This window comes from Arachis stenosperma, chromosome 1 (assembly GCF_014773155.1).
Source record: "Arachis stenosperma cultivar V10309 chromosome 1, arast.V10309.gnm1.PFL2, whole genome shotgun sequence".
In the NCBI taxonomy this organism is placed as follows: domain Eukaryota; kingdom Viridiplantae; phylum Streptophyta; class Magnoliopsida; order Fabales; family Fabaceae; genus Arachis; species Arachis stenosperma.
Window position 1 is genome coordinate 85,822,002 of NC_080377.1, and position 72,089 is coordinate 85,894,090.

Consider the following 72,089-nt stretch of genomic DNA (forward strand, 5'->3'; position numbering starts at 1 on the left):
TTTGATTTCAGTTCCAATTAAGTTATAATTTATTTTTCTCATCATCATCAAACATGAATAAAATAGTAGATTTTTAGAATAAAGAGGCAATATTTTTCGAGTTCTTACTAAGGAAAATCCTAATTATTTATATGTGGTGGCAATACTTTTTGTCTTCTGAATGAATGCTTGAACAGTGCATATTTTTGATCTTGTTGTTTATGAATGTTAAAATTGTTGGCTCTTGAAAGAATGATGAAAAAGAGAAATGTTATTGATGATCTGAAAAATAAAAAAAATTGATTCTTGAAGCAAGAAAAAGCAGTGAAAAAGCAAAAGCTTGTGCAAAAAAAGAAAAAAAATATAAAAAAAGAAAAAGCAAGCAGAAAAGCCAATAGCCCTTAAAACCAAAAGGCAAGGGTAAAAAGGATCCAAGGCTTTGAGCATCAATGGATAGGAGGGCTCAAGGAAATAAAATCCAGGCCTAAGCGGCTAAACCAAGCTGTCCCTAACCATGTGCTTATGGCATGTAGGTCCAAGTGAAGAACTTGAGACTGAGTGGTTAAAGTTGTGATCCAAAGCAAAAAGAGTGTGCTTAAGAGCTCTGGACACCTCCAATTGGGGACTTTAGCAAAGCTAAGTCACAATCTAAAAAGGTTCACCCAGTTATGTGTCTGTGGTATTTATGTATCCGGTGGTAATACTGGAAAATAAAGTGCTTAGGGCCACGGCCAAGACTCATAAAAGTAGCTGTGTTCAAGAATCAACATGATAAACTAGGAGAATCAATAACACTATCTGAACTCTGAGTTCCTATGGATTCCAACCATTCTGAATTTCAAAGGATAAAGCGAGATGCCAAAACTGTTTGGAGGCAAAAAGCTACTAGCCCCACTCATCTAATTAGAATATGGGCTTCACTTAAAACTCTGAGATATTATTGTTTCTTAATTTCTTTTTATCCTATTTGATTTTCAGTTGCTTGGGGACAAGCAACAGTTTAAGTTTGGTGTTGTGATGAGGATATTTTATACGCTTTTTTGGGGTAATTTCATGTAGATTCTAGTATGTTTTAATTAGTTTTTAGTAGAATATTATTAGTTTTTAGGCAAAAATCATATTTCTGGACTTTACTATGAGTTTGTGTGTTTTTATGTGATTTCAGGTATTTTCTGGCTGAGATTGAGGGAGCTGAGCAAAAATCTGAGTTAGGCTGAAAAAGGACTGCCTATGCTGTTGGATCCTGACCTCCCTGCACTCGGAATGGATTTTTTTGGAGCTACAGGAGTCCAATTGATGCGCTCTCAATTGGGATGGAAAGTAGACATCCAAGGCTTTCAAGAAATTTATAATAGTCCATACTTTGCGCGAAGATAGATGACGTAAACTGGCATTCAACGCCAGTTCCATGTTGCAGTCTGGCGTCCAGCGCCAGAAACAGGTTATAAGTTGGAGTTCAACGCCCAAACACATTACAACCTAGCATTCAACTCCAAAAACAGCCCAAGCACATGAGAGGCTTAAGTCTCAGCCCCAGCACACACCAAGTGGGCCCTATAAGTGGATTTCTGCACCAATTATCTTAGTTTACTCATTCTCTGTAAACCTAGGTTACTAGTTTAGTATTTAAACAACTTTTAGAGACTTATTTTGGATCTCATGAAATTTTTAGATCTGAATTACATACTCTTTGACGGCATGAGTCTCTAAACTCCATTGTTGGGGGTGAGGAGCTCTGCAACGTCTCGATGAATTAATGCAATCACTTATATTTTTCCATTCACATATGCGTGTTCCTATCTAAGATGTTTATTCGCGCTTAATTAGGGAGAAGGTGATGATCCGTGACACTCATCACCTTCCTCATTCCATGAACGTGTGTCTGACAACCACCTCCATTCTACATCATATTGAATGAGCATCTCTTAGATTCCTTAATCAAAATCTTCATGGTATAAGCTAGATTGATGGCGGCATTCATGAGAATCTGAAAAGCCTAAACCTTGTCTGTGGTATTCCGAGTAGGATTCCGGGATTGAATGACTGTGACGCGCTTCAAACTCCTGAAGGCTAGGCGTTGGTGATAGCGCAAAAGAATCAATGGATTCTACTCCAACCTAATTGAGAACCGACAGATGATTAGCCGTGCTGTGACAGAGCATTTGGACCATTTTCACTGAGAGGATGTGAAGTGGCCATTGACAACGGTGACACCCTACATAGAGCTTGCCATGGAAGGAACTTTGCAATTATGTTATTGAGTAGAATATTACATTGCAGGAATTCAGAGGACAAAGCATCTCCAAAACCCCAACATATTCTCCATTACTGCACTACAAGTAATTATTTCACGCTCTTTTATTTCTCTAATAATTCAAACTGATAATTTTAATTGAAATCCTGACTAAGAATAATAAAATAAACATAGCTTGCTCAAACCAATAATCTCCGTGGGATCGACCCTTACTCACGTAAGGTATTGCTTGGACGACCCAGTGCACTTGTTGGTTAGTGGTACGAGATCATAAGAAATCTTGATTTTGATATTGAGATTAGAATTTTGTGCACCAATCCTCTTTACCCTTGCCTTTTGGTTTTAAGGGCTATTGGCTTTTTCTGCTTGCTTTCTCTTTTTCTTTTAATTTTTTTTCGCCACTTTCTTTTTTTTTCGCAAGCTTTATTCTTCACTGCTTTTTCTTGCTTCAAGAATCAATTTTATGATTTTTTAGATTATCAATAACATTTCTCTTGTTCATCATTCTTTCAAGAGCCAAAAATTTTAACATTCATAAACTACAAGATAAAAAATATGCACTGTTCAAGCATTCATTCAGAAAACAAAAAGTATTGTCACCACATCAATATACTTAAACTAATTTCAAGGATGAATTCGAAACTCATGTACTTCTTGTTCTTTTGTATTAAAAACATGTTTCATTTAAGAAAGGTGAAGGATTCATAGAATTATTCATAGCCTTAAGACATAGATGCTAGACACTAATGATCATGTAATAAAGACACAAACATAGAAAAACATATAGCATAAAAACCGAAAAACAGAGAAATAAGAACAAGAAATGAGTCCACCTTAGTGATCGTGGCACCTTCTCCTTGAAGAACCAATAATGTCCTTGAGCTCTTCTATGTCTCTTCCTTGCCCTTTGTTGCTCCTCCCTTATTACTCTTTGATCTTCTCTGATCTCATAGAGAATGATGGAGTGCTCTTGGTGTTCCACCCTTAGTTGGTCCATGTTATAACTCAAGTCTTCTAGAGAAGTGTTGAGTTGTTCCCAATAGTTGTTTGGAGGAAAATGCATCCCTTGAGGCATCTCAGGGATTTCTTGATGATGAGCTTCCTCATGTGTCTCTTGAGATACATGAATGGGCTCTCTTGTTTGCTCCATCCTCTTCTTAGTGATGGGCTTATCATCTTTAATGAGAATGTCTCCTTCTAAGATAACTCCAGCTGAGTAGCATAGATGGTAAATAAGATGAGGAAAAGCTAGCCTTGCCATGGTGGAGAACTTTTTGGCTATTTTGTAGAATTCAAGAGAGATGACTTGATGAACTTCTACTTCCTCTCCAATCATGATGCTATGGATCATGATGGCCCGATCCATAGTAACTTCGGATCGGTTGCTAGTAGGGATGATGGAGCGTTGGATGAACTCCAACCATCCTCTAGCCACAAGCTTTAGGTCCAATCTTCTTAATTGAATCGGCTTGCCTTTTGAGTCTCTTTTCCATTGAGCTCCTTCCACACATATGTCCATAAGGACTTGGTCCAACCTTTGATCAAAGTTGACCCTTCTAGTGTAGGGGCGTGCATCTTCTTGCATCATAGGCAAGTTGATGCCAACCTCACATTTTCTGGATTGAAATCTAAGTATTTCCCCCGAACTATTGTAAGATAATTCTTTGGATTCAGGTTCATACTTTGATCATGGTTCCTAGTGATCCATGTATTGGCATAGAACTCTTGAACCATTAGGATTCTGACTTGTTAAATGGGGTTTGTCAGAACTTTCCAACCTCTTCTTTGGATCTCATGTCGGATCTCCGGATACTCATTTTTCTTGAGCTTGAAAGGGACCTCAGGGATCACCTTCTTCTTGGCCACAACTTCATAGAAGTGGTCTTGATGGACCTTTGAGATAAATCTCTCCATCTCCCATGACTCGGAGGTGGAAGCTTTTGTCATCCTTTTCCCTTTTCTAGAGGTTTCTCCAGCCTTAGGTGCCATAAGTGGTTATGGAAAAACAAAAAAGTTATGCTTTTACCACACCAAACTTAGAATATTGCTTGCCCTCGAGCAAGAGAAGAAAGAAGAGAAGAAGAAGAAGAAGAAGTGAAGGAGAGGGAGAGATGTGTGTATTCGGCCAATGGAGGAGAAGAGAGGGTTGTGTTGTGTGAAAATGAAGAAGGATAGAGGGGTTTATATAGTGGAGGAAGAGGGGTTAAGGTTTGGCCATATTGGGTGGGTTTGGATGGGAAAGGGATTTTGAATTTGAAGTTAGGTGGGGTTTATGGGGAAGAGTGGATAGATGTGAGTGGTGAAGAGGTGATGGGGAAGAGAGATTGAGGTGATTGGTAAAGGGTTTTTGGGGAAGAGTGTTATTGGATTGTGTGAAGAAGAGAAAAGGTAAATTAAGGTAGATAGGGATCCTGTGGGGTCTACAGATCCTGAGATGATCCTATGGGGTCCACAGATCCTGAGGTGTCAAGGATTTATCATCTCTGCATCAATTAGGAGTGTAAAACGCCCTCTGCATGCAATCCTGGCGTTCAGTGCCAGATTGATGCTTGTTTCTGGCATTGAACGCCAGCTCTATGCTTGTTTTGGGCGTTCAACGCCAATCTGCAACATGTTTCTGGCGTTGAACGCCAGTTCCATGCTTGTTTCTGGCGTTTAACGCCAGTTCTCCTCAGGGTGTAATCCTGGCATTTAAACGCCAGATTGTTGCTTGTTTCTGGTGTTCAACGCCAAATTCATGCTCTATTCTGGCGTTGAACACCAGCCAGATGCTCCTTACTGGCGTTCAAACGCCAGTAAGCTCTTCCTCCAGGGTGTGCTGTTTTTTTCTACTGTTTTTGATTCTGTTTTTAATTTTAGTATTTGTTTTGTGACTCCACATGATCATTAACCTAATAAAACATAAAATAAAAATAAAATAAAAATAAAATTAGATAAATAAAAATTGGGTTACCTCCCAATAAGCGCTTCTTTAATGTCACTAGCTTGACAATGTGTTCTCATGGAGCTTCACAGGTGATCAGGTCAATGTTGTGGACTCCCAACACCAAACTTAGAGTTTGAATGTGGGGGTTCAATACCAAACTTAGAGTTTGGTTGTGGCTTCCCAAACCCAAACTTAGAGTTTGATTGTGGGGGCTTTATTTAACTCTGTATTGAGAGAAGCTTTTCATGCTTTATCTCCATGGTTGCAGAGGAATATCCTTGAGCTTTAAACACAAGGTAGTCCCCATTTAATTGAAGGACTAGCTCTCCTCTGTCAACATCAATCATAGCTCCTGCTGTGGATAGGAAGGGTCTTTCAAGGATGATGCATTCATCCTCCTCCTTCATAGTGTCTAAGATTATGAAATCAGCAGGGATGTAAAGGCCTTTAACCTTTACTAACACGTCCTCTACCAATCCATAAGCTTGTCTTACAGACTTGTATGCCATCTGTAATGAGAAAGTGGCAGCTTGTACCTCAAAGATTCCCAACTTCTCCATTACAAAGAGTGGCATAAGATTTATACCTAACCCCAGGTCACACAGAGCCTTCTAAAGGTCATGGTGCCCATGGTATAGGGTATTAAAATTTACCAGGATCTTGTTTCTTTTGAGGTAAAGTTTGCTGAACCCACGTATCTAGTTCACTAATGAGTAAGGGGGGTGCATCTTCCCAAGTCTCATTACCAAACAACTTGGCATTCAGCTTCATGATAGCTCCTAGATATTGAGCAACTTGCTCTCCAGTTACATCTTCATCCTCTTCAGAGGAAGAATAGTTTTCAGAGCTTATGAATGGCAGAAGGAGGTTTAATGGAATCTCTATGGTCTCTATATGAGCCTCAGATTCCTTTAGATCCTCAATAGGGAACTCCTTCTTATCTGGGAGATGTCCCATAAGGTCTTTCTCATTGGGATTCACATCCTTCCCTTCCTCTCTAGGTTTGGCCATTTTGATTATGTCAATAGCCTTGCACTCTCTTTTTGGATTCTCTTCAGTATTGCTTGGGAGAGTACTAAGAGGGGTTTCAATGACTTTCTTACTCAGCTGGCCCACTGTGCCTCCAAATTTCTGATGGAGGACCTTGTTTCACTCATGAAACTTAAAGTAGCTTTAGACAAATCAGAGATTATATTTGCTAAGCTAGAGGTACTCTGCTCAGAATTCTCTGTCTGTTGTTGAGAAGATGATGGAAAAGGCTTGCTATTGCTAAGCCTTGTTGGGGCTTTTGTTGATCGTTCCATGAGAAGTTTGGATGATTTTTCCATGAAGAATTATAGGTGTTCCCATAGGGTTCACCCACGTAATTCACCTCTGCTATTGCAGGGTTCTCAGGATCATAAGCTTCCTCTTCAGAAGATGCCTCTTTAGTACTGTTGGATGCATTTTGCCATCCATTCAGACTTTGAGAAATTATGTTGACTTGCTGAGTCAACATTTTGTTCTGAGCCAATATGGCATTCAGAGCATCAATCTCAAGAACTCCCTTCCTCTGAGGCATCCCATTATTCACAGAATTCCTCTCAGAAGTGTACATGAATTGGTTATTTGCAACCATGTCAATAAGTTCTTGAGCTTCTGCAGGTGTTTTCTTTAGGTGAATGGATCCACCTGCAAAATGGTCCAGTGACATCTTGGAGAACTCAGATAAACCATAATAGAATATATCCAGAATGGTCATCTCTGAAAGCATGTCAGAAGGACACCTTTTGGTCATCTGCTTGTATCTTTCCCACGCTTCATAGAGGGATTCACCATCTTTCTATTTGAAGGTCTGAACATCCACTCTAAGCTTGCTCAACTTTTGAGGAGGAAAGAACTTAGCCAAGAAGGTCGTGACTAGCTTATCCCAAGAGTCTAGGCTATCTTTAGGTTGTGAGTCCAACCATGTTCTAGCTCTGTCTCTTACAGCAAAAGGGAAAAGCATGAGCCTATAGATTTCAGGATCTACTCCATTAGTCTTAACAGTCTCACAGATCTGTAAGAACTCAGTTAAAAACTGATAGGGATCTTCTGATGGAAGTCCATAGAACCTGCAGTTCTGTTGCATTAGAGCAACTAGTTGAGGCTTCAGCTCAAAATTGTTTGCTCCAATGGCAAGGATTGAGATGCTTCTTCCATCAAACTTGGAAGTAGGTCTAGTATAATCACCAAGCATCGTCCTTGCATTATTATTTTCGTCTACCATCTCTTTTTCCTTTTCGAAAATTTCTGTAAGGTTATCTCTGGATTGTTGTAATTTAGCTTCTCTTAGTTTCCTCTTCAGAGTCTTTCAGGTTCAGGATCTGCTTCAACAAGAATTATCTTGTCCTTGCTCCTACTCATATGAAAAAGAAGAGAACAGAAAAAGAAGAAAATCCTCTATGTCACAGTATAGAGATTCATTTATGTTAGTAGAAGAAGAAAAGAATACAAGAAGAGAAAGGTGAGAATCCAAACACAAGGGGGAGGAGTAGGTTCGAATTCTTGAGATGAAGAGAACTGTTAGTAAATAAATAATTAAATAGAAGAAGAAAACAGAGAGAAGTTTTTGAAAATTAATTTTGAAAAAGGGTTAGTGATTTTTGAAAATTAAGAGGAGAAATAAAATTAGAATTAAAATTTGAAACAATTAGTTAATTAAGAAAATTTTTGAAAAAGAAGGAAGTGATTTTCGAAAATTAGAGAGGGAAAAATAGTTAGGTAGTTTTGAAAAAGATAAGAAATAAACAAAAAGTCAATTAGTTAGTTGAAAAAGATTTGAAAATCAATTTTGAAAAGATAAGAAGTTAGAAAAGATATTTTGAAATAAATTTTGAAAAAGATATGATTTGAAAAAGATAATTTGAAAAGATATGATTGAAAAAGATATTTTGGAAAAGATTTAATTTTTTTTAAATTAAAATTGATTACTTGACTAACAAGAAACTAAAAGATATGACTCTAGAATTTAAAGATTGAACCTTTCTTAACAAGAAAGTAACAAACTTCAAATTTTTGAATCAATCACATTAATTGTTAGTAAAGTTTTTGAAATTTTGAAATAAAGATAAGAAAAAGATTTTGAAAATAAATTTTTAAAAATTTTCGAAAAACATAAAAGAAAAATGAAAAATATTTGATTTTTGAAAAATATTTTGAAAAGATAGGATTTTTAAAATTGAACATTTGACTTGACTTATAAGAAATAGCTAAGTTTTAAAAATTTTTTGACTAAGTCAACTCAAATTTTCAAAATTTATGAGAAAAATAAGGAAAGATATTTTTTATTTTTGAATTTTTAATGAGGAGAGAGAAAAACACAAATATGACCCAAAAAACATGAAAAATTTGGATCAAAATACTTAATGCATGCAAGAACACTATGAATGTCAAGATGAACACCAAGAACACTTTGAAGATCAAGATGAACATCAAGACTTATTTTTGAAAAAAAAATTTTAAGAAAAGAAAGCATGCAAGACACCAAACTTAGAAATTTTCAATGCTTAAACACTATGAAAGCAAAAATGCACATAAAAAACAAGAAAAGACACAAAACAAGAAAACATGAAGATCAAACAAGAAGACTCACCAAGAACAACTTGAAGATCATGAAGAACACATGAATGAATTTCCGAAAAATGCAAAAGTTTTTAAAACATGCAATTGACACTAAACTTAAAAATTGACACTAGACTCAAACAAGAAACACAAAATATTTTTGGTTTTTATGATTTTATAAATTTTTTTGGATTTTTTTATTTTTATTTTTTTTAAAAAATACATTTTGGAAAAGCGAAAACAAAGAACAAAATTTTTGAAAGATTTTTGAAAAATTTTTTTGAAAAGAGAATTACCTAATCTGAGCAACAAGATGAACCGTCAGTTGTCCAAACTCAAACAATCCCCGGCAACGGTGCCAAAAACTTGGTGCACGAAATTGTGATCATCAACAATGGCACCAAAAACTTGGTAGTGCTCTCAAACGTGAATCACACTTTGTCACAACTTCGTACAACTAACCAGCAAGTGCACTGGGTCGTCCAAGTAATACCTTACGTGAGTAAGGGTTGATCCTACGGAGATTGTTGGTATGAAGCAAACTATGGTCATATTGTAAATCTCAGTCAGGCGGATTCAAATGGTTATAATAGTTTTCAAAAATAAAGATAAATAAAGCATAAAATAAAGATAGAGATACTTATGTAATTCATTGGTGGGAATTTTAGATAAGTGTATGCAGATGCTGTGTTCCTTCTGAATCTCTGCTTTCCTACTGCTTTCATCCAATTATTCATACTCCTTTCCATGGCAAGCTGTATGTAGGGCATCACCGTTGTTAATGGCTACTTCCCATCCTCTCAGTGAACATAGTCCAAATGATCTGTCACAGCATAGCTAATCATCTGTCGGTTCTCGATCATGTCGGAATAGAATCCATTGATTCTTTTGCATCTGTCACTACGCCCAACAATCGCGAGTTTGAAGCTCGTCACAGTCATTCAATCCTTAAATCCTACTCAGAATACTACAGACAAGGTTTAGACTTTCCGGATTCTCAAGAATGGCCACCAATAATTCTAGCTTATACCACGAAGATTCTAGTTAAGGAATCCAAGAGATATTTGCTCGTTCTAAGGTAGAACGGAAGTGGTTGTCAGTCACGCGTTCATAGGTGAGACTGATGATGAGTGTCACGGATCATCACATTCATCATGTTGAAGTGCAACGAATATCTTAGAATAAGAATAAGCTGAATTAAATAGAAAATAATTGTAATTGCATTAAAACTCGAGGTACAGTAGAGCTCCACACCCTTAATCTATGGTGTGTAGAAACTCCACCATTGAAAATACATAAGTAATGGTGGTCCAGGCATGGCCGAATGGCCAGCCCCCCAAAATATGATATGAAATTCGAAATTAGGGAAAAGGCCTAGACCTAAGGACTAGACATCCAAAGATGAAAATACAATGCTCCAAGAAACTAAAATTGCCAACAAGAACATAGAATCACAGTTGAATCAGACAAAACAGCAGTTATCCAAACAGATAACAGAAGAATGCCAAGTAGTTCAACTGAGGAGTGGGAAGACATTGAATAACACTGTTCAAAGTAGCAAAAAGCCAAGAAAGGAACAGTTGACAGAGGATAACCAAACCACTGCCCAAAATCCCTCTGAGGATAGTAAGAGCCCAGAGAGGAATACTCCTGGCATTCAAACACCAGAAAGGGGGGAAAAGCTGGCGTTAAACGCCCATTCCTTGCCCAGTTCTGGCGTTCAAACGCCAGAAAAGGGGGAAAAGTTGGCGTTAAACGCCCATTCCTCACCCAATCCTGGCGTTCAAATGCCAATGAGGAATCAGACACCTGAGAGTGCTGATTGTAACCCCTCTAAAAAGGCTTCTCCAACCACCTCTGTAAGGAATAAACCTGCAGCAACTAAGGTTGAAGAATATAAAGCCAAGATGCCTTATCCTCAGAAACTCCACCAAGCGGAACAGGATAAGCAATTTGCCCGCTTTGCAGACTATCTAAGGACTCTTGAAATAAAGATTCCGTTTGCAGAGGAACTTGAGCAAATACCTTCTTATGCTAAGTTCATGAAAGAGATCTTAAGTCATAAGAAGGATTGGAGAGAAACTGAAAAAGTGTTTCTCACTGAAGAATGCAGTGCAGTCATTCTGAAGAGCTTACCAGAAAAGCTCCAAGATCCAGGAAGCTTTATGATACCATGTACATTAGAAGGTGCTTGCACCAAGACAACCCTGTGTGACCTTGGAGCAAGTATCAGTCTAATACCTGCATCCACTATCAGAAAGCTTGGGTTGACTGAAGAAGTCAAACCAACCCGGATATGTCTCCAACTTGCTGATGGCTCCATTAAATATCCATCAGGCGTAATTGAGGACATGATTGTCAAGGTTGGACCATTCGCCTTTCCAACTGATTTTGTAGTGCTAGAAATGGAGGAGCACAAGAGTGCAACTCTCATCCTAGGAAGACCTTTCCTAGCAACTGGGCGAACTCTTATTGATGTACAAAAAGGGGAAGTAACCCTGAGAGTCAATGAGGATGAGTTCAAGTTGAATGCTGTAAAAGCTATGTAGCATCCAGACACACCAAATGACTGCCTGAACACCGACATTATTGACTCTTTAGTAGAAGAGATCAATATGGCTGAAAGTCTAGAATCAGAGCTAGAGGACATCTTCAAGGATGTTCAGCCTGATCAGGAAGAACCAGAGGAAACAAAAGAATTTTTGAAAATTCCTCAAGAAGAGGATAAGCCTCCCAAACCTGATCTCAAACCACTACCACCATCCCTGAAGTATGCCTTTCTGGGAGAGGGTGACACTTTTCCAGTGATCATAAGCTCTGCTTTAAATTCACAGGAAGAAGAAGCATTGCTTCAAGTGCTAAGAATACACAAGACAGCTCTTGGGTGGTCCATAAGTGATCTTAAGGGCATTAGCCCAGCAAGATGCATGCACAAGATCCTATTGGAGGATAATGCCAAACCAGTAGTTCAACCACAAAGGCGGCTAAATCCAGCCATGAAGGAGGTGGTGCAGAAAGAGGTCACTAAATGACTAGAGGCTGGGATTATTTATCCCATTTCTGATAGCCCCTGGGTGAGCCCTGTCCAAGTTGTCCCCAAGAAGGGAGGCATGACAGTGGTTCATAATGAAAAGAATGAACTGGTTCCCACAAGAACAGTTACAGGGTGGCGTATGTGTATTGATTACAGAAGGCTCAACACAGCCACCAGAAAGGATCATTTTCCTTTACCATTCATAGACCAAATGCTAGAAAGACTAGCTGGCCATGATTATTACTACTTTTTGGATGGCTATTCAGGTTACAACCAAATTACAGTAGATCCTCAGGACCAAGAGAAAACCGCATTCACTTGCCCTTCTGGCGTGTTTGCCTACAGAAGAACGCCTTTTGGTCTGTGTAATGCACCTGCAACTTTTTAGAGATGCATGCTATCCATCTTCTCTGATATGGTGGAGAAGTTCCTGGAAGTCTTTATGGATGACTTCTCAGTATATGGAGACTCATTCAGCTCCTGTCTTAACCATCTAGCACTTGTCCTGAAAAGGTGCCAAGAGACTAACCTGGTCTTAAACTAGGAGAAATGTCACTTTTTGGTGACTGAAGGAATTGTCTTTGGGCACAAAATTTCAAGCAAGGGAATAGAGGTGGATAAAGCAAAGGTAGAGGTAATTGAAAAATTACCACCACCTGCCAATGTTAAGGCTATCAGAAGCTTTCTGGGGCATGCAGGATTCTACAGAAGGTTTATAAAAGATTTTTCAAAAATTACGAAACCTCTGAGCAACCTGCTAGTTGCTGACACACCATTTGTGTTTGACACACAGTGTTTGCAGGCATTTGAGACCCTGAAAGCCAAGCTGGTCACAGCACCAGTCATCTCTGCACCAGACTGGACATTGCCATTCGAACTAATGTGTGATGCCAGTGACCATGCCATTGGTGCAGTGTTGGGACATAGGCATAACAAGCTTCTGCACGTCATTTATTATGCTAGCCGTGTTTTAAATGACGCACAGAAGAATTACACAACCACAGAAAAAGAGTTACTTGTAGTGGTCTATGCCATTGACAAGTTTAGATCCTATTTAGTAGGGTCAAAGGTGATTGTGTACACTGACCATGCGCTCTTAAGTACTTACTCACAAAGCAGGATTTAAAACCCAGGCTCATAAGATGGGTGTTGCTTCTGCAAGAGTTTGATATAGAAATAAGAGACAGAAAAGGGACAGAGAACCAAGTAGCTGATCATCTGTCCCGAATAGAACAAGTAGCTGGGGCGTCCCTCCCTTCTACTGAGATCTCTGAGACCTTCCCAGATGAGCAACTCTTTGCCATTCAGGAAGCTCCATGGTTTGCAGATATTGCAAATTATAAAGCTGTAAGGTTCATACCCCAGGAGTACAGCAGGGTGCAAAGAAAGAAATTAATTTCAGATGCCAAATACTACCTATGGGATGAGCCATATCTCTTTAAGAGATGTGCAGACGGAATGATCCGCAGATGTGTACCTAGAGAGGAAGCACAAAGGATCCTGTGGCATTGCCATGGATCACAATATGGGGGATATTTCGAAAGTGAGCGAACAGCCACTACGGTCCTCCAATGTGGCTTCTACTGGCCCACTCTCTATAGAGATGCCCAAGAGTTTGTGCGTAACTATGACAGTTGCCAAAGAGCTGGTAACTTGCCTCATGGATACGCCATGCCTCAACAAGGGATCCTAGAGATTGAATTGTTTGATGTATGGGGTATTGACTTCATGGGTCCGTTCCCACCGTCATACTCAAACACTTACATTCTGGTGGCAGTGGACTATGTATCTAAATGGGTAGAAGCAATTGCTACACCCAATAATGATACTAAGACCGTGCTGAAATTCCTCCAGAAACACATCTTCAGCAGGTTTGGTGTTCACAGAGTACTAATCAGTGATGGGGGCACTCATTTCTGCAATAAACAGCTATACTCTGCTATGGTCCGATATGGAATTAGCCACAAAGTAGCAACTCCGTATCATCCACAGACAAATGGGAAAGCTGAAGTCTCTAACAGAGAGCTAAAAAGAATCCTGGAACGGACTGTAATTGCCCGTAGAAAGGATTGGGCGAAGAGCTTGGATGATGCTCTGTGGGCATACAGAACAGCATTCAAGACTCCTATAGGAACCTCTCCATACCAACTTGTGTATGGCAAGGCCTATCATCTGCCCGTGGAACTGGAACATAAAGCCTACTGGGCAACCAGATTCCTAAACCTGGATGTTAAATTAGCTGGTGAAAAAAGATTACTCCAGCTAAATGAGCTAGATGAATTCAGACTCAATGCCTTTGAAAATGCAAAAATCTATAAGGAAAAGGCAAAGAAATGGCATGACAAGAAGTTGTCATCCAGAGTCTTTGAGCCAGGACAAAAAGTTCTACTTTTTAACTCTAGGCTCAGACTATTCCCAGAAAACTTAAATCCCGGTGGAGGGGTCCGTATGTGATTACAGGAGTGTCACCATACGGATATGTTGAGCTTCAGGATATTGATTTTGACAAAACGTTCATTGTTAATGGACAGAGGATCAAACATTATCTTGAAAGCAAATTTGAGCAAGAATGCTCAAAACTGAGGCTTGAATGATTCTCAGTGAAGGTCCAGCTAAAGACAATAAAGAAGCGCTTGCTGGGAGGCAACCCAGTCATTAGCAGGTTATCCGTTTTGTTTAATAAAAGTTTGATACATATTCTCAAGGGGCAATAATCAAAATTGAAGGAACTCACAGAGTTACAGAAGGATTCAGTGCAAAAAGCAGAGAAAAGGAACTTGTTAGTGAAAAAACGCCAGTAAGGGGTACTCTGGGCGTTAAACGCCAGAATGGGCACCATTCTGGGTGTTTAATGCCAGTAAAGGTGCCATTTTGGGCGTTAAATGCCAGAATGGGCACCATTCTGGGCATTTAACGCCAGGTGTGCATCATCTTGGGTGTTTAGCAAAATGCCCAGTGATGAAGGTGTTTCTGGCGTTTAACGCTAGCCAGGGTACTTGGCTGGGCGTTAAACGCCCAAATTGGCCAACATTTGGGCGTTAAACGCCAGAATGGATACCATTCTGGGCGTTTAATGCCAGAAAGGTGGGGGACAGAGATTTTGCTTTCCACTTCAAATTTTTTCAAACTTTCCTGTTTTGATCCATGATTTTCTACATAAACACATTTCAAACTTTCATTATTCACCTTCAAATTTTCAAAATTAAAATCATTCTTCAAATCTCTTTCAAATCCTTTCCAAATCTTCTTCAAAAAAAAAAAACTCAAATATCTCTCAAATTCTTTCAATATCTTCTCAAATCTCCTTCAAAATTTTCGAAATCTCTCTCCCTTCCTTATAAATATATGTTCGGCCACACCCCCTTCCCCACCATTCGAATTTGATCTCTTTCTCTCTCTCTTCTTTCCTTTCTTTTGCTTGAGGACAAGCAAACCTCTAAGTTTGGTGTGTTTTTCTGTGATCACTAAGCTAAGGCTCATCAAGATCATGGCCCCCAAAGGAAAACAAACCAATTCAAGAGGCAAGAAAGAGAATGCTCCAAAAGACCTTTGGAGTCAAGAGAGGTTCTTAACCAAAGAACATGCAGACCATTACCACAAAATAATGGGTCTAAGGTCAGTGATCCCGGAAGTTAAATTTGATCTAAAAGAAGATGAATATCCGGAGATCCAAGAGCAAATTCGAAACAGAGGATGGGAAGTTTTAACCAACTTTGAGACAAAGGTTGAAAGAAATATGGTTCAGGAATTCTACTCAAATCTGTGGCTAACAGATAAGCAGAGAATGACTGGAACCGCTTTTCATACCTACAGAACAATGGTCAGAGGGAGAATTATTTACTTCCATCTGGACAAAATAAGAGAGGTCTTCAAATTACCTCAACTACAAGATGATCCTGCATCCTTTAATAGGAGAATGGTGAGAGTAGATAAGGGGTTGGATCAAGTTTTAGAGGACATATGCCTCCTTGGAACCAAATGGATGACCAATTCAAAAGGTGTCCCAAACCAACTCAAGAGGGGAGATCTCAAACCAGTTGCAAGAGGCTGGCTAGACTTCATAGGGTGTTCTATCTTGCCCACTAGTAACCATTCTGAGGTTACTATCAAGAGAGCAGTGATGATTCATTGCATCATGCTGGGAAAAGAAGTGGAGATTCATCATCTTATTGCTTGTGAGATTTACACAATTGCAAACAAGAACTCCACTGAAGCCAAACTGGCTTACCCAAGCTTAATCTCTTTGCTCTGTAAAGATGCTGGGGTGAGGATGGGAGTAGATGAATTCATCCCAATTGAGCACCCAATCACCAAGAGGTCAATGGAAGGACAAATGCAAGATAACTCTATCAAAAGGAGGGCGCAGGAGTTCCTCCCTGAACTTCCTGAAATTGACTACTGGACTCGCCTAGAAGCATCTGTTGCTAAGCTGCAAGAAGCAATGGAACAAATTAAGGAAGAACAGCAGAATCAAAACTGCATGCTCTGCAAATTGCTGAAGGAACAAGAGAAGTAGGGGCGTGAGCTACAGGAGCTGAAACACCAAAAGCTCTCCCTTGAAGGGTCAAATACCCCACAAGTTGAGGGAGCATCCACTTCTCAAGATCAAGGTTGTTGAGTCCTAACTCTGTGATAATCTCTATCATTAGGAGTCTATTTTAGAGTCATTTAAAATTCTGTTTTCTATTACTATTAGTCTTATCTTATATCTATTTTTGAATTTTGTTCTTAATTCATGATTAATAAAATTTAAGGTTGATGTCTTAAAGCTATGAATGTCCTATGAATCCATCACCTCTCTTAAATGAAAAATGCTTTAATCACAAAAGAACAAGAAGTATAAGATTTCGAATTCATCTTTGAAACTAGTTGAATTAGTTTGATTTGGTGACAATACTTTTTGTTTTCTGAATGAATGCTTGAACAGTGCATATGTCTTTTGAATTTTTGTTTTAAGAATGTTAAAATTGTTGGCTCTTGAAAGAATGATGGAAAAGGAGAAGTGTTATTGAGAATCTGAAAAATTATCAAATTGATTCTTGAAGCAAGAAAAAGCAGTGAATACAAAAAAAAAAAGAAAAAGGAAAAATATATAAAGTTGTGATCCAAGGCAAAAAGAGTGTGCTTAAGAACCCTGGACACCTCTGATTGGGGACTCTAGGAAAGCTGAGTCACAATTTAAAAAGGTTCACTCAGTCATGTGTTTGTGGCATGTATGTATTCGGTGGTAATACTGGAAGACAGAGTGCTTTGGGCCACAGCCAAGACTCATAAAGTAGCTATGTTCAAGAATCATCATACATAACTAGGAGAATCAATAACACTATCTGAGTTCTGAGTTCCTATAGATGCCAATCATTCTAAACTTCAAAGGATAAAGTGAGATGCCAAAACTGTTCAGAAGCAAAAAGCTACTAGTCCTGCTCATCTAATTGGAGCTAAGTTTCTTTGATATTTTGGAGTCTATAGTATATTCTCTTCTTTTTATTCTATTTTGATTTTCAGTTGCTTGGGGACAAGCAACAATTTAAGTTTGGTGTTGTGATGAGCGGATAATTTATACGCTTTTTGGCATTATTTTTAGTATGTTTTTAGTATATTTTAGTTAGTTTTTATTATATTTTTATTAGTTTTTAGTTAAAATTCACTTTTCTGGGCTTTACTATGAGTTTGTGTGTTTTTCTGTGATTTTAGGTATTTTCTGGCTGAAATTGAGGGATCTGAGCAAAAATCTGATTTAGAGGCTGAAAAGGACTGCAGATGCTGTTGGATTCTGACCTCCCTGCACTCGAAGTGGTTTTTCTGGAGCTACAGAAGCCCAATTGGTGCGTTCTCAATTGCGTTGGAAAGTAGACATCATGGGTTTTCCAGCAATGTATAATAGTCTATACTTTGCCCGAGATTTGATGGCCCAAACCGGCGTTGCAAATCAGCTTCAGAATTCCAGCGTTTAACGCCGAAACTGGCACAAAATTTGGAGTTAAACGCCCAAACTGGCATAAAAGCTGGCGTTTAACTCCAGAAAAAGTCTCTACACATGAAAGCTTCAATGCTCAGCCCAAGCACACACCAAGTGGACCCCGAAGTAGATTTTTACGTCATTTACTCATTTCTGTATACCCTAGGTTACTAGTTCTCTATTAATAGGACCTTTTGATATTGTATCGGTACCTCATGACACTTTACACATTTCTTATTGTATCTTCTACGGCATGAGTTTCTAAACCCCATGGTTGGGGGTGAGGAGCTTTGCTATGTCTTGATGGATTAATGCAATTACTACTGTTTTTCGTTCAATCATGCTTGCTTCTATTCTAAGATATCACTTGTTCCTAAACTTGATGAATGTGATGATCCATGACACTCATCATCATTCTCACCTATGAACGTGTGCCTGACAACCACCTCCGTTCTACCTTAGATTGAGTAGATATCTCTTGCATTCCTTAATCAGAATCTTCGTGGTATAAGCTAGAATTGAAGGCAGCATTCAAGAGAATCCGGAAGGTCTAAACCTTGTCTATGGTATTCTGAGTAGGATTCAAGGATTGAATGACTGTGACGAGCTTCAAACTCCTGAAGGCTGGGCGTTAGTGACAAACGCAAAAGAATCACTGGATTCTATTCCGACCTGATTGAGAACCGACAGATGATTAGCCGTGCTGTGACAGAGCGCATTGAACATTTTCACTGAGAGGATGGGAGGTAGCCATTGACAAAGGTGAAACCCTACATACAGCTTGCCATGGAAGGAGCCTTGCGTGCTTGAAGAAGAAGACAGTAGGAAAGCAGAGATTCAGAAGATAGAGCATCTCCAAAACCTCAACATGTTCTCCATTACTGCAAAACAAGTATTTATTTCATGTTCTTTTACTTTTCACAATTAAACCTGAGAATTATTGATATCCTGACTAAGAGTTACAAGATAACCATAGCTTGCTTCAAGCCGACAATCTCCAGGAGATCGACCCTTACTCACGTAAGGTATTACTTGGACGACCCAGTGCACTTGCTGGTTAGTTGTGTGGAATTGCAAAAGTGTGATTGCAATTTCGTGCACCAGTACCCAACGCGTACGCGTCTCCCTTCATTTTTTGCTGCACCATGCGCACGCGTCCCCGACGCATACGTGTGACCTCCTGTGCGTGCGCACAACCCCTTGTGCGTATACACACCCCTGTTTTCCTACCACTATACTTCTCTACGCCTCTTCTCTCTACTTCTTCTCTTCCTTCCACCCTTCTCTTCTCTTGCTTTTGCCCTATTTTCTACTTGTTCTTGTTTGTTTTGTTTGCATTTCAATTTTATTTTCGTAATTTTATTAGTTTTGCTTTATTTGCTTGTTAAGTAAATAAATTGCAAGTGTGCTTAATGTTGATTGGGTTGCCTCTTGTCTGAATTTTACACCAATGCACTTATACTTTGCCTGGATTTTACTAAGTACCTAGTGGGTTTGAATACTCTTGTTTTGATTGTACCACTAGGACAAATTATATAAGTGGATTAAATTAAGTGATTTGAGTTGAGATTACTTGTACATCATGATTTTCATATTAAATTCGTCGCATGTCCGGTACTTGTTCCTTGTTAATGCCTTGCATTTGTTTGAGTGACTTAACTTGATTCTTATCAATCTTATCACTTTTTGTAACAAGTACCCTACCATGTGACCCTTTTTATGTTTCATGATTAATAAAGAATTTCTGTTCATTTAATGGAATTGGTTGTTGTTATTGTGCTATTTCATATCAATCTTGCGCTTTCACTTGCACAATTTCAATCACCAATATCAAATGCTCAATTCATTTTTGCGGTTACCTAGGGTTGCTTGTGATGGTATTTTTGTGGAAAAAGAAATTTCCAACACACAAATCCAACCGGCAAGTGTACCGGGTCGCATCAAGTAGTAATAACTCACTTAGAGTGAGGTCGATCCCACAGGGATTGATGGATCAAGCAATTTTAGTGGGTGATTAGTTTAGTCAAGCTAACATTGAAGTGAATTTGGATGAAGTGTAGCCAACAGAAAGTAAATAGCAAGGAAAATTAAAGTGCAGAAAGTAAAATTGCAAGTAACTTAAAGAACAAGAAAGTAAAATAGCTAAAACTTAAATTGCAAGAATTGTAAATTGCATCAAATGTAAAGGGGGCTGGGGTGCTGGAAATTAAATGAAAGTAGTAGATCCAAGCTTAGAACAATTGCAGGGAGATTAAAGTGCTTGAAAGTAAATTAGAAGCAACAGAAACAGAAAGGTAAAATGCAGATGAAATAAAAGCAGCAGATGTAAACAGCAAGGCAAAATTTCTTGAAGGAGCAAACAGAAATTAAGTTCAGCTTAAGTGCAGAATAAAATTGAAAATCTCAGGAAATCATAGAGACTAGAAAACAAGTCTAGATCTCAATTCCTTCCTTGATCAAAGTAGAAGACAACTTGCAGAAGAAAGATGAAAGCAGTAAAAGAAACTTCAGATCCAATTTCTCAATTTCCTCAATTATGCAGAAGAACACAAATGAATTTCAGATGGAGAATTGAAACAGAATTCCTTCAATTCTTGATCCAAAATTTAAGCAGAAAGGAAAATTAAAAGAGAGAGCTATCTACTACTCCCTAATGGAGCCAACCTCCTCTTTTGAAATGAGAGTGATGCCTTTATATAGGCTTTTTACAAAATGAAAATAAAATGAAATTGAAATTAAAAACAAATTCACAAAATGAAATTCCTAATCTAGCTTCTCTGTGTGCCTTTGACTCATGTTGAGTGGGCTTTGCTTGCTTTGGATTTGAGGAGAATTGGGTTTGGTTGGCCTTGATTCAATTTGGTGAGAATTGAATTAAATTGAAATTTGGTTGATTTTAGCCCATATGTTGCTCCCAGGAGGCTGCCCTGCCCCTGCCCTTGTAGAGGGCAGAGCAGGGAAGCCTTGTGTAAGGATCTAACTAGCATGCCAAATTTTGGGGGGTATCAAGATGCTGCCCTGCCCTTGTGGAGAGCAGGGCAGTGGTGTCATGGTGCGTGCCATGCTTCCCTGGGCCGTGTCAAAGTGATGCGCGCAAGCTCCTTGTGTGTAGCGCTTGCTTGCTTTACTTCCTTGAAGGTCTTGTGTTCGAACCTTGGTGAAAGCACTTGAGGAGCAATTTTTCCTTGATTTTCCATGAAGAGAGCACGATATTGCCCTGCTCTCCAAGAGGCAGAGCATAAAAATGAGCGCTACTTTGCTTTGGAGTGAGGCTCCAGCTTCGAGCCTTGGTGGAAGCACTTTGGTTTAGTTTTGCTTATTTTTGTCCCTTAAAGATGCCTTTCATTCCTGCCTCAATTTTACGCCAAATATAGATTTCTATATATCGTTGGAAAGCTCTGAATGTCCGCTTTCCAACGCAACTGGAAGCACATCAATTGGACGTCTGTAGCTCAAGTTATAGCCCTTTGAAGGAGGCATGGTCATGCTGTGAGCGCCCAGATTTTACCTTAGCGAAAATTCTTGCTTCCAACCTCACTTTGCATCACGATTCTGCCCTGCCCTTGGCAAGAGCAGGGCAGTGTGTGCTGATTGCCTATTCTCCTTTAATTTGGTCATGGGCCACGCTTTTAAAAGCGTGGCCTAAGGCTCCAAAGTGTGCTTCAACTTCAAAGTGTGTCCCAAAGCTCTTTTTTTCTCCTTTTTTTGTGCTTCTTTGCTTCTTTTTCTTCTTATTTCCTACAAGATTTATAAAATTAAAAGATCAAGGAAATATACCAATTAAGTATAAAAGCATTCAATATTTAAGCACAATTCATCAATTTCTTGTATGAAAAAGCATAGAAAAATAGGTATATGATGACTTGTCAGCTTGTGCCTTAAGTTTTGCTTATTCTTTACTTGAAACCTAGGCTACTTAATTGAGGAGCACATGCTATTTTTTTTAAATAGGTGGTTGTTGTTTTTACCCCGCCCATGTGTATATTCTAAGTGTGCACACACTTAGAATACACACATTGCCTTTTATCCTACCAGATGACTTACTTCTCCTCAATTCTTGCTTACTCGTTTTTACAGAGCAACCCGGAACCCCGAAGCCCACCAGCTGAAGGTGGAGCCTCATAGTCCTTCATCCCTCGGATCATGTACATGCACGGAGGATGGTGCGCGAAATTGTGATCACTACAACTTCAACAACTAACCAGCAAGTGCACTAGGTCGTCCAAGTAATACCTTACGTGAGTAAGGGTCGATCCCACGGAGATTGTTGGTATGAAGCAAGCTATGGTCACCTTGTAAATCTCAGTCAGGCAGACTCAATTGGGTATAGTGATAAACGAATAAAGCATAAAGATAAAGATAGGGATACTTATGTAATTCATTGGTAGGAACTTCAGATAAGCGTATGAAGATGCCTTCCCTTCCGTCTCTCTGCTTTCCTACTGTCTTCATCCAATCCTTCTTACTCCTTTCCATGGCAAGCTCGTGTAGGGTTTCACCATTGTCAGTGGCTACCTCCCATCCTCTCATTGAAAACGATTGCATATGCTCTTGTCACAGCATAGCGGAATTCATCTGTCGGTTCTCAATCAGACCGGAATAGAATCCAATGATTCTTTTGGCGTCTGTCACTAACGCCCCGCCCTCAGGAGTTTGAAGCACGTCACAGTCATTCAGTCATTGAATCCTACTCAGAATACCACAGACAAGGTTTAGACCTTCCGGATTCTCTTGAATGCCGCCATCAGGTCCTGCCTATACCACGAAGATTCCGATTAAAGAATCCAAGAGATATTCACTAGAGCCTTGGTTGCTTGTAGAACAAAAGTGGTTGTCAGTCACCTTGTTCATGAGTGAGAATGATGATGAGTGTCACGGATCATCACATTCATCAAGTTGAAGAACAAGTGATATCTTGGACAAAGAACAAGCGGAATTGAATAGAAGAACAATAGTAATTGCATTAATACTCGAGGTACAGCAGAGCTCCACACCTTAATCTATGGTGTGTAGAAACTCCACCGTTGAAAATACATAAGAACAAGAGTGATCATTGGCTTCGGCCCCAGAGAGGGAACCAGAAGAACCAAGATGAAAAATACAATAGTAAAAGATCCTACTTATAGAAAACTAGTAGCCTAGGGTGTACAGAGGTGAGTAAATGACATAAAAATCCACTTCCGGGCCCACTTGGTGTGTGCTTGGGCTGAGCAATGAAGCATTTTCGTGTAGAGACTCTTCTTGGAGTTAAACGCCAGCTTTTATGCCAGTTTGGGCGTTTAACTCCCATTTAGGTGCCAGTTCCGGCGTTTAACGCTGGAATTTCTTGAGGTGACTTTGAACGCCGGTTTGGGCCATCAAATCTTGGGCAAAGTATGGACTATCATATATTGCTGGAAAGCCCAGGATGTCTACTTTCCAACGCCATTGAGAGCGCGCCAATTGGGCTTCTGTAGCTCCAGAAAATCCACTTCGAGTGCAGGGAGGTCAGAATCCAACAGCATCTGCAGTCCTTTTGAGTCTCTGGATCAGATTTTTGCTCAGATCCCTCAATTTCAGCCAGAAAATACCTGAAATCACAGAAAAACACACAAACTCATAGTAAAGTCCAGAAAAGTGAATTTTAACTAAAAACTAATAAAAATATAATAAAAACTCAACTAAAACTACCAAAAACATACTAAAAACAATGCCAAAAAGCGTACAAATTATCCGCTCATCACAACACCAAACTTAAATTGTTGCTTGTCCTCAAGCAACTGAAAATCAAATAAGATAAAAAGAAGAGAATATACTATAGACTCCAAATTATCAATGAAACTTAGCTCCAAATTAGATGAGCGGGACTAGTAGCTTTTTGCCTCCGAACAGTTTTGGCATCTCACTTTATCCTTTGAAATTCAGAATGATTGGCTTCTTTAGGAACTCAGAATCCAGATAGTGTTATTGATTCTCCTAGTTAAGTATGATGATTCTTGAACACAGCTACTTATTGAGTCTTGGCCGTGGCCCAAAGCACTCTGTCTTCCAGTATTACCACCGGATACATACATGCCACAGACACATAATTGGGTGAACCTTTTCAGATTGTGACTCAGCTTTGCTAAAGTCCCCAATTAGAGGTGTCCAGGGTTCTTAAGCACACTCTTATTGCCTTGGATCACAACTTTATTTCTTTCTTTTTCTTTCTTTTTCTCTTTCTCCCTTTTTTCGTTCTTCTCCTTCTTTTTCTCTTTTTTTTTTTTTTTTGTATTCACTGCTTTTTCTTGCTTCAAGAATCATTTTTCTGATTTTTCAGATCCTCAGTAACATGTCTCCTTTTTCATCATTCTTTCAAGAGCCAACAATTTTAACATTCATGAACCACAAATTCAAAAGACATATGCACTGTTTAAGCATACATTCAGAAAACAACAAGTATTGTCACCACATCAAACTAATTAAGCTAGTTTTAAAGATGAATTTGAAATCCTGTACTTCTTGTTCTTTTGTGATAAAAATAGTTTTCATTTAAGAAAGGTGATGGATTCATATTCATAGCTTTAAGGCATAGACACTAAGACACTAATGATCATAAGACACAAACATGGATAAACATAAAGCATAATTTTCGAAAAACAGAAGAATAAAGAACATGGAGATTAAAGAACGGGTCCACCTTATTGATGGCGGCTCTTTCTTCTTCTTGAAGATCCTATGGAGTGCTTGAGCTCCTCAATGTCTCTTCCTTGTCTTTGTTGCTCCTCTCTCATGATTCTTTGATCTTCTCTAATTTCATGGAGGAGAATGGAGTGTTCTTGGTGCTCCACCCTTAGTTGTCTCATGTTGGAACTCAATTCTCCTTGGGAGGTGTTTAGTTGCTCCCAATAGTCTTGTGGAGGAAAGTGCATCCCTTGAGGTTTCTCAGGGATCTCTTGATGAGAGGGGTCTCTTGTTTGCTCCATCTTCTTCTTAGTGATGGGCTTGAGGTCATGCCTTCTCAGTTGAACCGGCTTTGGATGCCATAAATGGTTATGGAAAAACAAAAAAAACAATGCTTTTACCACACCAAACTTAAAAGGTTTGCTCGTCCTCGAGCAAAAGAAGAAAGAAGAGAGTAGAAGAAGAAGAAATGAGGAAGAAGGGAATGGCTTTGTGTTTCGGCCATTAGGGGAAGAAGTAGTGGTTTTGAATTTGGATGGTGAGGTAAGTGGAGTTTTATGGAGGTGAGTGGTGAAGAGAAAGATGGGATTTGATAGGTGAGGGGTTTGTGGGGATCCTGTGAGGTCCACAGATCCTTAGGTGTCAAGGAAAAGTCATCCCTGCACCAAATGGCATCAAAAATCACGTTTTGAGCCAATTCTGGCGTTAAACGCCGGGCTGGTGCCCATTTCTGGCATTTAACGCCAGGTTCTTGCCCTTTTCTGGCGTTTAACGCCAGTCTGGTGCCCCTTTCTGGCGTTAAACGCCCAGAATGGTGCCAGACTGGGCGTTAAACGCCCAACTGCTAGCCTCACTGGCGTTTAAACGCCAGTGAATTCTTCCTCTAGGGTGTGCTGTTTTTCTTCCTGTTTTTCATTCTGTTTTTGCTTTTTCAATGGATTTTGTGACTTCTTATGATCATCAACCTACAAAAAACATAAAATAACAAAAGAAAATATATAAAATATAATCATTGGGTTGCCTCCCAACAAGCGCTTCTTTAATGTCAGTAGCTTAACAGATGGCTCTCATGGAGCCTCACAAATGATCAGAGCAATGTTGGAACCTCCCAACACCAAACTTAGAGTTTGAATGTGGGGGTTCAACACCAAACTTAGAGTTTGGTTGTGGCCTCCCAACACCAAACTTAGAGTTTGACTGTGGGGGCTCTATTTGTCTCTGATTTGAGAGAAGCTCTTCATGCTTCTTCTCCATGGTGACAGAGGGATATCCTTGAGCCTTAAACACATAGGATTCTTCATTCACTTGAATGATAAACTCTCCTCTATCAACATCAATCACAGCCTTTGCTGTGGCTAGGAAGGGTCTGCCAAGGATGATGGATTCATCCATGCACTTCCCAGTCTCTAGGACTATAAAATCAGTAGGGATGTAATGGTCTTCAATCTTAACCAAAACATTCTCTACAAGTCCATAAGCTTGTTTTCTTGAGTTGTCTGCCATCTCTAGTGAGATTTTTGTAGCTTGTACCTCAAAGATCCTTAGCTTCTCCATTACTGAGAGAGGCATGAGGTTTACACTTGACCCTAAGTCACATAGAGCCTTCTTGAAGGTCATGGTGCCTATGGTACAAGGTATGGAAAATTTCCTAGGATCTTGTCTCTTTTGAGGTAATTTCTGCCTAGACAAGTCATCCAGTTCTTTGGTGAGCAAAGGAGGTTCATCTTCCCAAGTTTCATTCCCAAATAACTTGTCATTTAACTTCATGATTGCTCCAAGATATTTAGCAACTTGCTCTTCAGTGACATACTCATCCTCTTCAGAGGAAGAATACTCATCAGAGCTCATGAAAGGCAGAAGTAAGTCCAATGGAATCTCTATGGTCTCATTTTGAGCCTTAGATTCCCATGGTTCCTCATTGGGGAACTCAGAGGAGGTTGGTTCACGCCCATTGAGGTCTTCCTCAGTGGCGTCCACCTCCTCTCTTTCCTCTCCATATTCGGCCATGGTTATGGCTTTGCACTCCCCTTTTGGATTTTCTTCTGTATTACTTGGGAGAGTACTAGGAGGGAGTTCAGTAATTTTCTTGCTCAGCTGACCCACTTGTCCTTCCAAATTTCTGATGGAGGACCTTGTTTCATTCATGAAACTTTGAGTGGTTTTGATTAGATCAGAGACCATTGTTGCTAAGTCAGAGGTATTCTGCTTAGAACTCTCTGTCTGTTGCTGAGAAGATGATGGAAAAGGCTTGTTATTGCTAAACCTGTTTCTTCCACCATTGTTATTATTGAAACCTTGTTGAGGTCTCTCTTGATTCTTCCATGAGAAATTTGGGTGATTTCTCCATGAAGAATTATAGGTGTTTCCATAGGGTTCTCTTAGGTAATTCACCTCTTCCATTGAAGGGTTCTCAGGATCATAAGCTTCTTCCTCAGATGAAGCTTCCTTAGTACTGCCAGATGCATTTTGCATTCCAGACAGACTTTGAGAAATCAAATTGACTTGTTGAGTCAATATCTTGTTCTGAGCCAGTATAGCATTCAGAGTGTCAATCTCAAGAACTCCTTTCTTCTGACTAGTCCCATTGTTCACAGGATTTCTTTCAGAAGTGTACATGAATTGGTTATTTGCAACCATTTCAATCAGCTCTTGAGCTTCTGTAGGCGTCTTCTTCAAATGAAGAGATCCTCCAGCAGAGCTATCCAAAGACATCTTGGATAGTTCAGAGAGACCATCATAGAAAATACCTATGATGTTCCATTCAGAAAGCATGTCTGAGGGACATTTTCTGATTAATTATTTGTATCTTTCCCAAGCTTCATAGAGGGATTCTCCATCCTTCTGTCTGAAGGTTTGGACCTCCACTCTAAGCTTACTCAATTTTTGAGGTGGAAAGAACTTTGCCAAGAAGGCATTGACTAGCTTTTCCCAAGAGTCCAGGCTTTCTTTAGGTTGAGAGTCCAACCATATTCTAGCTCTGTCTCTTACAGCAAAAGGGAATAGCATAAGTCTATAGACCTCAGGGTCTACCCCATTGGTCTTGACAGTGTCACAGATTTGCAAGAATTCAGCTAAGAACTGATGAGGATCTTCCAATGGAAGTCCATGGAACTTGCAATTCTGTTGCATTAGAGAAACTAACTGAGGCTTAAGCTCAAAGTTTTTGCTCCAATGGCAGGGATAGAGATGCTTCTCCCATAGAAGTTGGGAGTAGGTGCAGTAAAGTCACCCAGCACCTTCCTTGCATTGTTGGCATTGTTGTTGTTTTCGGCTGCCATGTGTTCTTCTTCTTTGAAGAATTCGGTCAGGTCCTCTAAAGAGAGTTGTGCTTTGACTTCTCTTAGCTTTCTCTTCAAGGTCCTTTCAGGTTCAGGATCTGCCTCAACAAGAATACCTTTGTCTTTGCTCCTGCTCATAAGAAAGAGAAGAGAACAAGAAAATGTGGAATCCTCTATGTCACAGTATAGAGATTCCTTTAGGTGTCAGAGGAAAAGAAGAGTAGAAGACAGAAGTAGAAAATTCGAACTTATCAAAGAAGATGGAGTTCGAATTTTGCATTAAGGAATAGTATTAGTCCATAAATAGAAGGATGTGAGAAGGAGGGAAGTAATTTTCGAAAATTAAGTGAAAGATTTTGAAAACATTTTGAAAAACACTAATTGATTTTCGAAAACAAAAGTGGGAAAGAAGTAAAGTGATTTTTGAAAAAGATTTTGAAATTAGAAATTAAAAAGATTTGATTGAAAACTATTTTGAAAAAGATGTGGTTAAGAAGATATGATTGGTTTAAAAAAATGTGATTGAGAAAATATGATTTGAAAACAATTTTAAAAGATATGATTTGAAAACAATTTGAAAAGATATGATTTTAAAAATTAATGACTTGCCTAACAAGAAAAGATATGATTCAAACATAAAACCTTCCTCAACAGAAAAGGCAAAAAATGTTCAATCAAATCATTAATTGTTAGTAAGTATCTTTGAAAAAGGAAAGAAATTGATTTTGAAAACATTTGATTGAAAAGATATGATAAAAAGATTTGATTTTGAAAAACTTTGAAAACTTGAAAAAAAAATTGATTTTGAAAACAAAATCTTCCCCCTTTGCCATCCTGGCGTTAAACGCCCAGAATGGTGTACATTCTGGCGTTTAACGCCCAAACTACTACCCTTTTGGGCGTTAAACGCCCAGCCAGGCACCCTGGCTGGCGTTTAAACGCCAGTCTGTCTTCTTCACTGGGCATTTTTGAATGCCCAGCTTTTTCTGTGTGATTCCTCTGCAGTATGTTCTGAATCTTCAATTCTCTGTATTATTGACTTGAAAAGACACAAATTAAAAATATTTTTGGATTTTTAATAATGAAAATGCAACAAGAATCAAATAACAATGCATGCAAGACACCAAACTTAGCAGTTTGTATACCATTGACACTAACAAAATGAGAATGCATATAACAAAACACTCAAGTCAATAGAATTCAAAGATCAAAACAAGGAAATCATCAAGAACAACTTGAAGATTAATTAAGACACATGCATAAATTCGAAAAATGCAAGAAGAACAGAAACATGCAATTGACACCAAACTTAAAATGAGACACTAGACTTAAACAAGAAATATTTTTGGATTTTATGATTTTATAAATTTTTTTGTGCTTTTTTTTTTTTGAATTTTTTCGAAAATTATATGAAAAAGAAAATAAAGGTATCAAAATTCTTAATGAGAATTCCAGGAATCATGCAATGTTAGTCTAAAGCTTTAGTCTAAAGGAATTAGACATAGCTAGCTAAGCTTCAGCAGGACATTGCATTCAAGAGCTAAATTGATGATGATCAATCAGCTTTGGTGATGATAAGAACATCACCTTGAAACACTAGAATTCATTCTTAAGAACTCTGAAAAAAAAATACCTAATCTAAGCAACAAGATGAACCGTCAGTTGTCCATACTCGAACAATCCCCGGCAACGGCGCCAAAAACTTGGTGCGCGAAATTGTGATCACTACAACTTCACACAACTAACCAGCAAGTGCACTGGGTCGTCCAAGTAATACCTTACGTGAGTAAGGGTCGATCCCACAGAGATTGTTGGTATGAAGCAAGCTATGGTCACCTTGTAAATCTCAGTCAGGCAGACTCAATTGGGTATAGTGATAAACGAATAAAGCATAAAGATAAAGATAGGGATACTTATGTAATTCATTGGTAGGAACTTCAGATAAGCGTATGAAGATGCCTTCCCTTCCGTCTCTCTGCTTTCCTACTGTCTTCATCCAATCCTTCTTACTCCTTTCCATGGCAAGCTCGTGTAGGGTTTCACCATTGTCAGTGGCTACCTCCCATCCTCTCATTGAAAACGATTGCATATGCTCTTGTCACAGCATAGCGGAATTCATCTGTCGGTTCTCAATCAGACCGGAATAGAATCCAATGATTCTTTTGGCGTCTGTCACTAACGCCCCGCCCTCAGGAGTTTGAAGCACGTCACAGTCATTCAGTCATTGAATCCTACTCAGAATACCACAGACAAGGTTTAGACCTTCCGGATTCTCTTGAATGCCGCCATCAGGTCCTACCTATACCACGAAGATTCCGATTAAAGAATCCAAGAGATATTCACTAGAGCCTTGGTTGCTTGTAGAACAAAAGTGGTTGTCAGTCACCTTGTTCATGAGTGAGGATGATGATGAGTGTCACGGATCATCACATTCATCAAGTTGAAGAACAAGTGATATCTTGGACAAAGAACAAGCGGAATTGAATAGAAGAACAATAGTAATTGCATTAATACTCGAGGTACAGCAGAGCTCCACACCTTAATCTATGGTGTGTAGAAACTCCACCGTTGAAAATACATAAGAACAAGAGTGATCATTGGCTTCGGCCCCAGAGAGGGAACCAAAAGAACCAAGATGAAAAATACAATAGTAAAAGATCCTACTTATAGAAAACTAGTAGCCTAGGGTGTACAGAGGTGAGTAAATGACATAAAAATCCACTTCCGGGCCCACTTGGTGTGTGCTTGGGCTGAGCAATGAAGCATTTTCGTGTAGAGACTCTTCTTGGAGTTAAACGCCAGCTTTTATGCCAGTTTGGGCATTTAACTCCCATTTAGGTGCCAGTTCCGGCGTTTAACGCTGGAATTTCTTGAGGTGACTTTGAACGCCGGTTTGGGCCATCAAATCTTGGGCAAAGTATGGACTATCATATATTGCTGGAAAGCCCAGGATGTCTACTTTCCAACGCCGTTGAGAGCGCGCCAATTGGGCTTCGGTAGCCCCAGAAAATCCACTTCGAGTGCAGGGAGGTCAGAATCCAACAGCATCTGCAGTCCTTTTGAGTCTCTGGATCAGATTTTTGCTCAGATCCCTCAATTTCAGCCAGAAAATACCTGAAATCACAGAAAAATACACAAACTCATAGTAAAGTCCAGAAAAGTGAATTTTAACTAAAAACTAATAAAAATATAATAAAAACTCAACTAAAACTACCAAAAACATACTAAAAATAATGCCAAAAAGCGTACAAATTATCCGCTCATCAGAGGACCGTGCATTATTTAAGTATGGGGGAGGATCGGCATCTTTGAGGAGGGTAAAATTTCTTTTCTTAGATGCTTTGCAATATTTTTTTGTTTTTTTTTTCTTCAATTTTTGCAATTTTGTTCTTTTTGCACTTTGTTTGGTTGGGTTTGTTTGTATATATTTCTTTAATGCTTATAGTATTATGGTAGTAAATACTTGCATGTTGCATAATAGATTGAATAAGTTTGGTAAAACAACAAGAAATTTTCATGAAATCACTTTTAGGGCATGCCATTGATTGAATTGAGAAATTGTTTTTTCAAACTTGCTTGGAGTATTCTTTTCATAGAACATAGAAAAAAAGAGCTAGAACAACAAACCTTGTGAGATTTGAGCCTTAATTGTATGGTTGCATATTCTCAACCATAAAGATTGTTCTTGTGTGATAAACTCCTTTTATGATTGTGATCTTTGATTTGCATGAATCTATATGTCCACTATTTTGTGTATGAATGCATGTATATGATTGAGACCATTGTTTCATACAGCTCACTTACCCAAATAGCCTACCCTTTTATCTTCCATTGTTAGCCAACTTTGAGCCTATGCCAAACCCATTTGTTCTTAATCTTAGCACATTACAAGCCTTAAGTGAAAAACAATAAATATCCCTTGTTTGGATCTTTGATTAGCTTAGGCTAGTGAGTATGTTTATGATTCAAGTTGGAAAGTTTGGGAACATTGGTTGGGATAAAAGGGTTTTTTTTTTATATTTTTGTCAAATATTGGGAATTGGGTACATACTCACGTATGAATTATGTTAAAACCATATGCATTGATACTCTTGTATATATTTTAGTTTGAAAAAAAAAACCAATAAAAGGGGACAAAATGCCCCAAAATAAAGTAATAATATCAATGCATATGGGATGTGATCAAAAAGAGAATACATGAGTGTTTGAAAAATGAAGAATGGGTAGTTAGGTTAGCTGTGAATTGCATAAGTTGTCATACGTTAGGTGGGAAGCTTAGGTTAATCAAAGAGTCAAATTTTAGTCCACTTGACCATATGCATCCTACCTTGACCCTAGCCCCATTACAACTCATGGATAAGTCCTCATGACATTTGTATGCATGCACTAAATAATTGTTGATTATTAGATGACTTGTAAATCTTTGAAAAACATGATTAAAGGAGAATTGAGTGATTATGCTCTAAACACTGAGCGAATAGAGTGAATACACATCCAGTGAGGGGTTCGATCACTCAATTCTATGTTCTTGTGCCTTATATTGTATCTTCTTGTAAGTTGTCTGTTGGTTAGCTTTGAAAATCTCAATTCAATTCTTTGGACTTTGATCATAGTGTATTGACTCTTTGCTTCGGCCCTAAAGCTTGTTTTGGATTGATTGGAATCTCTTGTTTGTTTTATGCCATACTAAATAGGAAATCATAGTGTACATATAGATATATAGCATTTTGCATGCATGTAGTTAGTACATCGAATAAACTTGTTTCCCTTTTTACCCTTCTCCTTTGATTATGATTAATATGAGGACATGCTATTGTTTAAGTGTGGGGGAAATGATGACTCCATATTTTCTGATATAATTTAGCTTGATTTAAATGGATTCCATCACATAAACTCACACTTAAGCACCAAAATAGCATGCTTTTGAGTTTTCCTCCGGAATTATGCTTAATTATGAAAACATGCTCTTTTGTGCCTAAATTAGCCTATTTTATTCAATTTACCTTCTATTCGATACCTTGATATTGTTTGTGAGTAATTTCAGATGTATAAGGTAGGGATGGCTTGGTAGAAATGGAAGATGAGCATGCAAATAGAAAAATTCATGAAGAAATGAGAATTTGGAGCTTTTCTACAAGTGTGCGCATGCACAAGTATGCGTGTGTACGCACAAGGATGATTTGCAAGCGACGCGTACGCGTGGGAGTGAATTGTGCCAAACGACGCGCACACGTGACCCACGCATACGTGTGACCCGCGTCACATGACCTCATTAATGCAAATCGCTGGGGTGATTTCTGGGCCTCCAGGACCCAAGTCTAGCTCATTTTCCAAGGCTATTTCATGCAGAACTGAAGCTTGGAGGAGGGGGGAGCAAATTAGGGTTTAGTTTAGCATAATGTAGTTCATTTTCTAGAGAGAGAAGCTCCCCCTTCTCTCTAGAACCTAGGGTTTTTAGTTTAATTTCCTTGTAATTTCTGTTTTTAATTCTTGTTTTCATTTAGTTTCTTCTATCTTTCCTTATTCTATTGCTTTAATTTTCTTATGTTATCTTGTTAATTTCTCATTTTAGTTGCCTTTTTTGTTTAAGCACACTCTTGTTCCTTTAACTTACATTTAATGCAATTTTATGTTTCATGCCTCTTTATTGCTTTATTGAGATGCTATCTTTATTTTTCTTGCTTGGTTGTTGAAGAGCGGATAATTTATACGCTTTTTGGCATTGTTTTTAGGTAGTTTTTATTATGATCTAGTTACTTTTAGGGATGTTTTCATTAGTTTTTATGCTAAATTTACATTTCTGGACTTTACTATGAGTTTGTGTGTTTTTCTGTGATTTCAAGTATTTTCTGGCTGAAATTGAGGGACCTGAGCAAAACTCTGAGAAGGAAGCTGACAAAGGACTGCTGATGTTGTTGGAATCTGACCTTCCTGCACTCGAAATGGATTTTCTGGAGCTACAGAACTCCAAATGGCACGCTCTCAAGGGCGTTGGAAAGTAGACATCTAGAGCTTTTCCACCATATATATAGTCCATATTTTATTCGAGATTAGTTGACGTAAACTGGCGCTTAACGCCAGTTCCATGTTGCTATCTGGAGTCAAACGCCAGAAACACGTCACGAACCAGAGTTGAACGCCCAAAACACGTTACAACTTGGCGTTCAACTCCAAAAGAAGCCTCAGCTCATGGATAGATCAAGTTCAGCCCAAACATACACCAAGTGGGCCCCGAAAGTGGATTTATGCATCAATTACTTACTCTTGTAAACCCTAGTAACTAGTTTAGTATAAATAGAACTTTTTACTAGTGTATTAGACATCTTTGGACGTCTAGTTCTTAGATCATGGGGGCTGGCCATTCGGCCATGCCTGAACCTTTCACTTATGTATTTTCATCGGTGGAGTTTCTACACACCATAGATTAAGGGTGTGGAGCTCTGCTGTACCTCAAGTTTTAATGCAATTACTACTATTTCCTCTTAAATTTCATTTATTCCTGTTCTAAGATATTCGTTGCACTTCAACTTGATGAATGTGATGATCCGTTTCACTCATCATCATTCTCACCTATGAATGCGCATGATTGACAACCACTTCCGTTCTACCTTAGGCCGGGTGCATGTCTCTTGGATTCCTTAATCAGAATCTTCGTGGTATAAGCTAGATTTGATGGCGGCATTCATGGGAATCCGGAAAGTCTAACCTTGTCTGTGGTATTCTGAGTAGGATTCCAGGATTGAATGACTGTGACGAGCTTCAAACTCCTGAAGGCTGGGTGTTAGTGACAGACGCAAAAGAATCACTGGATTCTATTCCAACCTGATTGAGAACCGACAGATGATTAGCCGTGTTGTGACAGAGCATTTGGACCTTTTTCACTGAGAGGATGGGATGTAGCCATTGACAACGGTGATGCCCTACATACAGCTTGCCATAGAAAAGAGTGATGAAAAACCAGAAGGAAGAAGTAGGAAAGCAGAGATTCAGAAGGAGCACAGCATCTCCATACGCCTATCTGAAATTCCCACTATTAATTTACATAAGTATTTCTATCCTATTTTATTTATCTTTTAAATATCTAATCCAATTACATTTGAATCCGCCTGACTGAGATTTACAAGATGACCATAGCTTGCTTCATACCAACAATCTCTGTGGGATCGACCCTTACTCACGTAAGGTTTATTACTTGGACGACCCAGTACACTTGCTGGTTAGTTGAACGGAGTTGTGGAAAGAAAGTGCTGAGTTAATATATGCACATACCAAAGAGCCATTATCGTGGAATCAATTCCATACAATAATAAAGAGTACGAATCACAATTTCGTCCACCAAGTTTTTGGCGCCATTGCCGGGGATTGTTCGAGTATGGACAACTAATGGTTCGTCTTGTTGCTCAGATTAGGTAATTTTCTTTTCAAAACGTTTTCAAAAATTTGTCAAAATTTTTCTTTATTTTTGTTTTCCCCAAAAATTATTTTCGAAAATTTTTTTTAAATTTTTAAATTATTCTATGGCTTCAAAACTTTCAAGAATGAATTCTAGAGTTTCATGGTAACATGTTGAAGCCTGACTGGCTGTAAAGCCATATCCAAATCCTTTTGGATTGAGGCTTCCACTTGTCAATAAATTGGGTATGTATATGGTGTGGATGACTTATCATCTGTTGCATGCCTGATTTGTATCTCCTAAAGCTGACTGGCTATTAAGCCATGTCAAACCCTTTGATTGGAGCTTTGGGCTAATATTGAAAGATTCCTGGAATTCTTCTTAAAGATTTTGAATTTCTTATTTTCTTTTTGCTATATGTTTTTCGAAAAAAATAAAAGAAAATACAAAAAAATTAGAAAATCATAAAAACCAAAAATATTTTATGTTTCTTGTTTGAGTCTTGAGTCAACTTTTAAGTTTGATGTCAATTGCATGTTTTAAAAATTATTATGCATTTTTCGAAAATTCATGCATTCATAGTGTTCTTCATGAACTTCAAGTTATTCTTGGTAAGTCTTCTTGTTTGATCTTGATGTTTTTCTTGTTTTGTATCTTTTGTTGTTTTTCATATGCATTTTTTGTTTGTTAGAGTCCATGCATTAAAGATTTCTAAGTTTGGTGTCTTGCATGTTTTCTTTGCATCAAAAATTTTTCAAAATTATGTTCTTGATGTTCATCATGATCTTCAAAGTGTTCTTGGTGTTCATCTTAACATTCATAGTGTTCTTGCATGCATCATTGGTTTTGATCCAAAATTTTCATGTTTTGGGTCATATTTGTGTTTTTCTCTCTCCTCATTAAAAATTCAAAAATAAAAAAATATCTTTTCCTTTTTTCTCTCCTAATTTTCGAAAATTTGAGTTGACTTAGTCAAAAAATTTTAAAATTAGTTGTTTCTCACAAGTCAAGTCAAATTTTCAATTTTAAAAATCTTATCTTTTCAAAACTTTTTCAAATCAAATCTTTTTCATTTTTATCTTATTAATTTCGAAAATTTCAAATATTTTTTCAAAAATCTTTTTCTTAATATTATTTCAATTTTTCGAAAATTATGCTAACAATTAATATGATTGATTCAAAAATTTGAAGTTTGTTATTTTCTTGTTAAGAAAGGTTCAATCTTTAAATTCTAGAATCTTATCTTTTAGTTTCTTGTTAGTTAGGCAATTAATTCTAATTTTAAAAATTAAATTTTTTTCAACCATATCTTCTTATCATATCTTTCTATCTTATCTTTTTATCATATCTTTTTCAAAATTTTATCTTTTTCAAAATTTGATTTAAAAATATCTTATCTAACTTCTTATCTTCTTATCTTTTCAAAATTGATTTTAATCTTTTTCAACTAACTATTTGACTTTTTGTTTGTTTCTTATCTTTTTCAAAACCACCTAACTACTTTTCCCTCTTTAATTTTCGAAAATATCTCATCTCTTTTTCAAAAATTCTTTTTAATTAAATAATTGTTTTAAATTTTAATTTTAATTCTATCTTATCTTTTATTTTCGAAAATCATTTAACTTCTTTTCAAATTTATTTTCGAAATTCCTTCCCTCTCCCCTTTTTCTATTTATTTATTTATTTACTAACACTTCTCTTCATCCTAAAATTTGAACCCCCTCTTCTCTCTAAGTTCGAATTTTCCTCTTCTCCTTCCTATTCTTCTTCTTCTTCTACTAATAATAAGGATCCTCTTTTTCCAGATATAGAGGATTCCTCTTCCTTTTCTTCTTCTCTTCTCTTTCATATGAGCAGGAATAAGGAAAAAGGCACTCTTGTTGAAGCTGATCCTGAACCTGAAAGGACTCTGAAGAGGAAACTAAGAGAAGCTAAATTACAACAATCCAGAGGCGACCTTTCTGAAATTTTTGAACAAGAGAAGGAGATGGCAGCCGAACCCAACAACAATAATGCAAGGAGGATGCTTGGTGATTTCACTAAACCAACGTCAAAATTTGATGGAAGAAGCATCTCAATCCCTGCCATTGGAGCTAACAATTATGAGCTGAAACCTCAATTAGTTGCTTTAATGCAACAGAACTGCAAGTTTCATGGACTTCCATATGAAGATCCTTATCAGTTTCTAACTGAGTTCTTGCAGATTTGTGAGGCTGTTAAGACGAATGGGGTAGATCCTGAAGTCTACAGGCTCATGCTTTTCCCTTTTGCTGTAAGAGACAGAGCTAGAACATGGTTGGACTCACAACCTAAAGATAGCCTGGACTCCTGGGATAAGCTGGTCACGGCCTTCTTGCATAAATTCTTTCCTCCTCAAAAGCTGAGCAAGCTTAGAGTGGATGTTCAGACCTTCAAGCAAAAAGATGGTGAATCCCTCTATGAAGCTTGGGAAAGATACAAGCAGATGACCAAAAAGTGTCTTCTGACATGTTTTCAGAATGGACCATATTAGATATATTCTATTATGGTTTATCTGAGTTTTCCAAGATGTCATTGGACCATTCTGCAGGTGGATCCATTCACCTAAAGAAAACACATGCAGAAGCTCAAGAACTTATTGACATGGTTGCAAATAACCAATTCATGTACACTTCTGAGAGGAATTCCGTGAATAGTGGGACGCCTCAGAGGAAGGGAGTTCTTGAAATTGATGCTCTGAATGCCATATTGGCTCAGAACAAAGTGTTGACTTAGCAAGTCAACATGATCTCTCAAAGTCTGAATGGATGGCAAAATGCATCCAACAGTACTAAAGAGGCAGCTTCTGAAGAAGCTTATGATCCTGAAAACCCTGCAATGGCAGAGGTTAATTACATGGGTGAACCTTATGGAAACACCTATAATTCATCATGGAGAAATCATCCAAATTTCTCATGGAAGGATCAACAAAAGCCTCAACAAGGCTTTAATAATGGTGGAAGAAACAGACTCAGCAATAGCAAGCCTTCTCTATCATCTTCTCAGCAACAGATAGAGAATTCTGAACAAAGCCCCTCTAACTTATCAAATATAGTCTCTAATTTGTCAAAGGCCACTTTAAGTTTCATGAGTGAGACAAGATCCTCCATTAGAAATTTGGAGGCACAAGTGGGCCAGCTGAGTAAGAAAGTCATTGAAACTCCTCCCAGTATTCTCCCAAGCAATACAGAAGAAAATCCAGAAGGAGAGTGCAAGGCCATTGATGTAATCAATATGGCCGAATGCACAAGGGAGGAGAAGGACGAAAATCCTAGTGAGGAAGACCTCCTGGGACGTCTCTCAAATAAGAAGGAGTTCCCTATTGAGGACCTAAAGGAATCTGAGGCTCATATAGAGACCATAGAGATTCCACTAAATCTCCTTCTGCCATTCATGAGCTCTAAAGACTATTCTTCCTTAGAAGAGGATGAAGATGTGATTGGAGAGCAAGTTGCTCAATATCTAGGAGCTATCATGAAGCTGAATGCCAAGTTGTTTGGTAATGAGACTTGGGAAGGTGAACCTCCCTTGCTCATTAGTGAACTAGATACATGGGTTCAGAAAATCTTACCTCAAAGGAGACAAAATCCTAGAAAATTCTTAATACCCTGTACCATAGGCACCATGATCTTTAACAAGGCTCTGTGTGACCTGGGGTCAGGCATAAATCTTATGCCACTCTCTGTAATGGAGAAACTAGGGATAATTGAGGTACAGCCTGCCTTATTCTCATTATAATTGGCAGACAAGTCAGTAAGACAAGCTTATGGATTAGTAGAAGACGTGTTAGTAAAGGTTGAAGGCCTTTACATCCCTGCTGATTTCATAATCTTAGACACTAGGAAGGAAGAAGATGAATGCATCATCCTTGGAAGACCCTTCCTAGCCACAGCAGAAGCTGTGATTGATGTTAACAGAGGAGAATTAGTCCTTCAATTGAATGGGGACTACCTTGTGTTTCAAGCTCAAGGACCTTCCTCTGCAACCATGGAGAGGAAGCATGAAAAGCTTCTCTCAGTACAGAGTCAAAAAGAGCCCCCACAGTCAAATTCTAAGTTTGGTGTTGGAAGGCCACAACCAAACTCTAAGTTTGGTGTTGATAAGCCCCCACATTCAAACTCTAAGTTTGGTGTTGGGAGGCCCTCATCATGCTCTGAATATCTGTGAGGCTCCATGAGAGCCCACTGTCAAGCTAGTGACATAAAAAGAGCGCTTATTGGGAGGCAACCTAATTTTTATTTATCTAATTTTAATTTTATTTTATTGTTATTTTGTGTTTTATTAGGTTCATGATCATGTGGAGTCACGAAAAAAATACTAAAATTAAAAATAGAATCAAAAATAGCAGAAGAAAAATCACACCTTGGAGGAAGGACTTACGGGCGTTTAAACGCCAGTAAGGTGCTTCTGGCTGGCGTTCAATTCCAGAACAGAACATGGATCTAGCGCTGAACGCCAAAAACAAGCAACATCCTGGCATTTAGACACCAGGAATATGCCTTGAGGAAAGCTGCCACCGAACGCTAGTAACAAGCATGGAACTGGCATTCAACGCCAGAAATATGCTGCACCTGGGCGTTGAACGCCCAGAACGTGCATCACTTCGGCGTTTAAATGCCAGAATGGTATGCTAAGGCATTTTGCATGCCTAATTGGTGCAGGGATGTAAATCCTTGACACCTCAGGATCTGTGGACCCCACAGGATCATCTCAGGATCTGTGGACCCCACAGGATCCCCACCTAATATATCCCCACCTTACCTCCTAATAATCCTATAACACACTTCCCCAAAAACCCTTCACCAATCACCTCAATCTCTCTTCCCAATTACCCCCTTCACCACTCACATCCATCCACTCTTCCCCATAAATCCCACCTACCTTCAAAATTCAAAAATCTTTCCCACCCAAACCCACCCTAAATAGCCGAACCTCCCCTCCTTCCCCTCCCTATATATACCCCTTCATTCTATTTTATTTTCACACAACACAACCCCCTCTTCTATACCTTGGCCGAATACACCTACCCCTCACTCTCCTCCATTTTTCTCTTCTTCTTCTTTTCTTTCTTCTCTTGCTCGAGGGCGAGCAATATTTTAAGTTTGGTATGGTAAAAGCATATGCTTTTTGTTTTTCCATTACCATTAATGGCACCTAAGGCCGGAGAATCCTCTAGAAAAGGGAAAGGGAAGACAAAAGCTTCCACCTCCGAGTCATGGGAGATGGAAAGATTCATCTCCAAAGCCCATCAAGACCACTTCTATGATGTTGTGGCAAAGAAGAAGGTGATTCCTGAGGTCACTTTCAAGCTCAAGAAAAATGAGTATCCAGAGATCTGACATGAAATCCGAAGAAGAGGTTGGGAAGTCCTAACCAATCCCATGCAACAAGTCGGAATTTTAATGGTTCAAGAGTTCTATGCTAATACATGGATCACTAGGAACCATAATCAAAGTATGAACCCGAATCCAAAGAACTATCTTACAATGGTTCGGGGGAAATACTTAGATTTTAGACCGAAAAATGTGAGGTTAGCATTCAACTTGCCCATGATGCAAGGAGATGAACGCCCCTACACTAGAAGGGTCAACTTCGATCAAAGGTTGGACCAAGTCCTTATGGACATATGTATGGAAGGAGCTCAATGGAAAAGAGACTCCAAAAGCAAGCTAGTTCAACTGAGAAGACTGGACCTCAAGCCTGTAGCTAGAAGATGGTTGGAGTTCATCCAACGCTCCATCATCCCTACTAGCAACCGATCCGAAGTTACTGTGGATCGGGCCATCATGGTTCATAGCATCATGATTGGAGAGGAAGTAGAAGTTCATGAAGTTATCTCTTTTGAATTCTACAAAATAGCCGACAAGTCCTCCACCACGGCAAGGCTAGCTTTTCCTCATCTTATTTGCCATCTATGTTACTCAGCTGGAGTTATCATAGAAGGAGACATCCTCATTGAAGAGGATAAGCCCATCACCAAGAAGAAGATGGAGCAAACAAGAGAGACCCTCCACGGATCTCAAGAGATGCATGAGGAAGCTCATCATCAAGAAATCTCTGAGATGCCTCATGGGATGCACTTTTCTCCCAACAACTATTGGGAACAACTCAACACTTCCCTAGATGATTTGAGTTACAATGTGGAACAATTAAGGGTGGAACATCAAGAGCACTCCATCATCCTCCATGAAATTAGAGAAAACCAAAGAGTAATGAGGGAGGAGCAACAAAGGCAAGGAAGGGACATAGAGGAGCTTAAGGACATTGTTGGTCCTTCAAGAAGAAGACGCCACTAAGGTGGATTCATTCCTTGTTCTTATTTTTCTGCTTTTCGTTTTTTATGTTATATGTTTATCTATGTTTTGTGTCTCTACTTCATGATCATTAGTAGTTAGTAACTATGTCTTAAAGTTATGAATAATTCCATTATTCCTTCACCTCTCTTAAATGAAAAATGTTTTAATTCAAAAAAACAAGAAGTACATGAATTTCGAATTTATCCTTGAATTTAGTTTAATTATATTGATGTGGTGACAATACTTTTTGTTTTCTGAATGAATGCTTGAACAGTGCGTATTTTTTATCTTGTTGTTAAAATTGTTGGCTCTTGAAAGAATGATGAACAAAGAGAAATGTTATTGATGATCTGAAAAATCATAAAATTGATTCTTGAAGCAAGAAAAAGCAGTGAAAAAGCAAAAAGCTTGCGAAAAAAAGTGGCGAAAAATATAAATAAATAGAAAGAAAAAGAAAAAGCAAGCAGAAAAAGCCAATAGTCCTTAAAACCAAAAGGCAAGGGTAAAAAGGATCCAAGGCTTTGAGCATCAATGGATAGGAGGGCCCAAGAAAATAAAATCAAGGCCTAAGTGGCTAAATCAAGTTGTCCCTAACCATGTGCTTGTGTCATGAAGGTCCAAGTGAAAAGCTTGAGACTGAGTGGTTAAAGTCATGATCCAAAGCAAAAAGAGTGTGCTTAAGAGCTCTAGACACCTCTAACTGGGGACTCTAGCAAAGCTGAGTCACAATCTGAAAAGGTTCACCCAGTCATATGTCTGTGGCATTTATCACTACAAGAAAAACACCCATTCAGGTACACTTGAAAAGTGTAGCCAAAAGTGAAAAAAATGATGCCTTAGGCTACGGCTACGCTTTTTGGGCTACGGCTACGCTTTTTGGGGTGATTCCTATTCAGCCGTTGCCTATTCTCAAAGGCTACGCTTTTCTGCACCAAGGGCTACGCTTTTGGCATTTGGGAATAGGGTATGCTTTTCAAGTGATGCTGTCCAGGACCAAAGGCTACGCTTTTCAGCTTCCATTTTTGACAGAATAGGCTATGCTTTTCAACGCTACTGCATCACCTGTAAAGCGTAGTCACATTGTATACCATGGCTACCTTTTATAAGTGTAGCCTTAGGTCCGTCATTTTTTTTTGGTATACTATAGCTACTCTATATAAGTGTAGCCTTAGGTCCCTCATTGTTTTTTTTAATAATTCTAATAATTTTTTGTACCACATAATATTTAATAATATGATTATATATAATTATGTATTTTTAATTAAATAAATTAAATATTACAAAATAAAAATAAATACACAATTATATTAAACTAAAAAATATTCTAGCAAAACACAGTAAATACATTCTAAAGATTCACAAGCACTGTAATGTTACAATATATTAGTACATAAAACAATGGATCCAATTATCCAATTGAACAATCATTCAACAATAGAGTAAAAAAATGAAACATGTCTAAACTACTACTTTCTAAACTACTACTTGCGATCTTTAGCTACACCTGTAGCCGCCAGAATCAACTGTCCAAAGAGTATTCTGGAGGTGATTTCTAATTTCTCGTGTCAAGAATTCATTCCAAACAAATATGGTCTCATAAAGGACATGCCTTGCCTCATTATCACACATGTTTCTTTGAAGACTACACATAATGTGATATGAGTAGCTGAAAAAGAAATCCTTTGTAAGGTCGACTGTGCACAACAGCCTCTTGTATCTAAAATACTAATAAGAAAAATCATATAATTAATCAAAATATGACATTCCAGAATAACAGAAAATGAAGAAAAAATGCTACGTTAAAATTCAACAATGGCACAAGGGAAAAATAAAAACACCTAGCTAAACACAATCATGTCTTATTTCTGAGGGAGCCTGATGACAAGTCATCATATACCTATTTTTCTATGCTTTTTCATACAAGAAATTGATAAATTGTGCTTAAATATTGAATGCTTTTATACTTAATTGGTATATTTCCTTGATCTTTTAATTTTATAAATCTTGTAGGAAATAAAAAGAAAAAGAAGCAAAGAAGCACAAAAAAGGAGAAAAAAAGAGCTTTGGGACACACTTTGAAGTTGGAGCACACTTTGGAGCTTTAGGCCACGCTTTTAAAAGCGTGGCCCATGACCAAATTAAAGGAGAATAGGCAATCAGCACACACTGCCCTGCCCTTGCCAAGGGCAGAGCAGTATCGTGATGCAAAGTGAGGTTGGAAGCAAGAATTTTCGCTAAGGTAAAATCTGGGCGCTCACAGCATGACCATGCTCTTTCAAAGGGCTATAACCTGAGCTACAAATGTCCGATTGATGTGCTTCCAGTTGCGTTGGAAAGCTGACATTCAGATCTTTCCAACGATATATAGCAATCCATATTTGGCTAAAATTAAGGCATGAATATAAGGCATATTTAAGGGCAAAAAATAAGCGAAAATAAACCAATACGCTTCCACCATGGTTCGAAGCTGGAGCCTCACCCCAAAGCAATGTAGCGCTCGTTTTTCTGCTCTGCCCTCTTGGAGAGCAGGGCAATGTCGTGCTCTCTTCATGGAAAATCAAGGAAAAATTGCTCCTCAAGTGCTTTCACCAAGGTTCGAACACAAGACCTTCAAGGAAGTAAAGGCAAGGAGCTTAGGCGCGCACACAACTTGGCACGGCCAGCACCAAGCACGCACGGGCAGCACTTGGCGCACCATGGCAACTCTGCCCTGCCCTCCACAAGGGCAGGGCAGCATCCTGACGCATCACACACACCAAGCACGCACGCAATGAAGCCGCATGCACCATTTCCTGCTCTGCCCTCTACAAGGGCAGGGCAGCCTCCTGGAGCAACATATGGGCCAAAATCAACCAAAATTCAATTCAATTCAATTCCTCACCAAATTGAATCAAGGCCATCCAAGACCCATTCTCCCTCAAATTCAAAGCAAGCAAAAGCCCACTCAACATGACTCAAAGGCACACAGATAAGCTAGATTAGGAATTTCATTTTTGTGAATTTGTTTTTAATTTCAATTTCATTTTATTTTCATTTTGTAAAAGAAGCCTATATAAAGGGCATCATTCTCATTTCAGAGGAGGGAGGTTGGCTCTAATAGGAGCTCCATTAGAAAAAGGCTAGCTCCACTAGGGAGCATTAGGATTTGAGATCTCTCTCTTAGTTTTCCTTCCTGTTCTAAATCTTGGATTGAGATTGGAAAAATTCTGTTTCAATTTCTATCTGAGATCTCTCTGTTTTTATTTTGCTGCATAATTCAAGGAATTGTGATTTGAATCAAGGCTCTCTTTGCTGCTTCCATTTTTCTTTCTTCTTCAATCTATTTGCTGTTGGATCAAGGAAGGGAGTGAGATCTAGACTTGTTTTCTAGTCTCTTTGATTCCTTGAGATCTTCAATTTTATTTTGCAATTGAGTTGAGTTCTTGGCTGCTCTTCTGTTTTTACTGTTCCATTGGCTTTCAATTTACTTTCAAGCAATTTAATTCTTCTTCACTTGTTCTTTATTTTACATTTCTGTTCATGATCCCAAAGTACTTTCCTACAAGTTAATCTCCCTACAATTGTTCTACGCTTTGCTTTACTGCTCTCTTTAATTTCCAGCACCCAACCCCCTTTACTTTTCATGCAATTTACATTTCTTGCAATTTAAGTTTCAGTTATTTTACTTTCTTGTTATTTAAGTTACTTGCAATTTTATTTTCTGCAACTTTAAATTTCCTGTCATTTACAATTCTGTTGGTTACATTTCATCCAATATCCCTTCAATGTTAGCTTGGCTAAACTAATCACCCACTAAAGTTGCTTGATCCATCAATCCCTGTGGGATCGACCTCACTCTAAGTGAGTTATTACTACTTGATGCGACCCGGTATACTTGCCGGTTGGATTTGTGTGTTGAAAATTTCTTTTCCACAAAAACACCATCAAGTTTTTGGCGCCGTTGCCGGGGATTGATTAGATCAACAATGATTAAGTGGGTGAGAAGTCTAGATCAAGTATTTTCTTTTTTTTGTTCTCTGTTCTAAGTTGAAACCAAGGTGTTTGTATTTTTGCCTCACTAAGCAAAACTCATTTCTGATATGAGTAATTTCAATTTTCATTGGTGTTGTGTTTTACAAAATTCAAATGGAGTTCAACTCATCTTGTGATCAAACAAATTTTCTGGAATATCACCCACCATCACCAATCTCTAATGGTGGCTGGGAATATCACCAAGAAAATACAAATTCTAAGCACTCCAATCCATGGAGAATTGCTTCAGAAACACAAGATGAGGGAGACAATCATATGGAATATTTTCTTCCACCACAAAATGATGCTAGTCATGATTCTAATGGTGGCTGGGAAGGAAACTCTAATGCTCCGTATGATATTCATCCAAAGATATCATCACTTGACCATGCTTCAACAAAAAGCCTCTATCAAAATTCACCACCCACACAAACTTCCATGAACCAAAGCCTCTCAAAGCTTGAGACCATGTTTGAAAAATATGAGAGGGAGGCACAGATATCCTGGAACGAGCAAGAGAATTCATTCAAAAACATGAAAATAATGTTAGCTCAATTGGTGAGTGCAACAAGGAAAGAGGAAAAACAAGAGGAAGAGGCTACTGAGTCAAGTGAATTTTTAGTGAAGAAGGAAGAGGTGGTGGAAATATTTGAACCTGAAACTGCACTTGAGATGACAAGAGCACATGACAACTCACAACTCTCACAAACTTCCCTGGACCAAAACGCCCCAACACTTAAATCCATGATTGAAAGGTATGAAGAGGAGATGAAGAATGCTTGGGAAGATCAACAAACCTCCTCCATGAAAGAGCTATTAAAGCAAATGTTGAGTGTAAAAGAGGAAGTGGAAGAACAAGCTAGTGAGGAGGACAATCAAGAACGTCCAAACTCAAGGGAAACAGAGAGGCACATGAAGGACAAGCTCATTGAACCACCAATTCAAAAGGCTCTGAATGAAGATCAAACTCCAAAAATCACACAGCAACCATGTCTTGACATCCAAGAAGTGAAGGCAACTAACAAAAGCACCAATACTGTCCCTGAACCAGCAAGCAAGCTCAATCAACCCAAATTCAAAAGGAAGCTTGCTGAGAGAAAACCAAGAAAGGGGACAATACCTGAAACTTCTCCCCCCTTGAAGTCATTCCTCTTAACAAACTGGAAGAAGAGGAAGAAAGTGAAGAACAACATGTCAAGCTAATGACACTAAAAGAGCACTTGTTGGGAGGTAACCCAACCGTAGGTATAATTTCTCTTCTCTGCTTTGTTTTCTTTCTTTGCTTTATTTAAATTCAATAAATTGGCATATGGATACATTCTAAGTTTGGTGTTGCCATGCAACACATTGTTTTCAATCTTTTTGGATGATTGCATCAAATCAAAAAATGAAAGTGACACACCAAGATTCTAAGTTTGGTGTGCCACCTATTTTTCTATGCAAATCATTCAGCAACACCACTTGTCTGCATAACCATAATGTCTTTGCAGTGTTAATTTTCTTTTGGTTTGATATTTTGTTGTTCTGTTTACTCTAGTTAATTCTTTGTTTTTAATGCTTTCATTTTAGTTTGCTTATTTACTATGTTTGTTAATACATTACCAAGAGAGCTTTATTAATGACAGATTCTTGGCTTGGTGATTGTACTTAATAAATAACAGTTTCATTTGCTTGGTTTTAATTCAAATAAATGGACATAGGATTGCATTCTAAGTTTGGTGTTGCTATGCAACACAATTTGCTTCAAATCTTTACTGGATACTTGCATTGATTCCAAGTGAAAGTGTCACACTAAGTTTGGTGTGCCATTTATCTTTTATGCAATGTATTGTGCTCACCTTCTTATGTTTGCAATCAAAATGTCTCTGTCTCTGGTGCCTTGATTGTTATCTTTCATTTTGCTTGCAACACATGTACTGCTAACATTTCATTGTACAAGACATTCATGATCCATCTTAGCCCCATAGCCATTGTTCTAATTGTTGCTTGAGGATGAGCAAGCATTCTGAGTTTGGCAAGGGAAAAGGAAGAATAAGAGGAAAATGACAACAATAGAGAAGATGGACTACAAGGTTGTAAAGTTCCTTTTCCTCTCCTTTGTTTCCAGCACTTTAAATTGCATGATTGTCTTTGTCTTTTCTGTTTACATGTGTGTATGAATAAAGCATAGCTTGAATCTTGATTTGTAATATGTTGCTGTGGCATTATAACTACCAACTTGGGCTTTGTGAATTCAAAAGCAATAAAGTATCATGATCATAAACAAACAAGGCATTAAAGAAGATTTTAGCATGTGCATACAAGTATTGGAAAGCTAGTATGATTAATTGTTACTCAATTGCACTGGATTTTATTTTATTGAAGTTTTTCATCTAGTACATTTTATGAAATCTTTTGAAATCATAAAAACCTTAAAGAAGCAAATACAATTAAAGCAAGAAAAGAAAAAGGGAAAGAATGAGAAAGCTGAAGGCTCTGAGTACCAATGGCAATTTATTTGCTAAGTGCTTGTGGTGTTTATGTATCAAGCCAAATGCTTGAAAACAAAACACTTAGAAGTCAAGGCTAGGCTCAAGTGCAAAAGCACTCCCTCAAAGCTCAAGGCTCTGAGCATCAATGATTAGAGAGTCAAGAAAAGAAAAGAAAAATGAGCTTAATGAAGTCCTCTAATTAAATGCTTGTGGTGCTTATGTATCAAGTGGTAATACTTGAAAACAAAGCATTTAGAAGTCGTAGCTTTGTTATTAACTCATGGGGCAAAGCACCCAAAAGGAGAAGCTAAAAAAAATCAAAAGCTTGTTTCAAGGAAGAATTATAAGAAAAAGATTTCATAAATTGAGCTAGATAGAAGCATCAATCATTTACATTTCTTTTGTGATTGAAGCATGCATAGAAAACTAGCTTACCATGAACATTGAGTTGCTATTCTTCTTACCTTGGATTGTCAATTTCTATTGCATGATTCTTTTCTTGCTTGAGGACAAGCAAGGTTTAAGTTTGGTGTTGTGATGACAAGTCATCATATACCTATTTTTCTATGCTTTTTCATACAAGAAATTGATAAATTGTGCTTAAATATTGAATGCTTTTATACTTAATTGGTATATTTCCTTGATCTTTTAATTTTATAAATCTTGTAGGAAATAAATAGAAAAAGAAGCAAAGAAGCACAAAAAAGGAGAAAAAAAGAGCTTTGGGACACACTTTGAAGTTGGAGCACACTTTGGAGCTTTAGGCCACGCTTTTAAAAGCGTGGCCCATGACCAAATTAAAGGAGAATAGGCAATCAGCACACACTGCCCTGCCCTTGCCAAGGGCAGAGCAGTATCGTGATGCAAAGTGAGGTTGGAAGCAAGAATTTTCGCTAAGGTAAAATCTGGGCGCTCACAGCATGACCATGCCTCCTTCAAAGGGCTATAACTTGAGCTACAAATGTCCGATTGATGTGCTTCCAGTTGCGTTGGAAAGATGACATTCAGAGCTTTCCAACGATATACAGAAATCCATATTTGGCGTAAAATTGAGGTATGAATGAAAGGCATCTTTAAAGGCCAAAAATAAGCAAAAATAAACCAATATGCTTCCACCAAGGTTCGAAGCTGGAGCCTCACCCCAAAGCAAAGTAGCGCTCATTTTTTGCTCTGCCCTCTTGGAGAGCAGGGCAATGTCGTGCTCTCTTGATGGAAAATCAAGGAAAAATTGCTCCTCAAGTGCTTTCACCAAGGTTCGAACACAAGACCTTCAAGGAAGTAAAGGCAAGGAGCTTAGGCGCGCACACAACATGGCACGGCCAGCACCAAGCACGCACGGGCAGCACTTGGCGCACCATGGCAACTCTGCCCTGCCCTCCACAAGGGTAGGGCAGCATCCTGACGCATCACACACACCAAGCACGCACGCAATGAAGCCGCATGCACATTTCCTGCTCTGCCCTCTACAAGGGCAGGGCAGCCTCCTGGGAGCAACATATGGGCCAAAATCAACCAAAATTCAATTTAATTCAATTCCTCACCAAATTGAATCAAGGCCATCCAAGACCCATTCTCCCTCAAATCCAAAGCAAGCAAAAGCCCACTCAACATGACTCAAAGGCACACAAAGAAGCTAGATTAGGAATTTCATTTTTGTGAATTTGTTTTTAATTTCAATTTCATTTTATTTTCATTTTGTAAAAGAAGCCTATATAAAGGGCATCATTCTCATTTCAGAGGAGGGAGGTTGGCTCTAATAGGAGCTCCATTAGAAAAAGGCTAGCTCCACTAGGGAGCATTAGGATTTGAGATCTCTCTCTTAGTTTTCCTTCTTGTTCTAAATCTTGGATTGAGATTGGAGAAATTCTGTTTCAATTTCTATCTGAGATCTCTCTGTTTTTATTTTGCTGCATAATTCAAGGAATTGTGATTTGAATCAAGGCTCTCTTTGCTGCTTCCATTTTTCTTTCTTCTTCAATCTATTTGCTGTTGGATCAAGGAAGGGAGTGAGATCTAGACTTGTTTTCTAGTCTCTTTGATTCCTTGAGATCATCAATTTTATTTTGCAATTGAGTTGAGTTCTTGGCTGCTCTTCTGTTTTTACTGTTCCATTGGCTTTCAATTTACTTTCAAGCAATTTAATTCTTCTGCACTTGTTCTTTATTTTACATTTCTGTTCATGATCCCAAATTACTTTCCTGCAAGTTAATCTCCCTACAATTGTTCTACGCTTTGCTTTACTGCTCTCTTTAATTTCCAGCACCCAACCCCCTTTACTTTTCATGCAATTTACATTTCTTGCAATTTAAGTTTCAGTTATTTTACTTTCTTGTTATTTAAGTTACTTGCAATTTTATTTTCTGCAACTTTAAATTTCCTGTCATTTACAATTCTGTTGGCTACATTTCATCCAATATCCCTTCAACGTTAGCTTGACTAAACTAATCACCCACTAAAGTTGATTGATCTATCAATCCCTGTGGGATCGACCTCACTCTAAGTGAGTTATTACTACTTGATGCGACCCGGTATACTTGCCGGTTGGATTTGTGTGTTGGAAATTTCTTTTTCCACAAAAACACTGGTGCACGAAATTGCAATAACACTTTTGCAATCCCGCACAACTAACCAGCAAGTGCACTGGTCGTCCAAGTAATACCTTGCGTGAGCAAGTGTTGATCCCACGGAGATTGTCGGCTTGAAGCAAGCTATGGTTATCTTGTAAATCTTAGTCAGGATATCAGAAATTATCAGGATTGATTGTAAAAAGCAGAAGAACATGAAAAAGGTACTTGTTTTGCAGTAATGGAGAATAGGCTGAGGCTTTGGAGATGCTCCATCTTCCGAATCTCTGCTTTCCTACTGTCTTCTTCATCAAACACGCAAGGCTCCTTCCATGGCAAGCTTGTATGTAGGGTTTCACCATTGTCAGTGGCTACCTCCCATCCTCTCAGTGAAAATACGTCCCTGATGCTCTGTCACAGCATAGGCTAATCATCTGTCGGTTCTCAATCAGGCCGGAATAGAATCCAGTGATTCTTTTGCGTCTGTCACTAACGCCCCGCCTTCAGGAGTTTGAAGCACGTCACAGTCATCCAGTCATTGAATCCTACTCAGAATACCACATACAAGGTTTAGACCTTCGGATTCTCTTGAATGCCGCCATCAGTTCTAGCTTATACCACGAAGATTCCGATTAAAGAACCCAAGAGATATCTACTTAATCTAAGATAGAACGGAGGTGGTTGTCAGTCACACGTTCATGGTTGAGAATATGATGAGTGTCACGGATCATCACATTCATCCAGGTTAAGAGCAAGTGATATCTTAGAATGGAAGCAAGCATGATTGAATAAGAAACAGTGGTAATTGCATTAATCCATCAAGACACAGCAGAGCTCCTCACCCCCAACCATGGGGTTTAGAGGCTCATGCTGTGGAAGGTACACAATGAAACATCTAAAATGTTATGAGGTCCTAAGGTACGGATACAATGTCAAAAGATCCTATAAATAGTAAACTAGTATCCTAAGGTTTACAGAAATGAGTAAATGACAGAAAAATCCACTTCCGGGCCCACTTGGTGTGTGCTTGGGCTGAGCAATGAAGTAATTTCGTGTAGAGATTTTTTCTGGAGTTAAACGCCAGCTTTCATGCCAGTTTGGGCGTTTAACTCCAAGTTTTATGCCAGTTCCGGCGTTTAACGCTGGAATTTCTGTAGGTGACTTTGAGCGCCGGTTTGGGCCATCAAATCTTGGGCAAAGTATGGACTATCATATATTGCTGGAAAGCCCAGGATGTCTACTTTCCAATGCCGTTGAAGGCGTGCCAATTGGGCTTCTGTAGCTCCAGAAAATCCACTTCGAGTGCAGGGAGGTCAGAATCCAACAGTATCTGCAGTCCTTTTCAGTCTCTGGATCAGATTTTTGCTCAGAACCTTCAATTTCAGTCAGAAAATACCTGAAATCACAGAAAAACACACAAACTCATAGTAAAGTCCAGAAAAGTGAATTTTAATTAAAAACTAATAAAAATATACTAAAAACTAACTAAAAGATACTAAAAACATACTAAAAACAATGCCAAAAAGCGTACAAATTATCCGCTCATCACAACACCAAACTTAAATTGTTGCTTGTCCCCAAGCAACTGAAAATCAAAATAGGATAAAAAGAAGAGAATATACTATAGATTCCAAAATATCAAAGAAACATAGCTCCAATTAGATGAGCGGGACTAGTAGCTTTTTGCCTCCGAACAGTTTTGGCATCTCACTCCATCCTTTGAAGTTCAGAATGATTGGCATCTATGAGAACTCAGAACTCAGATAGTGTTATTGATTCTCCTAGTTAAGTATAATGATTCTTGAACATAGCTAGTGTATGAGTCTTGGCTGTGGCCCAAAGCACTCTGTCTTCCAGTATTACCACCGGATACATACATGCCACAGACACATAATTGGGTGAACCTTTTTAGATTGTGACTCAGCTTTGCTAAAGTCCCCAATTAGAGGTGTCCAGGATTCTTAAGCACACTCTTATTGCTTTGGATCACCACTTTATTTCTTTCTTTTTCTTTTCTTCTCTCTTTTTTTTTCGAAATTTTTTTTTTCTTCTTTTTTTTTCCCTTTTTTTTTGTATTCACTGCTTTTTTTTGCTTTAAGAATCAATTTGATGATTTTTCAGATCCCCAATAACATTTTTCTTTCTCCTCATTCTTTCAAGAGCCAACAATTTTAACATTCTCAAAGCAACAAATTCAAAAAGACATATGCACTGTTCAAGCATTCATTCAGAAAACAAAAAGTATTGTCACCACATCAAACTAATTCAACTAGTTTCAGAGATAAATTTCGAAACCCTGTACTTCTTGTTCTTTTGTGATTAAAGCATTTTTCTTTTAAGAGAGGTGATGGATTCATAGGACATTCATAGCTTTAAGGCATAAACTTAGATTTTATTAATTATGAATTAAGAACAAGACTCAGAAATTAAATATAAGATGAAACTAAAAATAAAAAAAACGAAATAAAAAAAAACGAAAAAGAATAGGCTCCTAATGATAGAGGTTTTCACAGAGTTAGGACTCAACAACCTTGATTTTGAGAAGTGGATGCTCCCTCAACTTGAAAGGAGAGCTTTTGGCGTTTCATCTCTTGAATTTCACGCCCCTGCTTCTCTTGTTCCTTCAGCAATTTGCAGAGCATGCAGTTTTGATTCTGCTGTTCTTCCTTCAGTTGCTCCATAGTCTCTTGCAACTTGTTAATAGATGCTTCTAGGTTGGCCCAGTAGCCAATTTCAGGGAATTCAGGGAGGAACTCATGCGCCTTCCTTTTGATAGAGTTGTCTTGCACTTGTCCTTCCATTGACTTCTTGGTGATTGGATGCTCAATGGGTATGAACTCATCTACTCCCATCTTCACCCCAGCCTCTTTACAGAGCAAGGAGATCAAGCTTGGGTAAGCCAATTTGGCTTCAGTGGAATTCTTATTTGCAATTGTGTAGATCTCACAAGCAATCACATGATGCACCTCCACTTCTCTTCCAAGCATAATGCAATGAATCATCACTGCTCTCTTGATGGTGACCTCAGAACGGTTGCTAGTGGGCAATATGGAACGCCCAATAAAGTCTAGCCAACCTCTTGCAATTGGTTTGAGGTCTCCCCTCTTGAGTTGGTTTGGGACACCCTTAGAATTGGTTATCCACTTAGTTCCAGGGAGGCATATGTCCTCTAGAACTTGATCCAACCCCTTATCTACTCTCACCATCCTCCTATTAAAGGAATCAGGATCATCTTGCAGTTGAGGCAACTGAAGATTTCTCTTATTTTGTCCAGATGGAAGTACATAACTTTCCCTCTGACCATGGTTCTATAGGTATGGTAAGCAGTTCCAGTCATTCTCTGCTTATCTGTTAGCCACAGATTTGAGTAGAATTCCTGAACCATGTTCCTTCCAACCTTTGTCTCAGGATTGGTTAGAACTTCCCATCCTCTGTTTCGAATTTGCTCTTGGATCCACGGATATTCATCTTCTTTCAGATCAAATTTCACTTCCGGGATCACTGACCTCAGACCCATTATTTTGTGATAATGGTCTTCATGTTCTTTGGTTAAGAACTTCTCTTGATTCCAAAGATTCTTTGGATTATTCTCTTTCTTGCCTCTTAAATTGGTTTGTTTTCCCTTAGGAGCCATGATATTGATGAATCTTGGCTCAGTGATCACGGAAAAGCACACCAAACTTAGAGGTTTGCTTGTCCTCAAGCAAAAAAAAGAAAGAAGAGAGAGAGAGAAAGAGGAAATTCGAATGGTGTGGGTAAAGGGGGTTCCAAACGTGAATTTATAAGGGGAGGGGGAAGAGATTTCGAAAAAAAATAAGAATTTGAAAGAAAATTTGAGAAGATATGGAGAGAAATTGAGAAAAGGGTGAGTTTTTGAAGAAGATTTGGGATTAATTTGAAATAGATTTGAAGAATGGTTTTGATTTGTGAAGATTTGAAAGTGAATGATGAAGGGTTGAAGTGCATTTATGTAGAAGAGTATGGTTAAAAAGAGGAAAGTTTGAAGAAAATTGAGTTGAAAACAAAAATGTGGTCCCCCAACCTTTCTGGCGTTAAACGCCCAGAATGGCACCCATTCTGGCGTTTAACGCCCATTTGCTACCCTTTGTGGGCGTTTAACGCCCAGCCAGGTGCCCTGGCTGGCGTTAAACGCCAGAAATCCTTTGTCCCTGGGCGTTTTTCAGAACGCCCAGGATGCTGCACACCTGGCGTTAAACGCCCAGAATGGTGCCCATTCTGGCGTTTAACGCCCAAAATGGCACCATTCCTGGCGTTAAACGCCCAGAATGGTACCCATTCTGGCGTTTAACGCCCAAAATGCCCCTTACTGGCATTTTTTCGCCAGTAAGCTCATTTTCTCTGCTTTTGGAGCTAATCCTTCTGTAACTCTGAATTCCTTCATTTTTGATACTTGCCTCTGTAAGAACTAATCATATACCTTCCTAATGACTGGGTTGCCTCCCAGCAAGCGCTTCTTTACTGTCTTTAGCTGGACTTCTGCTAAGAATCACTCAAGTCTCAGTCTTGAGCATTCCTGCTCAAAATTGCTGTCAAGATAATGCTTGATTCTTTGTCCATTAACAATGAACTTCTTGTCAGAATCAATATCCTGAAGCTCAACATATCCATAGGGTGATACTCCTGTAATCACATACGGACCCCTCCACCGGGATTTGAGTTTTCCTGGAAACAATTTGAGCCTGGAGTTGAAGAGCAGAACTTTTTGTCCTGGCTCAAAGACTCTGGTTGACAATCTCTTGTCATGCCACTTCTTTGCCTTTTCCTTATAAATTTTTGCATTTTCAAAGGCATTGAGTCTGAACTCCTCTAGTTCATTTAGCTGGAGCAGTCTTTTCTCACCAGCTAACTGAGCATCCATGTTTAGGAATCTGGTTGCCCAGTAGGCTTTATGTTCCAGTTCCACAGGCAAATGACAGGCCTTCCCATACACCAGTTGGTATGGAGAGGTGCCTATAGGAGTCTTGAATGCTGTTCTGTATGCCACAGAGCATCATCCAAGCTCTTTGCCCAATCCTTTCTTCGGGCTATCACAGTCCGTTCTAGGATTCTTTTTAGCTCTCTGTTAGAGACTTCAGCTTGCCCATTTGTCTGTGGATGATACGGAGTTGCCACTTTATGGCTGATTCCATATCTAACCATAGCAGAGTATAGCTGTTTATTGCAGAAATGAGTGCCCCCATCACTGATTAGCACTCTGGGGACGCCAAACCTGCTGAAAATGTTTTTCTGGAGGAATTTCAGCACGGTCTTGGTATCATTAGAGGGTGTAGCAATTGCTTCTACCCACTTAGATACATAGTCCACTGCCACCAGAATGTACGTGTTTGAGTATGATGGTGGGAATGGTCCCATGAAATCAATTCCCCATACATCAAACAATTCTATCTCTAATATCCCTTGTTGAGGCATGGCATATCCGTGAGGCAGGTTACCAGCTCTTTGGCAGCTGTCACAGTTACGCACAAACTCTCGGGAATCTTTATAGAGAGTAGGCCAGTAGAAGCCGCACTGGAGAACTTTAGTGGCTGTTCGCTCACTTCCAAAATGTCCTCCATACTGTGATCCATGGCAGTGCCATAGGATCCTTCGTGCTTCTTCTCTGGGTACACATCTGCGGATCACTCCGTCAGCACATCTCTTAAAGAGATATGGTTCATCCCAAAGGTAGTACTTGGCATCTGAAATTAATTTCTTTCTTTGCACACTGCTGTACTCCTTGGGTATGAACCTCACAGCTTTATAATTTGCAATGTCTGCAAACCATGGAGCTTCCTGGATGGCAAAGAGTTGCTCATCTGGGAAAGTCTCAGAGATCTCAGTAGAAGGGAGGGACGCTCCAGCTACTGGTTCTATTCTGGACAGATGATCAGCTACTTGATTCTCTGTCCCTTTTCTGTCTCTTATTTCTATATCAAACTCTTGCAGAAGCAATACCCATCTAATAAGCCTGGGTTTTGAATCCTGCTTTTTGAGTAAGTATTTAAGAGCAGCATGGTCAGTGTACACAATCACCTTTGATCCCACTAGGTAGGATCTAAACTTGTCAATGGCATAAACCACTGCAAGTAACTCTTTCTCTGTGGTTGTGTAGTTCTTTTGTGCGTCATTTAGAACACGGCTAGCATAATAAATGACGTGCAAAAGCTTGTTATGCCTCTGTCCCAACACTGCACCAATGGCATGATCACTGGCATCACACATTAATTCAAATGGTAATGCCCAATCTGGTGCAGAGATGACTGGCGCTGTGACCAGCTTAGCTTTCAGGGTCTCAAATGCCTGCAGACACTGTGTGTCAAACACAAATGGTGTGTCAGCAGCTAACAGGTTACTCAGAGGTTTAGCAATTTTCGAAAAATCCTTAATAAACCTTCTGTAGAATCCTGCATGCCCCAGAAAGCTTCTGATTGCCTTAACATTGGCAGGTGGTGGTAATTTTTCAATTACCTCTACCTTTGCCTTATCCACCTCTATTCCCTTGCTTGAAATTTTGTGCCCAAGGACAATTCCTTCAGTCACCATAAAGTGACATTTCTCCCAGTTTAAAACCAGGTTAGTCTCTTGGCATCTTTTCAGACAAGTGATAGGTGGTTAAGACAGGAGCTAAATGAGTCTCCATATACTGAAAAGTCATCCATGAAGACTTCCAGAAATTTCTCTACCATATCTGAGAAGATAGAGAGCATGCACCTCTGAAAGGTTGCAGGTACATTGCACAGACCAAAAGGCATCCTCCTATAGGCAAACACGCCAGAAGGGCAAGTGAATGCTGTTTTCTCTTGGTCCTGAGGATCTACTGCAATTTGGTTGTAGCCTGAATAGCCATCCAAAAAGCAGTAATAATCATGGCCAGCTAGTCTTTCTAGCATTTGGTCTATGAATGGTAAAGGAAAATGATCCTTTCTGGTGGCTGTATTGAGCCTTCTGTAGTCAATACACATGCGCAACCCTGTGACTGTTCTTGTAGGAACCAGTTCATTTTTTTCATTATGAACCACTGTCATGCCTCCCTTTTTGGGAACAACTTGGACAGGGCTCACCCAGGGGCTATCAGAAATAGGATAAATAATCCCAGCCTCTAGTAATTTAGTGACCTCTTTCTGCACCACCTCCTTCATGGCAGGATTTAGCCTCCTCTGTGGTTGGACCACTGGTTTGGCACTATCCTCCAATAGGATCTTATGCATGCATCTAGCTGGACTTATGCCCTTGAGATCACTTATGGACCACCCAAGAGCTGTCTTGTGTGTCCTTAGCACTTTAATTAGTGCTTCCTCTTCCTGTGAGTTTAAAGCAGAGCTTATAATCACTGGAAAAGTGTCACCCTCTCCCAGAAATGCATATTTCAGGGATGATGGTAGTGGTTTGAGTTCAGGCTTAGGAGGCTTATCCTCTTCCTGAGGAATTTTCGAAAATTCCTTTGCCTCCTCTGGTCCTTCTTGATCAGGTTGAGCATCTTTGAAGATGTCCTCAAGCTCTGATTCTAGGCTTTCAGTCATATTGATCTCTTCTACCAGAGAGTCAATAATGTCAGCGCCCATGCAGTCCTCTGGTGTGTCTGGATGCTGCATAGCTTTTACAGCATTCAACTTGAACTCATCCTCATTGACTCTCAAGGTTACTTCCCCCTTTTGTACATCAATGAGAGTTCGTCCAGTTGCTAGGAAAGGTCTTCCTAGGATGAGAGTTGCACTCTTGTGCTCCTCCATTTCCAGCACCACAAAGTCAGTGGGGAAGGCAAATGGGCCAACCTTGACAATCATGTCCTCTATTATGCCTGATGGGTGTTTAATGGAGCCATCAGCAAGTTGGAGGCATATCCTGGTTGGTTTGACTTCTCCAATCAACCCAAGCTTTCTGATAGTGGATGCAGGTATTAGATTGATGCTTGCTCCAAGATCACATAGGGCTGTCTTGGTGCAAGTGCCTTCTAATGTGCATGGTATCAGAAAGCTTCCAGGATCTTGAAGCTTTTCTGGTAAGCTTTTTAGAATGACTGCACTGCATTCTTCAGTGAGAAACACTTTTTCAGTTTCTCTCCAATCCTTCTTATGACTTAAGATTTCCTTCATGAACTTAGCATAAGAAGGTATTTGCTCAAGTGCCTCTGCAAACGGAATCTTTATTTCAAGAGTCCTTAAATAGTCTGCAAAGTGGGCAAATTGCTTATCCTGTTCCGCTTTGCGGAGTTTCTGAGGATAAGGCATCTTGGCTTGATATTCTTCAACCTTAGATGCTGCAGGTTTATTCCTTACAGAAGTGGTTGAAGAAGCCTTGTTAGAGGGATCACTGTCAGCACTCTTAGGTGTCTGATTTTCCTTTGGCATTTGAACGCCAGGACTGGGTGGAAAATGGGCGTTTAACGCCAGCTTTTCCCCCTTTTCTGGCGTTTGAACGCCAGAACTGGGCAAGGAATGGGCGTTTAACGCCAGCTTTCCTTCCCTTTCTGGCGTTTGAACGCCAATAGCATTCCTCTCTGGGCTCTTACTGTCCTCAGAGGGATTTTGAACAGTGGGTTGGTCATCCTCTGTCAATTGTTCCTTATTTGGCTTTTTGCTCCTTTGAGAATTGTTATTCAGTGTCTTCCCACTCCTCAGTTGAACTGCTTGACATTCCTCTGTTATTTGTTTAGATATTTGTTGTTTTGCTTGATTCAACTGCAGTTCTATGCTCTTGTTAGCAACCTTAGTATCATGGAGCATTTCTTTAAATTCTGCTAACTGTTCTGTCATCAGGAGCAATTGTTGATTAAGCTCATTCATCTGTTCCTGAGGATTAGGATCAGTGACTAATGCCATGACCTCCTCCTTTGGAACGAACTCATTGCTAGAATATAAGTATTGGTTTCTAGCAACAGTGTCTATAAGCTCTTGAGCTTCTTCAATTGTCTTCCTCATGTATATAGATCCACCAGCTGAGTGGTCTAAAGACATCTGAGCTTTTTCTGTGAGCCCATAGTAGAAAATATCTAACTGAACCCACTCTGAAAACATTTCAGAGGGGCATTTCCTTAGCATACCTCTATACCTCTCCCAGGCATTGTAAAGGGATTCATTATCCTCTTGTTTAAAGCCTTGGATGTCCAGCCTTAGCTGTGTCATCCTCTTTGGAGGGTAAAAATGATTCAGGAATTTGTCTGACAACTGTTTCCATGTCTTTATGCTTGCTGTAGGTTGGTTATTCAACCACCTCTTAGCTTGATCCTTTACAGCAAATGGAAACAGTAATAGTCTGTAGACATCCTGATCTACCTCTTTATCATGCACTGTGTCAGCAATTTGTAAAAACTGTGCCAGAAACTCAGTAGGTTCTTCCTGTGGAAGACCGGAATACTGGCAATTTTGCTGCACTATGATAATGAGTTGAGGATTTAGCTCAAAGCTGCTTGCTTTGATGGGAGGTGTGCAGATGCTACTCCCATATGCAGCTGTATTGGGGTTAGCATATGACCCCAGAGTCCTTTTGGACTGATTAATTCCACTTAAGTCCATGATGGACAAAAGGGAAATGATAATAATTGCAAAGAGATAAATTTTGTTTATTTTTATTATTTTTTTTATATCCGAAAAAAAGTTAAAATGAAATAAAATAAAATAAAGAAAAATTCGAAAATCAAAAGGGAAATGAAATCAAAGCAAATTGAGGACTGAATCAATTAGTAAAAGAAAAGATTTTGAAAACAGCAATTAACAAGATATGATTGAAAAATTTTTTTTGAAAAAGATTTGATTTTTGATAGGAGGAAAGAGAAAAACACAAAAAGACACCAAACTTAAAATTTTTTAGAAATCAAACACTAATTTTTTCGAAAATTTTTAAAGGAAAAACACAAAGAGGACACCAAACTTAAAATTTTTATGAATCAAAAAGGGACTAAGAACATGCAAAAACGAAAATTAAGAGAAAAATAAGAGCATGCAAAAGACACCAAACTTAAAATATGAAACTAGACTCAACTAAAAGACTCTAAACCAACAAAAATAGAACAGTCCTAATCTAAGCAACAAGACAAGCCGTCAGTTGTCCAAACTCGAACAATCCCCGGCAACGGCGCCAAAAACTTGGTGCACGAAATTGCAATAACACTTTTGCAATCCCGCACAACTAACCAGCAAGTGCACTAGGTCGTCCAAGTAATACCTTGCGTGAGCAAGGTCGATCCCACAGAGATTGTCGGCTTGAACAAGCTATGGTTATCTTGTAAATCTTAGTCAGGATATCAGAAATTATCAGGATTGATTGTAAAAAGCAGAAGAACATGAAAAAGGTACTTGTTTTGCAGTAATGGAGAATAGGCTGAGGCTTTGGAGATGCTCCATCTTCCGAATCTCTGCTTTCCTACTGTCTTCTTCATCAAACACGCAAGGCTCCTTCCATGGCAAGCTTGTATGTAGGGTTTCACCATTGTCAGTGGCTACCTCCCATCCTCTCAGTGAAAATACGTCCCTGATGCTCTGTCACAGCATAGGCTAATCATCTGTCGGTTCTCAATCAGGCCGGAATAGAATCCAGTGATTCTTTTGCGTCTGTCACTAACGCCCCGCCTTCAGGAGTTTGAAGCACGTCACAGTCATCCAGTCATTGAATCCTACTCAGAATACCACAGACAAGGTTTAGACCTTCCGGATTCTCTTGAATGCCGCCATCAGTTCTAGCTTATACCACGAAGATTCCGATTAAAGAACCCAAGAGATATCTACTTAATCTAAGATAGAACGGAGGTGGTTGTCAGTCACACGTTCATGGTTGAGAATATGATGAGTGTCACGGATCATCACATTCATCCAGGTTAAGAGCAAGTGATATCTTAGAATGGAAGCAAGCATGATTGAATAAGAAACAGTGGTAATTGCATTAATCCATCAAGACACAGCAGAGCTCCTCACCCCCAACCATGGGGTTTAGAGGCTCATGCTGTGGAAGGTACACAATGAAACATCTAAAATGTTATGAGGTCCTAAGGTACGGATACAATGTCAAAAGATCCTATAAATAGTAAACTAGTATCCTAAGGTTTACAGAAATGAGTAAATGACAGAAAAATCCACTTCCGGGCCCACTTGGTGTGTGCTTGGGCTGAGCAATGAAGTAATTTCGTGTAGAGACCTTTTCTGGAGTTAAACGCCAGCTTTCATGCCAGTTTGGGCGTTTAACTCCAAGTTTTATGCCAGTTCCGGCGTTTAACGCTGGAATTTCTGTAGGTGACTTTGAGCGCCGGTTTGGGCCATCAAATCTTGGGCAAAGTATGGACTATCATATATTGATGGAAAGCCCAGGATGTCTACTTTCCAATGCCGTTGAGAGAGCGCCAATTGGGCTTTGTAGCTCCAGAAAATCCACTTCGAGTGCAGGGAGGTCAGAATCCAACAGCATCTGCAGTCCTTTTCAGTCTCTGGATCAGATTTTTGCTCAGAACCTTCAATTTCAGTCAGAAAATACCTGAAATCACAGAAAAACACACAACTCATAGTAAAGTCCAGAAAAGTGAATTTTAATTAAAAACTAATAAAAATATACTAAAACTAACTAAAAGATACTAAAAACATACTAAAAACAATGCCAAAAAGCGTACAAATTATCCGCTCATCAAACACCATCAGAGCCAACTTTTTAATTGCTTGTGTCACCATTATTCTGGTTGAAAAAATCTCTTCCAATAAGCGGCGGGGAAGCACACCTCTGTGAACCTGAATTACATTAAGTTACTTCATACTCTACATAAATGAGTTATGCGAAGGTTTCCATAACAGTTTGTCAAACAAAAGAAGGAAGATGTGATGAAACAACACGCTCATATAGTAATCAACTAAACAAGAAGTAATTCCACAATATTAACAATTTACAGTTATATCAAGTAAATGTCATTCCTTCAGCTTCATTGATATTAAGTTCAAAACTCCTTCATTTTTCAATGGAATATAAAGGAAACAGGCCACAGGGGTTTAATACACAAAATCTCTATAAAAAATATAGACGGATTTCCTATAATCAATTAACCATAAGCTAGTCCTATCATTTGCAATTAACAGAATGATGAAAAATGAAGAAGAAGAAGAACTGAAACTGAAAGAAGTGAGTCATGGAAGATGTTATTACCAGAAACATGAACTAGAAGAGCAGAGAATTTCAAAGAATAGTGAAGCATTAACTCAAGTGAGAAGCATTACTAACAAAATGAGTGTTTATAGCCTGAAGACAGAAATATATTACAATTAAGAAAATAGATGAGACTTGGAATCATTGAAGATGTGAAATAATTGAGTACAAGACTTATATACTAGTATGAAACAATGATTACTTATACATCTATGAAGCTAAAACGGACCTAATAAGCAAGATGCAAAATCAGAAAGCAAATTAAAATGAAGCAAGCAACATAAACTCAAAAAATTAGAAAGACAATACCATAGTAAAATAACTTTAACTCCTATCATGTACTATTCATACAGTAAAATAACTAAGCCTGCTGACTGAATTAAATAAATAAGATACAATAACTATTCTCTTCTCAACTTGTTGGTTTTTTATTATTCTCATTAAAGATGAATGCTAAATTCACAAAATCATGCCAATCAGCTTAATTTTAAGTGCAAAAGGGAAAATGGCATTGTTTCAAAGAGTAAAGTGAGAATCACCAACCTAAATTGTAAAATTAAAAATGAGACAGATATATCAAATTTGCACCAATTTTCCAAATGCAAAAGGAAAAACCATAAAGTAAATAAAACTGTGCTCTTTCTACTGTTATTTAATCATGTCACTCAATCAAACACAACACAATAAAATAAAACTAACAAATAACAAGTATTGTAGTAGGAAGTAGTCAAATGCAACATATTTCAAGTCTTAATTTAGCACTAATTAAAAAGAATGCAATGTTGGATGAGAAATGAACCACGTGTCTGTGTTGCTCGAACCTTTCGGGGAGGTTAACTGCCTGAAAAAGATGAATAAGAACAAGAAAAATGGTCAAATAATTAAAGTTAGGATCCAAAGTAAAAAAAAAAACTAATCGGAAGGGTGAATGACCCTGTGATATCAATGTATATCAATCTACCTTAGCTTGTGAAGGTGGGAAGTGTGAGAACTCATCATTAAGAAGAAAATTATTGAACAGAAGGAAATGTCAAGAATAATGCATACAATCATAATTAGTTTTCTATTTCAAAATTCAAAACAAAACTGGATACAATGCTATAAGGAAATCACAGATACAGGGGGAATTTTACACATGTATCAGCACACTTCATTAGTGATGGAAACATCAGGAACAGAAGCTAGCACCAGTTGTGGTTAAAGTACTGGTCCTGCTTCTCTAGCCTTTCTGCATTCGCACCTCATCCTGAAATACTCCCTCTTCCTTGCTCTATAGCTGTTGGGATTCTCAGGTTGCACTTCTCGTGGGTAAACACTCACCTGAAGTAGAAGAAATCATAATAATTAAGCTTCAATTTGTAATCTCTATAATTTTTCTAAGTAACATAATCAAGGTGTAAAAAGCTTCACTTAACCCTTTTTCCTGTCAGGCCCAAATTTCTCAAATTTCACAACTCCATCAATCAAGGAAAAGATGGTATAGTCTTCACCAAGTCCCACATTCTTTTCTGCATGAAACTAAAAGCATTGTCCAAAACAAAATCAAAACTTTGATCATCTTGTATGGTTTTTTTTCTTCTTCAAAGTGATGGGATGCTACCCATTTTATATTACTCGTAAATTTCTAAATGCCAAGGACATGGTAATGGTCAAATTTTCATATATAATCAAGCTTCAAAGTTTAAGGAAGCATTGTTTTGTAGTGGTAAGCAAGCTATAGCACTACCTATTCACTTTCGCACAAGTTGTCGCCCTCACATCAGGCTTTTCCCTAACTGTAAGAATCTCAAAGACTCTAAGAGCCTCATAGGATTCTTCTAAACTGATATTATCAAAGCGTAAGATATTAATCATTGAATAGTACAATTTTTAGATAAATAAATAAATAATTCAACACAGAATATTTGGTTAATAAATAAAAAGGCCAACATCCTTTCATTAAGTAAGCCACATATAGAATAGGACAGTTACCATTCTACAAAAATACATATATATTGAGAGTAATATGAAAGAAATTTCATGGACAAAAATGGAACAAGATTTCTTTTAAAGCACAACTAAGTTATATTTGGTTGCACAATGGAAAACATAATTGATTAATTCTAGTCAAACTCAAATGAATACATAATAACACCCGGATCAAATAGACATTTCTATCAAACACAACAGAATCTTATGCAATATAAGGTACAAAGGATGCTGCTAGGCTCATTATACTACCTTCATAGGGTGACTGAGTAGGGCCAAGGATCATCACATTGGAATATCGCATGTTGTCTTCTGAAGGCGAAGCACTAATTCCAGGTGCTGCATCACCAGATCAAAATGACCCAACATGTATAAACTTTAGCAGAACATAACAACAAATAATTATATAAAACCTTGAACAGATCACTATCACCAAGGTAACGTTTAACTCACACCATCATACAAATTAAACAAGTACTACCAATTTAATAGGGTAAGAGCTTTCAAATCACTACACACAAGAGGGGAAACTTCAAAGTATGCATGCAACCATGATAATGGAGCTGAGAAATGAGAAGTTACCTGGCTCACTGAGCAAACGTTGCGTTTCCTATTGAGATCAAAGAGCCAAAGAGAGAGTGATCAAAACAATCCACAAAAATCTTTTTCATCATAGTTCACAAACCCTAAAACTTTAAGGGGAAAAATGAAGAAGAAAGAGTCTGAACTAAAATCATAGTTCACAAACCCTAAAATACCACACATCTTCATCAACAATAGCATGCATGTTATCAAATCATAGTTCACAAATCCATATTTCAAAGATTAAAACCCCCAAATTAAAACCCCTAATATCGGAACCCTACTCCTCTGAAATTTCAGAACCAACTAGAAATCATCACATACCTATTCAACTAGAAATCAGCACAGAGAAGACGATGATGAGAAGCACGGAGATGACAATGATAGGGGCGGCGCAGCGACGATAACTAGAGAACGGCGCAGCGATGATTACTGGAGAAGAGCAATGGTCAGTGCAGTGGTGACAATGGCAAAGGTGATGACTGTCGATGGTAAACGGTGAGCGGTGACTAGCGGTGAGTGGTGAGTGGTGACCTGGTTAGCGCAGTGATGTGATGAGTGGTGACTGGTGAGTAGTGACTGACGGTGAGTGGTGACTAGGTGGCAACAGTCAACGGCGACGGTGAGAAGGCGAAGGTGATGATGAGTGTCGTAGGTGATGAGTGTTGAAGGTGAGAATGGCGAAGGTGAGGGTTCTTGAGCAAGAATGGCGAAGGTGACCTGAGGTTGTGCGCGTATTGAAGGCCGTGAGAGGGTTAAGTTGTGCGCGTAAATTGAAGGTGAGAGGGTTATGTTGGAGGGAATTGAAAGGAGATGAAAAATTTCACTAACTGTTTGGATTTGGCCTTACATACATTAGGCATCACTTTTGAAGTGCAACCAAAACATAATAAATAAGTTACTCTTTAAAAACGTTCCCTTTGATACCAAAAGTGAACCCATAGATATCAACCTACAGCTACGCTTTATAAGTGATTTCTATAATACCTAAGGCTACGCTTTTTAAATGATGCCGCATTTGTGTATCCTTTTCTCTTATAAAAAGGCAACACGGAGAAAAGCGTATCCTATTCTATGAATAGGCTACGCTTTTCAAATATAGCTTAAAAAAAGTGTGGCTGAATGGGTATTTTTCTTGTAGTGTATGTATCCGGTGGTAATACTAGAAAATAAAGTGCTTAGGGCCACGGCCAAGACTCATAAAAGTAGTTGTGTTCAAGAATCAACACACTTAACTAGGAAAGTCAATAACACTATCCGAAATTCTAAGTTCCTAGAGAAGCCAATCATTCTAAACTTCAAAGGAAAAAGTGAGATGCCAAAACTGTTCAGAAGCAAAAAGCTGCAAGTCCCGCTCATCTAATTAGAATTAATATTCATTGATATTTTGGGATTTATAGTATATTCTCTTCTTTTTATCCTAATTAATTTTCAGTTGCTTGGGGACAAGCAACAATTTAAGTTTGGTGTTGTGATGAGCGGATAATTTATACGCTTTTTGGCATTGTTTTTAGGTAGTTTTTAGTATGATCTAGTTACTTTTAGGGATGTTTTCATTAGTTTTTATGCTAAATTCACATTTCTGGACTTTACTATTGGTTTGTGTGTTTTTCTGTGATTTCAGGTATTTTCTGGCTGAAATTGAGGGACCTGAGCAAAACTCTGAGAAGGAAGCTGACAAAGGACTGCTGATGCTGTTGGAATCTGACCTCCCTGCACTCGAAATGGATTTTTTGGAGCTACAAAACTCCAAATGGCGCGCTCTCAACGGCGTTGGAAAGTAGACATCCAGAGCTTTCCCACAATATATAATAGTTCATATTTTGTTTGAGATTAGATGACGTAAACTGGCGCTCAACGCCAGTTCCATGTTGTTGTCTGGAGTCAAACGCCAGAAACAGGTCACGAACCAGAGTTGAACGCCCAAAACACGTTACAACTTGGCGTTCAACTCCAAAAGAAGCCTCAGCTCGTGGATAGATCAAGCTCAGCCCAAACATACACCAAGTGGGCCCCGAAAGTGGATTTATAAATCAATTACTTACTCTTGTAAACCCTAGTAACTAGTTTAGTATAAATAAAACTTTTTACTAGTGTATTAGACATCTTTGGATACTAGTTCTTAGATCATGGGGGCTGGCCATTCGGCCATGCCTGAACCTTTCACTTATGTACTTTCATCGGTGGAGTTTCTACACACCATAGATTAAGGGTGTGGAGCTCTACTGTACCTCAAGTTTTAATGCAATTACTACTATTTCCTCTTAAATTTCATTTATTCCTGTTCTAAGATATTCGTTGCACTTCAACTTGATGAATGTGATGATCCGTGTCACTCATCATCATTCTCACCTATGAACGCGCATGATTGACAACCACTTCCGTTCTACCTTAGGCCGGGCGCATGTCTCTTGGATTCCTTAATCAGAATCTTCGTGGTATAAGCTAGAATTGATGGCGGCATTCATGGGAATCCGGAAAGTCTAACCTTGTCTGTGGTATTCTGAGTAGGATTTCAGGATTGAATGACTGTGACGAGCTTCAAACTCCTGAAGGCTGGGTGTTAGTGACAGACGCAAAAGAATCACTGGATTCTATTCCCACCTGATTGAGAACCGACAGATGATTAGCCGTGCTGTGACAGAGCATTTGGACCTTTTTCACTAAGAGGATGGGATATAGCCATTGAAAACGGTGATGCCCTACATACATCTTGCCATAGAAAGGAGTGATGAAAAACTAGAAGGAAGAAGTAGGAAAGCAGAGATTCAAAAGGAGCACAGCATCTCCATACGCCTCTCTGAAATTCCCACTATTAATTTACATAAGTATTTCTATCCTATTTTATTTATCTTTTAAATATCTAATCCAATTACATTTGAATCCGCCTGACTGAGATTTACAAGATGACCATAGCTTGCTTCATACCAACAATCTCTTTGGGATCGACCCTTACTCACGTAAGGTTTATTACTTGGACGACCCAGTACACTTGCTGGTTAGTTGAACGGAGTTGTGGAAAGAAAGTGCTGAGTTAATATATGCACATACCAAAGAGCCATTATCGTGGAATCAATTCCATACAATAATAAAGAGTACGAATCACAATTTTGTCCACCAGTAGTTGTAGCATTTATTATTTCTTATCATTTACCATGCTTTCTTTTCATGCCCACCAAGTGTTTGCTAAAATGCTTGGTTGGGTTTTAGCTTAGTTTGCTATACTCTTGGTTGGGAAATTGCGTGGTTTGGGTGAAATTGAGTTGTGGATGTCCATTTCACATTGTGTGAGGGTTGTTAATTAATTTGGTTTCCCTTGACTCTAAGTGACCCCTTAGTGTTGACTTAGGACTTAGGGATTGAGATTAATTATGCCTAGTTGACTTATCCTCGATGTAGGGTTGACTAATTGGGATTAATCCACACACAATTACCATGTTTGTGGTCCACAACTAGGATAGGAATCCATAATTACCCAATTCTTGCCAAGAGACCTTCTTAGCATTTAAATTCCATTTGCATCGCTCTTAATTGCTTTCCTTTAGATTCTTGCATGCCTATTTACTTTCTTGCCTCTTTGTTTAATCTCTTGCCATTTACATTACTTTGCTTCTCTTGCTTTCCCAATCCCCCATGCTCTTTCTCATATCCAATAAATGTACACTTCATTGCAATTCCTAGGGAGAACGACCCGGGATTTAAAACTCCCGGTTATTATGTTTTGATTGTGACTATCTTTTGAATTTACATTTGATTGATGATCAATTGTTGTGTTTGGACTATACTTGCAACGTCAATCCTATTTTTAGTGCGAAAATCCAAATATATGCTTTTGGTCATTGTCAGTGGGATGAAGTTTATGGTTTGTATGTGCGATTTGGGGGCGTGTGTAAGTATTATGCCACTCCCCATTTATGAAAGATTGAACTTGTCACCCCTAAAGAGGTTCGGGGCGAGATTTGTGTTGGCCGATAAGAGCATTGTATCAGTTGTAGGGATTGCGGAAAATGCCCTAGTCAACATCCAAGGATTACTCTTCCCAGTTGATTTTCACATTTTGGAGACCCCTCCCATTGACTCAAACAAGCCATCTTCCATACTCCTTGGAAGGCCTTTCTTGAAGATAGCCCGTTTCAAGCTAGATGCACACTCGAGAGTCTATTCATTTGAGTCCGATGGCAAGTTAATCAAGTTCACTTTGGAGGAGTCCAACAAGCCCGTTCTCGAAGCCTATTCTATCTTTGGCTGCGACATAGTTGAAGAACAAGTGATTGAGGATGGCAAGGAGCAAGAAGAAGAGGATGTTCCTAAGAGTCAAGTTCAAAGGATCACACTCAACCTAAGAATGCCAAGGAGTTGGAGATTTTCCTCCTTGGAGAAGTTCCTAAGTGACCAATGAAGCCATGCAAGTCCAACTTATGACTCTAAACTAAAGTTCTTGGTGGGAGACACCTGGTGCACGAAATTGTGATCATCAATAATGGCGCCAAAAACTTGGTAACACTCTCAAACGTGAATCACACTTAGTTACAACTCCGCACAACTAACCAGCAAGTGCATTGGGTCGTCCAAGTAATACCTTACGTGAGTAAGGGTCGATCCCACGGAGATTGTTGGTATGAAGCAAGCTATGGTCATCTTGTAAATCTCAGTTAGGCAGATAATAAATGGTTATGTATTTTTGAATAATAATAAATAATAAACGTAAAATAAAGATAGAGTTACTCATGTAATTCAATGGTGGAAATTTCAGACAAGTGTATGGAGGTGCTTGTCCCTGTTGGATCTCTGCTTTCCTACTGCTTTTATCCAATCTTTGTTACTCCTTTCTATGGCAAGCTGTATGTAAGGCATCACCGTTGTCAATGGCTACATCCCATCCTCTCAGTGAAAATGGTCCAAATGCTCTGTCACGGCACGACTAATCATCTGTCGGTTCTCGATCATGTTGGAATAGACTTTCCGGATTCTAATGAATGCCGCCATCAATCTAGCTTATACCATGAAGATTCTGATTAAGGAATCCAAGAGATATGCGCCCGGTCTAAGGTAGAACGGAAGTGGTTGTCAGTCACGCGTTCATAGGTGAGAATGATGATGAGTGTCACGGATTATCACATTCATCATGTTGAAGTGCAACGAATATCTTAGAATAAGAACAAGCGGAATTGAATAGAAAATAGTAGTAATTGCATTGAAACTTGAGGTACAGCAGAGCTCCACACCCTTAATCTATGGTGTGTAGAAACTCCACCGTTAAAAATACATAAGTGATGAAGGTCCAGACATGGCCAAATGGCCAGCCCCCATGAAAGACCGAATGGTCAAAAGAACTAGATAGTCCAAGACGTCTAATACACTAGTAAAAAGTTCTATTTATACTAAACTAGCTACTAGGGTTTACAGAAATAAGTAATTGATGCATAAATCCACTTCCGGGGCCCACTTGGTGTATGTTTGGGCTGAGCTTGATCTTTACACGAGCTGAGGCTTATCTTGGAGTTGAACGCCAAGTTGTAACGTGTTTTTGGCGTTCAACTCTGGTTCGTGACGTGTTTATGGCGTTTGACTCCAGAATGCAGGATGGAACTGGCGTTGAGCGCTAGTTTACATCGTCTAATCTCGAATAAAGTATGAACTATTATATATTGCTGGAAAGCTCTGGATGTCGACTTTCCAACGCCGTTGAGAGCACGCCATTTGGAGTTCTGTAGCTCCAGAAAATTTATTTTGAGTGCAGGGAGGTCAGATTCCAACAGCATCAGCAGTCCTTTGTCAGCCTTTTTTCAGAGTTTTGCTCAGGTCCCTCAATTTCAGGCAGAAAATACCTAAATCACAGAAAAAACACACAAACTCATAGTAAAGTCCAGAAATGTGAATTTAACATAAAAACCAATGAAAACATCCCTAAAAGTAGCTAGATCCTACTAAAAACTACCTAAAAACAATGCCAAAAAGCGTATAAATTATCCGCTCATCACAACACCAAACTTAAATTGTTGCTTGTCCCCAAGCAACTGAAAATAAATTAGGATAAAAAGAAGAGAATATATTATAATTCCTCAAATATCAATGAATATTAATTCTAATTAGATGAGCAGGACTTGTAGCTTTTTGCCTCTGAACAGTTTTGGCATCTCACTTTTTCCCTTGATGTTTAGAATGATTGGCATCTCTAGGGACTTAGAATTTCAGATAGTGTTATTGATTCTTGGTGCACGAAATTGCAATAACACTTTTGCAATCCCGCACAACTAACCAGCAAGTGCACTGGGTCGTCCAAGTAATACCTTGCGTGAGCAAGGGTCGATCCCACAGAGATTGTCGGCTTGAAGCAAGCTATGGTTATCTTGTAAATCTTAGTCAGGATATCAGAAATTATCAGGATTGATTGTAAAAAGCAAAAGAACATGAAAAAGGTACTTGTTTTGCAGTAATGGAGAATAGGCTAAGGCTTTGGAGATGCTCCATCTTCCGAATCTCTGCTTTCCTACTGTCTTCTTCATCAAACACGCAAGGCTCCTTCCATGGCAAGCTTGTATGTAGGGTTTCACCATTTTCAGTGGCTACCTCCCATCCTCTCAGTGAAAATACGTCCCTGATGCTCTGTCACAGCATAGGCTAATCATCTGTCGGTTCTCAATCAGGCCGGAATAGAATCCAGTGATTCTTTTGCGTCTGTCACTAACGCCCCGCCTTCAGGAGTTTGAAGCACGTCACAGTCATCCAGTCATTGAATCCTACTCAGAATACCACAGACAAGGTTTAGACCTTCCGGATTCTCTTGAATGCCGCCATCAGTTCTAGCTTATACCACGAAGATTCCGATTAAAGAACCCAAGAGATATCTACTTAATCTAAGATAGAACGGAGGTGGTTGTCAGTCACACGTTCATGGTTGAGAATATGATGAGTGTCACGGATCATCACATTCATCCGGGTTAAGAGCAAGTGATATCTTAGAATGGAAGCAAGCATGATTGAATAAGAAACAGTGGTAATTGCATTAATCCAT

At 38.8% G+C, this 72,089-nt stretch overlaps 3 non-coding genes across 3 annotated transcripts; 2 read left to right on the forward strand and 1 right to left on the reverse strand.

Annotated features, from left to right (window-relative positions):
• Positions 1 to 6,906: 6,906 nt before the first annotated feature.
• On the forward strand, positions 6,907 to 7,014 carry LOC130950752 (small nucleolar RNA R71). Its single transcript, XR_009073719.1, has one exon. It is a non-coding gene; the product is annotated as a small nucleolar RNA R71 (small nucleolar RNA).
• Positions 7,015 to 27,142: 20,128 nt separating this feature from the next.
• Positions 27,143 to 27,250, forward strand: LOC130956337 (small nucleolar RNA R71). Its single transcript, XR_009077075.1, has one exon. It is a non-coding gene; the product is annotated as a small nucleolar RNA R71 (small nucleolar RNA).
• Positions 27,251 to 37,433: 10,183 nt separating this feature from the next.
• Positions 37,434 to 37,536, reverse strand: LOC130952887 (small nucleolar RNA R71). The gene has a single exon (XR_009075066.1). It is a non-coding gene; the product is annotated as a small nucleolar RNA R71 (small nucleolar RNA).
• Between the last annotated feature and the right edge of the window lie 34,553 nt (positions 37,537 to 72,089).